The sequence below is a fragment of the Xyrauchen texanus genome, chromosome 4 (assembly GCF_025860055.1).
Source record: "Xyrauchen texanus isolate HMW12.3.18 chromosome 4, RBS_HiC_50CHRs, whole genome shotgun sequence".
In the NCBI taxonomy this organism is placed as follows: Eukaryota; Metazoa; Chordata; class Actinopteri; order Cypriniformes; family Catostomidae; genus Xyrauchen; species Xyrauchen texanus.
In genome coordinates, this window is record NC_068279.1 from 24,794,893 (window position 1) to 24,866,981 (window position 72,089).

The following is a 72,089-nucleotide window of genomic DNA, read 5'->3' on the forward strand; positions in this document are numbered from 1 at the left end:
TGAACCCATATGTACATGCTGAGTGTATCTGTTAAATTCTTTATATTTAAAGTGTTTGATCAAGTTAAAATGTCATAATGTATTATTTCCCCTTTAAATACATGCATGTTTACACATTTATTACACATTTTGTTACATTGTTGCTTTTTGTATGCATAATTTGTAGTATTTACAAGTATTTACACTGAGTTTACATTATTTTTAAAAAACGTTAAAATGATCCTGTCTCTTTAAGAACAGAGGCCGTTCTGTTTTGCTGTTATTCTGACTGTAAAAAACAGAACGGGTATTAAAAGAGACTTAAATCAATGAAAATAGATTGCGTAGATCTCAACTTTGAAAGATATTTGGAGCCTAAAAGAAAATTGGCCCTGGGGCTCTTGCTAGTCATAATCAACCCCTGTGTAAGAAGCTAAATAAATTAATATGAGATCTCCTTACACCAGTCTAATAAGCTGTCACAATCTTTCTTCAATCATGATGTTTATCTAAGTTCTGTTTTTATGAATGTCTTGGCAGTCACCAATTACCACAGTTTGACATATTCGACTGTAGTAATGCCAACTGTTGCAATTCAAATAAATTGAATTTAAAAACATTTATTGTCTATCCCACAGGGATATAACATTTTCTTTGACATAAGCACATAACTGTTAATCAGAAGGTCGCTGGTTCGATTCCCACAGCCACCACCATTGTGTCCTTGCGTGAGGCACTTTACTTCTGGTTGCTCCGCGGGGATTGTCCCTGTAATAAGGGCACTGTAAGTCGCTTTGGATAAAAGCATCTGCCAAATGCATAAATGTGATGAAAAGCCTCACCAAAACAATACAAGCATCACATTAGCAATACATTTTATAACTATAACAACTAAATACTAAAGTAAAAGCTTATTGACAAACATAAAGGGTGAGTAAATTCAATAAATTAGATATTCTGGCCTGGGGATATTTCTCCACATATAAATTGGCACACTTGACTCCACACTCTCATGTAAATGAAGACGCTTGACTCCACCCTCTCGGGCACGTGAGCATTTGAAAAAACTTTATTTACAACCATAACTGGAACACCGTCATTTCAAAAACAAGATATTATCAAAACGAGGTAGGTATTTATGATTACATTATAAAATTCAAACAACGTCTACATTTATTGAATAATGTTACATTAGATATACATAAGCGTATACGAATGCTAAAAAAAAATAAGCTAGTAGCGTCAGACCGTTAATCCTTTATTAGAAAACAAGCTACAGTATGCTAAAAATGAACCAACCCCCTCTCTGCTCTGAAGAAATAAACACATAATGTTAGGGATGCTTGTATACTAACAGTTTCACATACTATTTTATTGATTAACAGAGAGTGCTGGCGAGATGGGTGGCCTTGTTTTGGTCAGTACTGCAGTCTGTCAGAATCAGAATGAGCTATTATTGCAAAGTATGCTTCCACATAAGGAATTTTCTTGGTGACAGAATCTTCCAGAGCACAAACAATACAACAACAAGACAGAAATAAGAATATAAAAATAAAAAGCTTATAGGAATATAAGTGTATATATAGAAATACACAAGACAAAAATATACATAGTATGCACAAATACAAATCTGTTATATACAGTGCAAGGGAATTTAATGCAGAAGAGGTAGGATATGTTAAATAACATTATTGATTAAGCTGTGTATTGTACATAATTATTGCTCAATGGGTCAGTTTTAACTGTTCATGAGATGGATAGCCTGAGGGAACTACTGTTCCAGTACCTGATGTTTCTGGTGTTCAGTGCTCTGTAGCGCCGGCAAGAAGACAACAGTTCAAAAAGTTAGTGGGCTGGTGTGAGTGGGGACCAGAGTGATTTTACCTGCCCTTTTCCTCGCTCTGGAAGTTTACAGTTCTTGTGTTGCTCAGATTGACATTACACATGTTAATTTGCCAACCGTGTGAGATGATGTATTGTTCTCGAAGATTAACGTCTGTTTCAGACATGCAGGGTTTAATTTGTTTTGAAAGTGTGCTGGGTTTGTTCATTCGAATTAACAGTTGCTTTAAATGCTGTGATTTGTTCTGAATGTGTTTAAGTTTAAAAATCAGCAAATACCTGCATATTTGTTTGAACAATCTCACTCTGCATAACGTGTTATGGTATTCCAACTTGAATTGGGTTATTAGCAACGTAATTATCATGAAATAACTGTTATAATACTATTTTAATTATAATCATCAGCTGTGGTTTAATAGTATCAGAAAATAAAGTTCTTAAAGGGGAATATTTGCCCCCTGAAATTGATTTTCTGGGGCACATTTCTATACCAAATTTATAATTGAGTAAATTGAACTCAAATACTTTAATTAAAATAATTTCCCAATCTGAATAATTATTCATGTTATCTGTAAGTTTAAATACACTAATCAATGTTAAATACCACAATAGATAAAACTAGCTAAATAACTAACTAAAACTATCCTAAAAGAGCATTATGCACAAGATATAATACAATAAAACACTGCTGAAAAAACAATTTAAATGATTGACCAATCTCTACATTATTTAGAGCTTTCTACTGTCTACCAATTATAGTGTTTTCTTAGTGTTTTTAGAGCTGATTTCTCCCCCACCATTTTTTATTTTCAATAAACACTTTATATTAGGTACACATTCAACAACACTCGCCTCTGAGATGGTGAATACAAAATTACTAACAGCTACAGATCACTGTGATGTCTGTAGATATACTAAACCAATAACTAGATGGAGGATAGGATATTATGAAAAACAGTATACAATGCAAGACACATAAAAAAACAAATGAATGCTTTTTGCCCCCACTTTTAAAATATCTGGGGCATTTTGTCACTTTCTGCAACATTTTTGCCCAGAGCCCTGGTTCATGTTTGACCCTGGATAGTATTGTAGCTATGGTTACAGGTTCATACTGGGGCACAGAATTACCCAATGCAGAAACCTTTATATACACTTGCTCACATTATGTTTGACTCACAACTATTGCAGGCATCTGAGCTGCATTTATTTTAGATGAGCTACAATTTGTTGAATCAGATCTTTCACTAATTTTCCACTAATATAAATCTCTTTCTATATATCCTAGGGACAAGGCTTTATTCTGCATGGGAGCTAATCAAAAGGGGTTGACCCAGTTTGAGGAACAAGCTCAACAGTTATTCATAGCTTCTGTGTCAAATTACCAATTCTGAGCAACATATGGCATCAGAGGAGATGGAAGGCTTGTGCCCTTTGCCAGAGGTGACAGACATCAAGGTAGAGCTACCAGTCAGCATGGGCTCAGCGGATGCCAATTCACAGAACACCATGGGAATAAAGTTTATTTTACCCAATCGCTTTGACATGAATGTGTGCTCACGCTTTGTGAAGTCATTAAATGAAGAAGACAGTAAAAACATCCAGGACCAGGTGAACTCTGATTTGGAGGTAGCCTCAGTGTTATTTAAAGGTAAAGCAAATGAATGAAGCAAAAATTAATTGTCGTCTTATCTTTCTCTGCGAGTTTACCGTAGGTTGTTAGAAAGGGTGATGTCTTGTTTGTCTTTTCTCTGTCAACAGCGGAGTGCAATATCCAGACATCTCCCTCACCTGGTATTCAGGTCAGGCATGTGTACACACCATCGACTACCAAACATTTCTCTCCGATAAAACAGTCCACCACACTCACCAACAAACACCGTGGCAATGAGGTCTCATCCACACCGTTGCTTGTTCACTGTAAGTTTCCTCATATCTCTTTTTCTCAGTACTACTGTCATCCACATTCTTCAAAAAATCCTCAAATATTTGTCAACCCATTCTTTTTTGTATTATTGATTCCATACAAATTAAATAAACATAACAGAAAATGTGGAATCAAATGATATAATATAATTAGAGTGGTGGTGGTGTAGTGGTCTAAACCACATAACTGTTAAACAGAAGGTTGTCGTTTCAATCCCCACAGCCACCACCATTGTGTCCTTGAGCAAGGCACTTAACTCCAGGTTGCTCTGAGGGGATTATCCCTGTAATAAGGGCTCTGTAAGTCGCTTTGGATAAAAGCGCCTGCCAAATGCATGTAAATGTAAATTGCCCCACCCCACATAAACACAAACCCCAGTGGTGATAAGTTAAATGAACAGTGACACACAAACATAAAAAAATCCAGCCAACTACCATCCCCTAAGAATAGCCAGCCTGCCTATAATAACACTGGCCAGGACCCCATTTTTTATGTATTTATCAGATGTAGATGTAGACTTGATATTTTTTTTAATCCTAGCCCACACTCCCTCATCCAATACCAAGTTTAAATCTTTCTCCTATAATCTCTTGAGAGAAGCCAAAACTCCGTCCCCCAGACTAAGAATTAGCAGGGAGTAATACAGTGATGCCTCATGACCTTTTCCAAAAGCAGAAATCACTCTCAGAGTATCTGCCACTTTAGGGGGTATGCTACTCCCAAAAATAGAAAAGAGTAGGTGGCACAGCTATACCTAATGAACTGAGACTAGGGAATCCCAAAATGTTGAACCGTATTTTCAAAGGATCTCAACACTCTACTCTGATATAGGTCACCGAGTGTATTAACCTCCCTCAAAATCCACTCTGTGGGGGGACTACTGATAAATAATTTTGGGTTCAGCCATATGCTTGGGGCTACATTTAAATAAATGTCTGAATGAAACACTCTGGACACCTAAGTCTATACAGAGTGCAAATACGAGATAACAGGGTGTAATTTAACTTCTCCGGTTAGTTTGATAGAAAGGCTATGAAATTGTGAAAATTATGTCTGAGACCGAATGCATAATAAAACAAGGTCTTGGGTAGGCCTAGCCCACCTTTGTCAATCAGCTTTTGTAACTTACTGAAATGTAATCTGGGACCTTTACCATTCCAAATGAAGGATTTTGTGATGTTATTAAATTGCTTGAAATAACAGCTATAGGGAGAGTTTTTAGGAGATAGTTGAATTTTTTCATCCTCACCCTTATTTTTATTTTTTTTTAGCACTGTCTATACACCAGTTGGCAGCACAAGGAGAGATGGTGTTCTTAGCAAGTCGAATAGAACAAGGTTAGATGTTTATATAAATTTGGTTTGAAAGCACAACAGCAGTTTCTGTTCACAACTAACACAACTCTTAACTCTTAGGTATATCATGGCTAAAATTATGCTACATGGGGCTCAGTTGTGGTATATGATTGAAAGATCGATAACTTCCTGTTTCACTTTCAATTAGAAACAGTGATAAACCTGCAGGATGAAGAGGGATTCACCCCATTAATGTGGGCAGCAGCTCATGGCCAGATTGCCGTGGTGGAGTTTCTTTTACAGAGTGTGAGTACAACTACAATTACGTAAACATTCACAATTCTTCAGTGTTGTCTGTGCAACCATTCATTCACGTTGATTGCTGCAGCATTATTCTAATAAGTTGCTACTTTTATGTGCATTATTCGAATAAGTTACTACTTTAATGCTTGCCAATATTATTGTAGTATCATAATATTTTTATTTGCCCAAACCTGAAAGTCAAGGCAAAGTCAAGTTTATTTATAAAGCATTTTAACAACAACAGCATCGACCAAAGTGTTGTACAATTAAGATCAGATTAAACACAAACTTAAAAACAATCTGCAAAAACAAAAGGCAATAAGTTGCTTTTCCTGTCTCAGTGGGTGTTTTTAGGCCAAAATAACCTGTAAAGTGGACCAGACATCATCCGGCAGCCTAAAGTCTGGCTCTGAGACCTTAACCCAGTGTTTACTGGAATGGTATTCAGTGGCTGAACTTTGTCGCTACTGGAAATCTACAGCACCACAGCAAATTAAATATTTTACCCAACCATGAGCTTTTAGTCTGAAATAAATGTGATGAGATAAAAAGTGTAACATGTAATAATGTCTTTCTACTGCTTTATCTTTGCTGCACTCAAAACATTTAGCATGAACAGTGTAAAAATGATTCACTAAATAAACTGAATCAGAGCAGTTTCTGAACTAATACCTCCAGTCTTGTCTGACTCGAAATTAAGCAAAAACTGTTTTTTGTACTTAAGTTTCATGAAACTTATTTAAAATTAATGACTGGTTATTCTTAAGACAACATGTTGTAAAATAGACACATTTGAATATCTTTTTTTTTTTTTTCATAGTATAAGATGTTTAGACTAGTTTACATTTAATACAAAAATAAAATAAATAAACATTAAAACACAAACTTTAATATTGCAGTGGTTATGACTGCAAAAAATAAAATAAAGCATTCTGTAGGGAACACTGACTTAACCAGGTATACTTATAATGCAACTACATAACACCTAAAAAATTATGTACCCGTCACAAAAGTACAATTTTATTGACAAATCTCTGGATATTCTCACTCCCTTTTCAGGGGGCAGATCCTCATCTTTTGGCCAAGGGGAGAGAGAGTGCATTGTCACTGGCCTGCAGTAAAGGGTACACCGATATTGTAAGAATGCTTATCGACTGCGGAGTTGACGTCAATGAATATGACTGGGTAAGTGATATTTAAATTTGAGATCTGTTACTGGCAATCACGTGTCTGTCATTACAGTGATATTTTATGCTGGTTAAAATATATATATTTTTAAGTTTATATGAGGATTCTGATTTTGAAATGAGTGTGCAGGTTTGTTGTACCGTTATGTGGTAACTTTTACATATACAGTCGAATGGTTGATTTGAATGCTGTATAAGAAAACAGTGCCTGCTTATGTTTCCAGAATGGTGGAGCTCCACTACTCTATGCAGTGCATGGCAATTATGTTCGTTGTGCAGAAATCCTCTTAGGTAAAATACTTTGAAACCATTTAGTTTTATTATTGCATTCCAGTACTTTTCTTCGTATGTCCTCAAGTTTGGTTCACTGTAGTGTAATTATTTTTTTTCTTCTGATCCCTCAACAGAGAGTGGCGCTGACCCTACCATGGAATCTGATTCTGGTTTCAACGCTATGGACATGGCTGTGGCGATGAGCCATAGAAATGGTAGCTATTACAGGTTTACCATCAACATGAAAAAAAAAAAGATAGTGCCCTTAAGCCTTTCTAAAGATATGTCTCGAGTACATAGTACAGATCGTTTTGCAAAGCTGTTTACCAATAAACGATTGTTTTCCAGTCCAACAGGTCTTGGAGGCTCATCTGCTCAAGCTTCTACAAGGGATCAAAGAATGACCATGATATGAAGTAACAGTGAGAGGAAGAGAAGGAATACAAGGAGATTTCGAAAGAACATTCATTGAGTGTTTAATATCAGTGAAAGGTCGACGTGGACATTTTGTTTTGCACATTTATGAAATTCACCAACCTTGAAAAATTAGTTCATAACAAGGATGCAAAAGGCACAGATCAACAAATGCAAAAGTACTGAATTTGAGTGTTGCAAATCAGCTGACATATGTAGAATTTTGTTAGTGATATGTGTGTTTTGGGTTTATGCCACAAAGATTTTTACCTAGTATCATTGGATAGATACATTGCAAAATTAAGTGGTTTCACATTAAACTACACTGGAATTATGAATGGCTCAAAACGTTTTGGGCACTTTAGAATAAGGTGGAAAAATGACTGAACATGGTCATCAAGAGACGTCCAAGTACTAATTCAACAGTTGTCAAAGATGACAATTGTGATAACTTTTTTTCTTTCCTGGACTGCACTCTTTTAAATTAAGTTTGGTGCTACAACACTGCAAATAAACATCATTACATTTATTTAAACTTATGGTAGTGTTTGATTATGTAATTAATATTTAGAGAGCTTAAGGACATTTTAGAAGGACAGAAATATACAACCTACCACACAAGTCATTACTGCCTTCAAAGTTAGCCTGTCTAACAAGACGCGTTATAGCTAGTAATTCTAAAAATGTTCCTTGTACCATTTCTGACCTGCCAGACAATTAAGAATAGTCTTAAAATGTAGGCGAAGACTATTTGTTTCAAGTTAAAAGCATGTGTGAACCGAGCACCAATAATAAATAAAAAAGTATTTAGTAAGCTTTTAGTCAATAACAAATGTTTATTTCCAGATGTTGATTCAAATAGGCTGCAAACAAGTGAGCCTTATTAACAGGGAAGGTGGAGGCAAAGATGCCTCTTGGACCACACAAGCAAACAAACACACTGTGCATGAAGCTGTGTGGTACAAACAATCTCACACTCTCAGCTTGGACACAAATGGGTCACAGCAGTGCACAAGATTCAGGAGATGCAATATATTTATAAAAGAAAAAGGGGAAAAAAAAAAAAGTCCCACATGTCTCAGAGACCGGAGATTTCAACCGCCTTTCCTTCCCATCAAGTTAATTTGCCTCGTTCTTTGAAGCCTCATCGAAATTCTCAACAAGATCTGCAAAGAGAGGAAACGAGCATTCAATGAAACAATATCAGGTCAACATTATATAGACAATGACAATTCAAAGGGTCTATGAAGGCTGAAAACGTGGGAACGCCACAGATTAGGAAAATCTATGGAAAGGCTGACCATCTAATCAGTGCGAGAGTGACAGGAACTAAATCTCATCTTTGTGAAACAACCTGCGAGTGTTTATAGAAACACGATATGGGGTAAGGTCATTTCTATGCTTCTCTCTCTGTTTCTCTGCTGAAATCACTCTGTATGTGATTTCCACAGTGAACATAAATGAGCACTGGGAGACTGAAAAGTCCACAGCTGTAAAAATGGAACCACAGAGGATCAAAAGCAGGTTTCCTTTTATGAGATGAAATCTGATAAACGGGACATCAACTATTCTGCTCTAGGGCGTCAAGAGTGGAAATCGCTAACAGAAGGCTGGAGTTTGATTGTTTTCAGAAGGGACAGAAAAGGTTGAATCTCAGTTATGGCCACAATGGGGCAAGCTTTTCACCCTTTGTCATCATGTGGCTGAGCTCATTTTGTAATGTCGGAGATGTAATTATACTTTTTCAAGAATTGGGTTACTTACTACAGTTTGCCCAGGGAGAAGTGGGAAACTGTAATAGCAACCTTATGTGTTGCGCCCCCCCCCCTTCGAAAAGAAAAGCAAACCAAGCTTTCAGTACTCATAAACAGTAGAGAAGATTTTAAACTAGTCCATGATGGCACTGCAAGAGCCAAAACGACCTGCATAAACCTTCCTTTTTTTTTGGCCACTAGCACACCGAAAACCGAGTCACTGTGCAAATGCAAGCAGGTGTGCTTTGCTTACATTACCGCATAGACAAACCCAAATGGTAATCATTGTGGAGCTCTAGAACCAAGACGGCAAGTAAAATACATAATACACAACAAGCTATTAAAAAGAAACATGCAAGTGAATAAGCATACTGACCTGGAACTTCATCATCATCTTCCTCTCCACCAGCTACGGGTGCCTCTCCATCACCAACTGAAACAATGGGTGAAGATTTACTGTCAACACAGTTTAAAATCATGTACAAATTCTAGCACTGGGCAGTTAATTGAATTTTATTTTAAATTACAATTTTGGCTTCCAAAGATTGTGAAAACAAGATAATCAAGATAAAACGAGTTTCGCAATGAAACACCCCGGACTTATATCTTTAGAGCATCCTTTATTAAAGTTCAAATAATAAAGGAGCAGGTTATGAAAATAAACTCAGAAACTGGCATTTCTCGGGGGGCCTGGGTAGCTCAGCAAGTAAAGACGCTGACTACCACACCATGAGTTGCAAGTTCAAGGTGTGCTGAGTGGCTCCAGTCAGGCTTCCTAAGCAACCAATTGGCCTGGTTGTTAGGGTGGGTAGAGTCATGTTAACCTCCTCGTGGTCGCTAGAATGTGATTTTTGCCCACAGTTGGGCATGTGATGAGTTGTGCGTGGATGTCGCAGAGAATAGCGTGAAGCCTCAACAAGCGCTAGATTTCCATGGTAAAACGCTCAACAAGCCACGCGCTAAGATGCGTGGATTGACGGTCTCAGACGCAGAGACTACGCGGACACGGAGATTCGTCCTCCGCCACCCGGACTGAGGAGAGTCACTATGCCAACACGAGGACCTAGAGAGCATTGGGAATTGGGCAAGCCAAATTCGGGAGAAAAAGAGATAAAGAGAAACTGGCATTTCTCTATGCAGTAAGCACATCTACCAGTTGTGTGAAGTGACCGGGGATGCGATCGAATCTTCTCCCGTCTGATGCACACACTGGCACAGGGACGCTAGTCACTTGCACGCATTTGCTGTAGTGAATCATAACATATGTGTTACATTCATTGTGTGTATCTTATGAAGAAAATCAGCGATATGCAGCTCTGTTAAGAGGCTTTTTTTTTTTTTTTTAGTTAAAAGATGGATCGTAGTGAACAAAGGCAACTGTAGTCTTAGCCCATTCTACACTAGAACAAAAGTTTTTCATTAGTTTTTTTTGGCTTGTTTAACAAAATAATAACAAAACAACATACATTTACTTTAGAAGCTATACTGCAGAAGAAAATAATAGTTATTAGAGAATGTGGAATTCAATATTTAATCAGGGCTCGATATTAATGCTTGTCCGGGAAGAGTGGATTTTTGAAAGGGCAACTGAAAGTGAATTTTACTTGCAGGACCGGAGAAGCAGACGGATTAAAACGTCAATAGCAAAAAAAAATAACTGGATATATTTGTGATAGGCTAGGCCTGTGTCACTTATTAGAAAGTTTGTTTCTTATTCTGTTGTTGAAAGTAATTCAAAGCATGTAATTGTATAATTCGCTCATCTAGTAAAGAACATCTAGTAAAAGCTGCGCCCAGTTTGATTGACAGGCAGCGTAGGCTGTGTGGGTTTGTGATGAACATGCACGTGTTCCAAAAATAATCGTGCTAATGCTCACCTGGACGGTCAAATACATTTCAAAATTCCAACAATATGCTAGTCTTTGTGAGGTATTAATGTAAACACAATGAGTTAAGTCTAAAGTGATTGTAAACAGTGGAGAAAAAAAAAAAAGTTACTGCTCTTAACTTGGTAACTTTAGTAGCTTTAATAAATATGAATGTATTATAATCAAACAGTGAAGGCCAGTAGTAGTTTTATGCAACCCCCAGAGCAACCTGGAGTTAAGTGCCTTGTTCAAGGACACAATGGTGGTGGCTGTGGGGATCGAACAGGCAACCTTCTGATTTCCCATTATGTGCTTTAGCCCACTACACCACCACCAGTACCTCCCAATTTGAATATGATGAAAAAGTAGCTCTCATTCCATAGAAGTGTGAGCATCCCTGCTGTAAATGATGGTGATGGAGTCTTTTCTTTATCTGACTACATACGTAACTAAATAATTATTAAACGAGAATAGCCTCCTCCCCTACCTAGTGCAGTTTACATTTCAAGTTCAAGGAAATCCACTGTTAAAAAGACAAAAAAAAAAAAAAAAAAATTCAATAAATGCACAATGTTTCCAAAGTCAATAAGGTATCGTGTTAAATAATCGTGATCTCAATATTGACCAAAATAATTGTCGTCATGACATTTGCCATAGTCGAGCACTCCTGCTTTTAATTTTAGCCGGTAATTCTAATGCATTTCATGTAAATTGATTACAAATACAATATTTCCACTGCATATAATGAGGGATGACAAAATAAAAATTGCAATTATGATGACTAATTGTGTAAATATGGATACATCAGCTCAGACTTTCAATCCTAAATCCTAACAAAGCAAGAAATGGATCGTTCCTTCTAGATTAAAGTACACAAAAATTCAGCAGCCCAAACGAGAAAATAAACAGCTCAAACAAGAAAGAGTTCACTTTCAAAAATGTAGGCATTTTGGAGAAAAGAGTCTGCCTGTTTCAAGCTGTCTATCAAAGTTACATAATCTTACATTAGGTTCTCAAGGCATAAGTAATAGGGATGCACCGAAATTTCGGCCGCCAAAAATTTTCGGCCGAAAATGGCACTTTCGGTTTTTGGCCGAAAGAGAAAAAAGGCCGAAAATATATACCTCCTCATATATATATATATATATACACACACACACACACACACACAAACACAGCAAGAGATTCTACAGGAAAGTGCCACGATCCACAGCAGTGCCACAACTAGCGCAGCTGCAAGACAACTTGAGACGTATCTAGCTGAACTACCCCTTGCCGGAAGCGACAATCCCCTTGACTACGGTCGCATAAAGACACTTTGCTTTCGCGGATTGCACACAGGTATTTATCTGCCCAAGCACCAGCACAGAGAGTGAAAGTCTGTTCAGTGCAGCATCTCATGTTCTTGATGAGCTTTCTGACAGGAGAGACTGGACCCTCTGCCATTCTGTGTTCTGCCTTTTGTTTTAATTAAAATTACTGTTGCATATTTAAACTTTTTGAAAGATGGTAGCTAAGTTCATTACTTGACTGTTGTTTTGCATATAATAGTTTTATAAAACTTTACATTATTTGGATAATTGTTAATAAAATCTTTAAAATTAGATTTTTACAGAACTGAATGAAGAATAATATTTAATATAGTTTTAATTTTTTTTGTCCAATTTTGGTGTGTTACTTTCAATAAAAGTGTGATTTATTTTATTGGTTTGTAGTTTTTCAATTCAGATTCATAAAATTAATGAAAAAGTATAATATTAATACAATTATACACAAAAAAAAATAGGTTAAAAAAAAAAAAAAGTACATTTCGGTTTCGGTTTTCGGCCAAGTGTATCCTGGATTTTCGGTTTCGGCCCAAAATTTTTATTTCGGTGCATCCCTACTAAGTAACCAACTGCAAGTCTTTTTAAAAACATACTCTCTAGGAACAGTTAGACCAGCAGCAGTGACACAACCCTCCCCCACTACATTACTTACACCTGTTAGCAAGCACACACAACTGTCACTTTGTGGTGCAAGTTATTTCACTATGCTGCTTGCTACATAAAATGAATGACACTGGTATTGGGACTTTAGGCAATAAACACTGGCTTTTACTGAATCACACACCTTGTTTGGGTAGAGCCTCTGCGAGTCTGCGCAGACTAGTCAGGCTGTCAGCGCCAAGCTGGTTGAGGATAGAGGGCAGCATCTCGGTCAGCTGCTTGGTCTCTGCGTGGCCTGTGATGGTGAAGGTGTTAGCTGCCAGTGAGGCTTGTACTTTAGGATTGTTGAAGTGAATCACTGTGCCCTGGTTTGTGAACATATTCACCTGCAAGGCAACAGCGTAAAACATTGAAGCAAACTTTAGTTGAAAGGCCAGAAAATGCAGGCTAACAAGATTTCAGTTATTTGACGACTTGCATTCAGCTGAACCAGACAATACCTCCTCGATGCCAGAGATGTTATTTACTCCCAACTTTTTCAGGGAAAATTGGAGCTTCTTGTCATCTGCAGTGGCTGTTCTGTGGACCACCTTCTTCTTTCTGCGGGCGGTACCCTGGCAAAAAAATTAAAAAAGCCATCAGAACACCCGAGAGGAAATTGTGTTGAGTTGCATACAACTGTCAAGTAAATATACTTAAGCCTCCCCATAGTTTAAGCATAGTGTCTCCATTACCTTTCCACCGATGCGGACTTGTGCCTGCATCTTGGCTAATTTCTCCTGGTTCATTATAGTTTCTTTCATCTGTAAGACAAACAGAATGATGTCAAGGATATCGTGTAGGGCTGGATGGAGATATAAGTCAAAACTATTTTAAGGGGTGCGGTCTGAATGACACATACAGAGGATAAACTTCTCAATAGTCCTCGAGAAAATTTCTAAACGCACGTAGCACACCCAAAACTTGGAGGTTAAACTGAGGTCTCGGCTCAATTTCAGTAAACGACGGCTTTATATAAAACGCAGCGGTCAATAAAGAAGTTCTCAGAGCCCAGTTAGCAATCATATCAGAACTGGTTTGTTATGCCTGCTGAGCTAGATGAACAAGAGCGACCAATTAACTTAAATTAAATAATCCCCGCTACATTACGGTTCTAGGTCGACGCTATCACCCACATACTTAAAGTTTCAAACTCAAAACAATGCGACGGGTTTGTCTCAAATTAAACAGATAATTCAGATTTGATAAAACGGAAAAGCTGGCGGGGAAAATACGCAACAAAATCCTTCATCAAGGAACGATATAAACATTAAGAGTGTAAAAATGAAATATAACAATATTAGGTAAATCGGTCGCGCCTGAAGACTCGTGCTGTTTGTTAGTAGTCTCATGCGCTCTCAGGCCTGTCTCTCAAGACAGGGCCGAGTGTCGCCCGATCGATTACAACACCTTTCCACGGGTCTTTCCTATAAAACCGCAGCCGCTTTCGGTAAACAAGGTTCTTATTTACCTTGAGCCTCGGAACCAGGAGTGGTTGTGCAGGAAATAGAGTATATTTTAGAGCTCCTCACTGACCTGCACGCTAGCAGCAAACACACGCGGATAGCAAGATGGAAGCGAGAGAGGAGGACGGAAGTGACGAAAGGACTAAAATGCGACGCAGTGGGCTGGAACCTGAAACCATTTGCTGGTCTCTGCTCTCTGGGCCAAGAACAGAGTTCGGCCAGAATTGTCGGATCTGTTTTGTACAACGATGCTGTAATGTTTTAAGTTAGAGGTGAGTATAAATTACATCATAGCCTCTAACAAGAAATAATGACACCCCATTATTATAGCCAATTAATGGTTATGAAAACATGTCGTTGGCCCTATAGAGGCCTAAATGTTTGATCCAAAAAAGATCCAAAACAGGGCTTTGCTCTGTGAGGTAAAACGGGTTGATTTAGATTCAGTTTCTCATATGAATAATATGCATGTTTATATAACATCTGTTAGTAGGCTATTTCATTTTAAACGGTGGAACATCACACTAATCTATGCAGTGGCTATTTATAGCTAAAACTTATTACACACATTAAGTTCCTTCAAATGATAATTCCGGCAAAATACTAATACTAATTTCATCTTTTGATCTGTGCAACTCTTCAAGCCGAATTTGGTGACTGAATGTATGGGGATGATAGCAATTATTATTACTCTTAATTTACGCATAGCCTATGTAGGTGTATCAACAACTAGGCTATAGAAATCACGTCGTAAATTTTATCGATCAGTGGCAAAGGTGTGATCTCTTGGACCATAATTACACCATTATAATGAACCTCATTTCAATGGTATGGCATATCTTACCCAGCAATAGTCTAAATAAATAGATAATCATCATAAAAATAATAATAAAGTTGATCAAACATTTTTAAGAGCTTTTGGCAGGCCTTTTAATATTCCCTATACAAAGCCCTATACACTAGGCCTAAATAAATTATTCAGAATTTAAGAAATAAAAGAAGTCACAAAAAAATAAAACACTCGTGAACCGTGACCGAATTTGCGACGCTTTTTCATGTGGATGTAAATGTAATTTGTGAACGTAACTAAATATGTGAGCGAGTGCGGAGGAATATGTTAAAATAACACATTTGTTTCGCACTTGAGAGGTTAGAACACAGTAGGCTACATACAGCACACGGCGCCGGAATTATGCCACAGCCAATAGGAACATCAGTCATTGATGATCTGAATTGTGCGTATCCTCCCAGTGAATATTGTGCAACAATCAGACATTGATAAAGTAGCCCTATTATTTTTTTAATATAGGCCTCGTTTAAAAAAACCTGTAATTTTATTTTCAATCATATTTAAATAAACCACACGTTCGTTCCATTATAAGTTAATGTCTTGGTTCAGGGTTAAGCAAGAAGCAAGTGAAAGTTTTCTTTCCCGAAAACATTACTGACCTAAACATTATTTGACCGATCTTTAATATTTCATTTGTGTAGCTTCTTCTAATTAGTGTTTATTGTTATATCAGGCTTGATTTAATTGTAGGCCTTTAGAATAGGCTTCCAACTTGATATTCACTGAATAATTCAAGCAACTTATAATTATGGTATAGCCTATTGATTGCCGACATTTCACTTCTAATCAAGAATGAAAATATTTGTTTTTCACTTTATTACCTTACATACCTTATTATCTTACATTTTGCATCCTGTAGCCATGCTATCTTTATAACAATATTTTGATTAAATTTCAGTGAAAAACAAATAAGCTGTTGTACAGGATAACTTGACATAGACATACAAAATACTTGGAAAAATACATCGGATCGGTCATGTTAATTAAATATTTATTTTATAAATAGCTACTGTATTAGAATAACTTTATAAGTGATTGTATATTGTTACAAAAATAGATGCCTTTCAAGATTTAACCACAACTGCATTTAAAGACTTGCTTTGCAAAAAGAGTAGACCAGATTTCAACTATTATTATTAGGACTATTATTTAATTTATTTATTATTATTTTTATTTATGATAATGCTTCGGAACCAAAATTGAGGCATATCATTAGATGAACAGAGTGAACAAATAAAAAGTTTTCGCTTAAGAATGAATGATGAAACTGTCGCGAGATGGCACTATTACAGTCCATAATATCTGCTGGAAGTAAATATATGTTAAATACACAAGCCTGACCACATGAGTTACCATAAAACGGACATCAAACCGGACCAGATGTTTTTGTCATCATACAAAAATATCCCTTATACCCACGGAATCCTCCAGAACCAACATGAAGCTGTAATAAAGAAGGAAAGATCATTTATTATGAAAAGTTTGAAAAATCCTTAATTTCTGCCGGGTCCACGAGTTTCTATGGGTCAACATTGTGTGTCTTTTGGACAAGACCGTTTTCACCACTCCTACCACAAGTTGTTTTAATTTCCAGATTTAAATGTAATTTCTCTGGTAATTTTTTTTCTTCTTCTTCTTTTAATTGACAGAGCGAGAATAACGACTTGACCGAGTGATGTTTGTGTTTTGCCCAGATATTAAAAAAAGTAATATATATTATTTACATTACATTAATATGATATAATTGTCGTTATTATTAATATGATTGTTATTAATAATAATAATAAGAGGAGGAATAATAGATGCAGTGAAATTACAATTGATATGACATTAGGCCTAAATACTGCCATATAGCCTAATTATATTAATAACTAACAGTATTTCTTTTACTAGTTGTTTATTCAAACATGTAAAAAATTAATAAATGAAAATAGTCACAAAAAAAGAAGTCTTAATTGTTAATGCGTTCTGAACAAAAGCAATTAGGTTTCACAGCCGATAGATTTAGTCTTTAATGCTATTCTGTCTTTGAGACTAATACGATTCGGCTTTAAACTCACAGTCTAACAACAAACGTGAAAAACAAACAGCGGCTGTAACCTGTTTTCATCCCAAAATTATTTTACATTGGATTGTCCGCCAAAAAAACAAACAAAAAAATAATTAACTGATTTTATTCTGCTTACATTTAATTATTGTACATTTTGAATTGTCGATATTTGACTTGAGTATTTTTAGGCATGACAAACTGGGTTTAAAATATAAATCCATAAATGTATTATTGTCAACTTTATTCTGGATTATTCGCACGTTGTTATGAAAGTGGTGCCCAAACTAACAACGTACATTTTTTTCTTAGTGTGCAGAATCAGAATCAGAGCAATATAGGCCTATATATCCTACTTAGTAACTCACAAATATCCTACTCGGTTAACATTTTAGAAATTGATTTTTTTTTAATTATAAATAGGGTGACTATTACTCGACAAGATACTAATTGAAAATACTTATTATAAATCTGTCAATTCTGGGCTCTCAGTGGCACATGCGCATGTGCCCTTCTTCTATGCGAGCTCCGATGCTCTTTCGTGCTCCGGGTGACTGATGCGAGTTAACAGCTGACTTTTTTCCATTACCAATGACTCGAGGATGATCTAGAGTACTACCATGGCACGCAAACGATGCGCAGTGAGGGCAGGCATGGGGCCCATGCGAATTTGTGATAGCATTTCAATTCACTATAATCACAATTCCATGTCAAGGAGGCTATGCCGAACATCAGGAATAGTTAAAACATTTATTTCGGGTTGAAACTTATTGAAAAATAAAACAATACTATAGGGAGGGTCTTACCATTTCGTCATGCTTAGGTCGCTGAGCTCCTCACATCTCCGAGTCAGGCTATTAAAAAGACAGCATTTCACCCAGGACATGAAAAATCCCACCAAAGCATTGGAATATGAGATGACCACTAATTATAGGGATAAACTTCACAGTTCTTGGGGTTATTATTCGAAGACCGTTATCTGCCTGATATTTTTTTATCTTTTCAATAGCAATGGTGACGCTTTATTGTCATGTGATCAGAGTGCTGGTATAAAGCGCAAGGAAAGGTCCGCCCTCTTTGGAATCCTGGTTTGGCCTTTAGGAGGGTCTCCCCCGATACTCCCCTATAGAGCACGCGTGTGGATGTTGCGATCTAGGCGACCTCTTGATTCAGAGCCGATTTTAATCCATTAAAAGTCTATGGCACCGGTGACACACTGGCTCGTCCTCTCTGCCACTCGCGTATCTGCTCGACGCGTCTTATGACTTCTCCAGAATCGAGAGCGCAGGTAACACGCAGGCTCAACACATCCATCGCTTCTCCGCCGTAGCCCATCAGGCGAGAGAGAGCCATGACTTTGAGCTCCGAGATGTCGGATGCGTCTGTGCTCTCGGAGGAGACCGACATCGACGTGGTTGGGGAGGGAGATGATGGTGACGGGCACACACGCTCCTACGTGGACGAGGTGGCTCAGATGCACGACGAGATCCTGCTCAACGGTTCCCCGCCTTGTGTGGATGCCTCCACCGCACGGGACCCCTTCAAGCCAGCGACAAAAAACACTCTGGTAAAACCCCCATACTCCTACATCGCACTCATCACCATGTCAATCCTCCAGAGTCCCAAGAAGCGTCTGACGCTCAGCGAGATCTGTGACTTCATCAGTAACAGATTTCCATACTACCGGGAAAAGTTCCCAGCTTGGCAGAACTCTATCCGACACAACTTGTCCTTAAATGACTGTTTCGTCAAGATACCACGGGAGCCTGGGAACCCCGGTAAAGGCAACTACTGGACACTGGACCCAGAGTCAGCCGACATGTTTGATAACGGGAGTTTTCTACGGCGCCGGAAACGCTTTAAACGCCAGCAAGCTCCGGAACTTCTCCGGGAGCACGGAGGCTTCCTCCACGCGCCCGCTGTATACGGCTACGGACCTTACGGTTGCGGATATGGACTACAGCTTCCGTCTTTCCACGCGCATTCTGCGCTCCTCGCCTTTCAGCAGCAGCAGCAGCAACAACATCAGCCGCCGCACCCGTCCCGGCATCCACACACGGGAACACTCATCCCCGCGCCTTCCCTCATGCCAACCACCACGGAGCTCGTCCGCACGCGCTTCTATCCCCCACTAAGTCCCGGTCTTTCCTCCCCCATACAGACAGCGGCCAAGACCCCGGTTCACCGTTCTCCTTTCTCCATAGTCAGCATAATTGGGAGCTCTTTAAGCCCTACGAACTCGCACTGTCCCTCAAGGACATCCCCGGTGGTCCCAGTGCTGCCGCCGACCCTCGCTTCTCAGCACTCTCCAAATCCGCCACATCCCCTCCAAGGAGTTTTGCACGGACCGACGTCTTTACACGAAACCTACGCCAACAGGATTGTCAGTGGCACGAACGGCTGTTAATTTCTTTCTTAACTAAACGTCTAAATGTTTTAAAGTGACACTCCTATGTTTAAGGTAGGATTATTTTTGTATTGTTTTGTGTCTTTTTTAAACGCAGCTGAATGGTGAACAGTAACACTTCCGTGCCTATATTCAAGCTGTGAAATATAAAATATATATATTTATGTTAATTTTTCAGTTCAATCCTATTTCCGCCCCCACGAACTTTTCGTTGTCAATTTGATTGTGGTAATCACTGCATAGGGCGTCTCAGGACAACATTTTTAACAGGCTATCAAAATAATTGTCATATGTCTACAATTATATATTTTGTGTGAAAACACAAATGTTTTCTAGTTTGACAAAATGTTTTTTTTTTTTTTTACTTTGTAAATGAAAATTCATGAGGATTAAAAATCGAGCGTTTTTTACGTTTTTATCTCAACACAATGTACATACATTCTTTGGTATTGTATACTCGGAGTGTGATATTTTTTACACGGTCTGTTTTTCCATTAATAATAAATATTGTTTTACAAAATAAAATGAGTGGAAATTAACTCATTGATAGACAGCTACACAGTGTTCTCCACAGCTTTCAATGAGCTAGGATTATACTATGGTCTATAGGTCTTCACTTTGCCTTGATCATTTTAGGCATCCTGAAAATAAATCCAACCACGCTGAAAAAAAATAAATAAATAGTAACATAAAAATGTGTTTCATGTATTAACTTCTAAACTATCTGGGGTGATTCAAGTCAAACATGTTTTAACATCACTGAATCAACCCAAATACACAAACATGTTTAAGGGTTAGATCGAATAATAGCTCCTTACGGTAAAAATAGCAGTTTACGCTTTTTAAGGAGTCCCTATGGACCTGATAAAAAATACATACCTATAGCCACTTCTCATCTATAAGTGCCTTAGATTTCACAAAAGGTAGTCTATATGTTTTGAGAGGTGTAGTGTGGTAGCTATAGTCTGTTTTTTATTGTAAGAGCAATTACAACAACAACATAATAATAATATAAATTATAATAATATAGGCTATATTCTTTATCATCACAGAAGATGAGGCGGCAGTTTTGCTGTTACAGCATTTTCCGAGCTTTCGATGGCATCATGCATTGCTTGATGAAAAAAAAACCCACAAATGTGTGTGTGAGAAGGCAAGAGAGAGACAGAAAGAGAGGAAGAGTCGCAGCTGAACACTACAAATGTTACGATGGAGCTGTTGTGAAATGACAAGCAGTATCGGAGTATTTTGTCAATGCCATATAAGCTAAACTCGGGTCAGTTGAAGATTTAAACTCCAGGACGCCCATATAGCCTAGCTTTGCCAACTGGATAAATGGATCAAATGTAGGTCTATTGATTCTAATAAATATATTCGATGACTGGTTGAACTGAGGTCTTTGTGGGAATTGTTGTATAGTCACCCTTTAAAAGAAAAAACGGCAAAGTTGCTTTGCTCTGACACATTTATGAATTTGGTTTGCCCGTTTATCAATTATTAATGGAAGTTTAGAGGCTTGGAGTGATGTGCTTGATAGCATAACACGATGACACGCAATTTATTTTCTGATGCTTGGAAGGTACAGAAATGCCGATGGGAATTCATCGTTAGAAGAATGATACAATTTTTGAAGCAATCACAATGTAAACCCGAATAACTTAGTATAACTTAGAAAGAAGGAATTTGAGGTAATCCGTTACATATTTTTTTAAGTGAATACATTTCATATTTAAGTAATTGGAACTGTCAGGTATTGACTGAGTAAGCTAACACATACACTTTGATGGCACTTTGAATTTTGAGTAAACCACCAGATTTTTATTTATTTATTTTTGCAACACAAATCTGTTATTTCCATTATTTTATTCACCTAAGTCTGACTAGTGAGTTGCTTTATAATGAATATAGTAAGCAAGACGCGTCTATGCTATTGGCCCTCAACCTAACCTCCAGCTCCACTCAAAGCTCCAGCATAACTCTTCTAAATGGCAACAAAACATAAACACTAACAAGTTTCCCCCATTGCATTCATGTTGCAAAAACAAAAACAAATAAAATAATATTTTAACATTTACTTTCCCTATTGAGTCACATGCAAAGCATGCTGGGAAACCCCCGGCCCAATTTGAGTTTACCAAACCAAAAAAAGTTAATTAAACTCAAAGCAATAAAACGGTACAGGTGTCAGTTTTGTGAACTCAAAAGAAAGAGAAAGTTCTAAATCAAGATTAATTTATTTGAACTGATTTGAATGATACAATTTTTCCCTACTCAATTAAATACAATTAAATACTTTGAGCATTGAGGTCAGATGTAGTCAGACTGTAGAATATCAAAATAATAGCAGTTATTACACATATGTGGTTTCTTCCTGATATCAAACGAAATGGCTATGCTCTTTCCCACATTTATCTCCGTTATTACTACCCAGAGACAGCACAGTGTCACTGGGGTGAGAAACGTGGTGTTTCCCTGCCCTCGGGTCGATGATAATCGGTGTGATCTGATCCAGCTGGCCCTGTCCATGGGAGAACACTCCTCTCGTTTGGTCGTAGTGAGGGATTCAGTTCATGTAAGCTAGAAATCGGCCAGTTTAACAGAGGGCTAAATTCGTATGCCCAGTGTGGAGAAGCTAAGGAGGCCAGTTTGCTGAACTTCAGCCAAGCCCATTGGCAGCCATTATAGCTAACTGCTGTTTGGATGCCTACTACAGAATAATGGTTTGTAATTATAGATAAACTTCTTCAAAGAGACGACAATTAAGACCACAATTGAACATGTTTTGAGACCAAACCAGATGACCGATATTTTTAGGGAATCAAATAGGGACGCGGTATAAAATGAGCTTTATGGAAAATAAAACCAAATTAATATTTGCCATATTTGTATTTGTGTGTTTCTTTGTGGCCCTGTGCATGGGTGCGCACAAATGCCTAGTGTGGACGCAGAGGAAACGCACAGGAGAGATAGTTCAGTAGGCCAATGGAGCAAGAAACGCTTGCACGCTTACATGAACACAAACAAGCTAGAGTAGTGCCACTGATGCAACCATGCAACTGCTCGCTGGAGATAAACGTTGCAAGGGTAAATATTCCGCACTAAAAAGTTCAGGTTCAAATTCAGAAGTTTGTGTATATAAAAAATGGATATGTATGAAATGGATACGTATTAGTCTTTCTTTTGGCTGCTTTGAAGGCGTCATTGGGCTCGTGCAGCTGAACTGCAAAGACCGTTCGCGTGCTCAACTATGGCGCTTTAATCTAGCCAGGTTCATACATTATAGATGGTTACTATGCGAACGGCCTGGTGTGAACAGAATGGTAGTGGACAAACTAAATGACAAGCTATTTCGAGGCCAATAAAGCTTTCGCTTTGAAATAAAAACACCAACTTGAATATATTCATGCTATAATACTTCCTTTCGAAATGAGTAGGCTAATCAAATCTAAAGTAATTTAGTTGGCAGCTATTGCAGAATTTTGAGAAATGCATGCACCTTTAAGGGCGCGATTTAAAGAGAGAGACACCTCATCTTTGAATTCCACCTGTCCTTAGTCCCCATTGACAGTAAAACCCAAGGATACACACGCACATCATACATACTTAATTAACAAATAAAGACATCTATAAATATAGGTCGGTTTATACGTGACTAGCCACACAATGAGTGAACATTGTTCAAAACATTCAGTATATGCCATTTATGTTTTATTATGTTTTAAACATCCAGCACCCAATATGATCATGTAAAAACAAAGTGGTTTAGTGGCTTGTTAATGGTTAGCCTATGTTTCATTTCAACTGACGTTATGTTGAATACAACACATTTCGTATAGGCTTATTTACTTCCTCGATGTATATTTACACATTTATACATTTTATTTACCATAACATAGCATATTCGTTACGATTTACAAGAATATTGTTAAAAATAAGAATAAGATGCTGTCGCCGTCATAACACTGGTCATTTAAAACAACTTTTCAAAAGTTTATAAAATGGGAGTTATCAGTTATGAGATTATGATAACATTTTGATTCACATGTTTGCTCTGTGCATAAGTAGCCTGTAAGCATCACACCGTTTTACAGTTTTATTGTCTTGCGGTGCCTGCAGCTCTGCTTAAGATAGCCTACCGACTTTTATAGGTATCAGATACATGCTGTTATGTTCATAATTTCATAATTCCTTTTCGGCAAATGTCTTTTGACTGGTCTTGATTAAAACAATATTTTTATTTTTTATTTTTTTGTGTGCAATTTAAGCAAAACAGCATTTGGTCACTTTTAATATTGCTGTATTGAATTGTGAGCTAATTTATTATTGATATATTAATATCTACAACACTTATTATTATGGTATTCGTTGTTTAAAATTAAATGATTATTGTTATTATTATGATGCTGTTATTTGCAAATTGTCACAGCATAAGCCTACTTTGCTGAATGCTTATAACCAGAAATCCTGAAAATCAGAAGGCTGTATTTTATCTTGAGTGCTCTGAACTAATAGAATAAATGCACAATGAAGACCTCAAATTACGGATTGAGAAAAGTCACTGGTAGCTACATACCGGAGGGAAACGGATAAAGGCCTCGCTGAGTCACTACTTCTAAAGTTTTAATATAAAATAATAATAATAAACCACAATTTTTGTTTAATTTCGAATTCTCCTAGTAACCTATTTCAAAGTCAGAGTGCTTTTGATGACAAAACAATGGATTTGTTGGATTTAGTAATATCACATAGCCTAACAACAACTAACGTAAATAAATACATAATATCGTTGAATATGTTGCCTGCTAAAATGATAGGCCTATAATAAAGTTGTAAAATGTAGATATATTTTGCCCTGTAATATTCATCAGCAAAAATTCCACTTGATGTTATGTTATCTTTTCAATAAAGGACAAAATATTAAAACACACACACACACACACAAACACACAACCACACAACCTAGACAGGCATTTAAAATTGAGTGGACTACATAGTGAGCGAATGTCTTTGAGGTCAGCATTAGACCAAAGAACAATACACCAACAGAGGCAGACATCATTTATGTTGTTACATCCACAATTCTGAACCAACTGAAATATGGACAGAAAGTGGGAGTGGCAGCACCAATAAACCACACCAAGAGGCTAAAGTTTAAAAACCTTTTAAAGTTAACTTCTGATCGAATCTTTGTTTTTCAGCATTTATATTAATGTAGCATTGCTGAGGTTTGACCTGAACCCCCCCACCCCCCAGTTAGAAGTTTACCCAGCAAGTTTTAAATGTTATGAGGATCAGGGCTTGAGCCATGCATGTCAAAGTGGCTGAAAGCTAACAGTCAACGTAAAGCACATATCTACTGACACAACAATTCTCACCTGCAGTGTGTATACTTGCACTGCATGATGACAGTCTATGCTGTCTGATGTCCACAGTGCAAACTCCAATATCACAATTGCCATAGAACATTTTTGGTATTCAATTATTTATTCGTGACAGTCAAGGCTTACAGTACAGGGGGGAGAGAGAGGGGGATCGGGACATTACCTAGGCCAGATCTAAACCTACGAAGAGCCAACAGAACTATATTTACTCTTAAAATGTCAGAGTGATTATGCAAATATGACCAACCCCAAAACAAACACTATAAATACATTTAGGCTTATTTCAGGCTTATAAAAATGAGACCAGAAAAGATTAGACTGACCTGATTTGATTATACTGATTATTTGCTGCCGGTGTGTTTTTACATGTATGGGGCAAATAACCAGCTTGAAACAGTTCAACTGAAGTCAAACTATACAAAATAATTTGAAAATTATAGGGCAAAAAAATAAACTGATTACTTTTTTAAATCAAAGAAACTTATAGGAATGTTTAACTAGAAATATACTTTAAAATATGGCAAAATTTAAAGCTTTGTATGCTAAATATTGTCAAGAGCATATGCATTCGAAGATAATTTCAAGTTTGGTTCCACTGACACCAACAGATCAGACACCAACATTCAGCACACACACACACACACACACACACACACACACACACACGTGTGTCCCACTTTGATAACATCCTATATGGTGTGTGTATGTGTGTGTGTGTGTATGTGTGTGTGTGTGTGTGTGTGTGTGTGTGTGTGTGTGTGTGTGATTAAGCAAGATGTATTACAAGGAGAGATGTAATAAGGCAGTGAATGCCCTCCATGGGAGGTGTTGAATCCCTTTCTGATCTTTTCACATTGTAGCCCAGCAACACTTATCCTCTGTAGCTGCATAGAGACGGACACTGCATGTGCGTGTGTGTTTGTGTGCGTATGTGTGTGTGTTTTACGCTCCATTAGCAAGTTTGAGAACTAAAGCCAGGTCTGAATGCAGCTCCAATTAGAGAGAGTTAGAGAGCCCACTAACCTAGTCTCTTTGCCACCCAACTTCAGTTAATTACTTCTCTCTTCCTTTCATGCTTTCTCTTTTCTTCTTCCTCTATTTCTTTCTGTCTTTTGTCAATTCCACTTTATCTCTTTATCCCTTTTTGCTTCTATTTCTGTTTCAGTGTTGTCTTTTTTTCTCTTTTCTGTAAGCTGCCAATTATTGCTATATTTTCACCATGCCATCTTCCTATTTGCTCAGCTGTCTGTGTTCTCATTGAATTGAAGGGATTCCTGTGGAGAGGTTATGAAAATATGTTCAGTAGCTCTGCACGATGATGGCTATTTTGATGCACATTTTTTTATTATCATACTTAAAAATATCATTAAGAAAATATCAAAAGCACACATCAACAGACAGTGCACACTAGACTTTCATTTAAAATATGCATTCCTTACTTCAAGTGTAGAACACCTCCACAGCCATAGCATAAATACAGTCTCAGCTGATACAACAGAGAAATAAAGCACCTGTATAGAGCACAACAGCCATCTTTGTCCCGGAAGTAACTTTGTCCTAAGGTATTTCATAAAATGTTTCATAAAAAGTTCTGAGCCATGACCCAAACCAGCCAGTGATGTTGGGATTCTACTAGTGGTGAATAACAATGTTACAATGTTTTTATTTGAAGCAAAAATTTATTTTTAAAACATCTGACCAAAAAGGTACAAAACAGTGTATTTATTGTCTTTCTTGAGGGAATGAAATAATACTATGAAGCATTTCAAATGAATTAAATATGATATAGGCGATAGGAAAATATAAAACTATTGATTTAAAGATGGTGATTAATAATTCATTTAGTTTATTGCAAAATATTGAGGTATATACAAATATATATATATAAATAGGCAGTTAAAGTGTAGGGAGACTTGATTGTGTCCTTTGCAGTGTGTCATGGGAGTTGTTGGTTTGGCCCACTTTCTTTTCTGAATGGTGGATCTTTCTCTGCTGGCTCATGGGTAGTGTAGTTCTTCACCATGAATTCGACTAATAAACATTATTTTTTTTTTTAAATGATGATGAAATAATGCAGATTTGAGACTTTAACAGAAGCATAAACCATCGACCATCCACATCCTCAGAGTTCATAGTAGGTCTGTCTTCAAAGGTTTATGTTACGGAAAATATAAGTTGGCCAATATACATTTTTTATAGGATTTTTACTTCTGGTTCCGGAACCAGACTGTTCTGATGATATTTTTATTAAATTTGTCAGCACTTGAAAGAGAGTTATGGCCAAAGGGTGAAAGAGAAGGTTTTAAACTCAATAAAATTGCATAAGCACATCTATTATGTCATCAGTTTAGAGTTGGAAGATCCCATTTGACCACATTTCATTTAAACTGGTCAAGAATTATTTAAATATATCATTATTTGCGATATTATTTTAAAGTGTTATGTTGTACAGTTGTTTGGAAACCCACATTTTTAAATTATTTTACACATTTATATTTTTAGAATAACATATTCTTACTTTATATCAGTCAGTTATGAAGTGGTTCATTTCGTGTTGTCTTGATTTGTGCTTCTTATGACTTTAAGGTGCAATAAATAAAACATACTTATTAAATAGTGGGCCAAATGTGTTGTACTTTCTAAATGAGAAGTTGAGAGAGAGTGTGATTTATGTTTCACGCTACTGTTTTTTATTCATGTGAAAAGTAATCTGGCTGAAACAGTAGCTAATAGACAGACATACTTTGTTACTTTCATGTCCCCTATAATGACTGACCCAATCATGTTTCCCCAAATAGCCTGATTGTGGACGCCAGTTACATGCAATAACACCACTGGAGTATAAACATTTTAGCACGCTACGCCGGGCCATTCATCACAGTGACACCCGTAGGTAACCTAAACCGTGCACTGCAACGGACGTTAACCAGAGGCTCAAGACTACGCTCTCTCTCTCTCTCTCTCTCTCTCTCTCTCTCTCTCTGGCTAAAGGTTTTGCCATTTATAGCTAAACACACAAAGTCCATTTCTATAGCAAAAGTTTTGCCATAATTTCATGCTGTCCAATATGTTAAAAATGTTATCCAATTTCTGTCTCGCAGGCTATTCCTCATTTTTTATTTTTCAAGAAGACATTCAACAAACAGAGACGTTGTTGTTAAAATAAGCATTTTGAGGATGGCTGTCAAAACTGTGTGCATGAGAGAGAGAGTGAGGGAGAGAGAGAGAGAGAGGGGGCGCATGTGTGTGGCCAGGAAAACCAGACATTTAGAGATCCTGTCTATGCTTGCTCTCTGAACTTCGCATTTGCATGACGCCCCTGTCACTCATTCAGCTAAACCAAAGGCAACTGAGGGAGCCACCCATGAAGCCTTCCTCTTTTAGCCTGCTTCTAACTCTTCTCATTTTGCACCATCCCTCCTCGAGTTCCCTGGAACGAATAGGATGCCGCAATTTCATCAGTCATTGGCTATTTTCTCCAGTCAATGGTGAAAGTTATGGTGTAACATAAGGCTCAAATCCTTGTCTCACCGCACTTACAGAGTTGCACATGCAAACTTTTTGGCTACTTCCAAATTTGTGTATCGTCAGAGTACATAATGCATTTAATGAAGAGCTCTAAGCTATATTAATATTCTACAGGTGAGTAGAATATTAATATATTCTCTAGGAATGTGGGCTTTGTCCCCTCACCCACATATATAACATAGTAAAAACAATCGCAAGAATAGTCTACTCTGGTTTAGTTAACAAGTACAACTGAAGCACAAGAAATAACTTTCTTGGTATATATAGCACTCACAGTGCTCAAAGAGCTGCCTGACATTTTTAAAATTCTTCATTTTGAACCTGATGCATCCTAAGTTCCAATGACATTATGAGATAATGTCTTGTGGATGCACATTTCAGAGTCTCGCCGGATAAAGTTTGTCATTGAGGTTTTTCATTTACTGTTTTATAAACACTTCTCAGACACCCTACTCCATTGACATACTGCTTTTGGCATACTATATAAAGAAGTATACATATTTGAGCACAGGGTTCCATTATTCAGGCCATCTCCATCTGTGCCACACTTTGTTCCATTCATCTTTTCAAGAGGGAACCCCTGCCTAAGAGTGAGCCACATCTGAACACCCCTGCAAACTCCATCCTAACAGATCCCTCAACATATTTGAGGTCTGGAGCTTTGATAATCTGCAAGATAATGATCGAAAACCACAGGCCGTGTGTGGGATCCCAGAGGTGAGGGAAGGGATAGTTTAGGGGTGTCACGGGATTAGAGGTAAAAGGAGAAACATTTGCAGGCCTGCACCTCCATGCCATAGTGGCTTATGTAGAATGATGGAGCATGAGATTGGGGAGAAATGCGTGAAGCCCTCCTGAAGCATTGTCAAGGCTATATGGTACTGGAACATGTTGGAATTAAACTCAATCAAGTTACTGCTTTCCTTGACAGGGAGCTGATTGCATTATTAAGCACACACGATTGTGACATTATTGTACACATAATGTCCTTTGAATCAGCATTTGCTGTAAATGATTTACAACTGCAGCAGTAATTATGTAGTTGTTGCATTCCTTTATGAATAAATACTGACAAATCCTCTTGCACACTGCATTCCTTATGAATTTTTTTTCTCTCAATGCAATAGAAAACAGAGGCAGCATCCTGCAAGAGTGATGCAGTCATCTCAAGGTAGTAATTTTGTGCATATGTGTTTGTCTGCTTTTGTTTACGGACTAAGAGAATGATTAAAAAGAAGTGAGGAGGTCTCCCTTTTGTTTTCTTTTCTTCTACATCCCCGTATTTGCATCTCTCTTCATCCATATCTGTGAAGAAGGACTGAAATTACAAAATGAAGGATGAATTCTCTCACTTTTGTGCTCAATGTCTCTATCTTTTTCTCACTGTGACTGTGGTCCCTCTGTCCCTCCAGTAAAAAGTGAGCCTGTGCAATAACATTATGCTTCCTGATGTGGGCCAGATGAATGCAGGCTTTTGTCTTTGCTTATCCCCTCTTCCAATGGGCCTATTTTAAACGTCTGTGTAAAGCACCTCTGACTGGAGCGGAATATCCTTCTAAAGTAGAAAAAGATGCTGTTTGATTTGATAATTCCTCCCAAGGCAGCACATGCTTCCTGTGTCCTGTCACAACATAGCTGGAACTGAGCCGGTAGTTCGGGTCTCCAAGATGGCTGAAGGGTGGTCGGGGTGTGTGTTCGTGTCTTTGTATGTGTGTGAGGGGTGTAGATTTTGAATGGATCGCAGTAGGAGGTTGGAGTGGAGTGTGGGGGGGGGTGTAACTGGATACAGTATATATGCGAGATGCTGTGCGGCTGAAGGCCTGTAGATTTCCTTAACTGCTGCTCTTGCTCAGTGCCTTGTAAATCTATTTCTTTTTCCAAACAAACCAGCTGCCAGATCTACAATTCAGCTTATAAAATATATGCTGGCTAAGGAAGGCCCCTCTTTCTCATTCTCTCCCTTTCACTCACACATTAATTTAGTAATCTATCTCTTGTTTGCACCTTTGGTTTCCAACTAAGCTTTCATGTACATGAACATTCTTGCACTGTAAAAGCGAGAATACAAATAATAATATTAAATAAAAAACCTGTTTAAAAAAACACATTGGAAAATGACTGAGACGTATAAGTTAAAGCACATGCACGCACACAGAAACACACGATTGTGATTTTGTCAGCTCTCTGCAGCTTTTGGCTGGAGGACTCTATGGGTGGGTGGTAAGCATTAATTACTGAGGCTGCCCAGTGTAATGCACTGCTCTTTATCCCAAAACTGTTTTTGAAACCTCTGCACTTATATTTCATTCCATCGTCATTCCTCCCCTGTTTACCTGGATGAGAGAGAATTGTCAACCAAAATAGATCATATGTTCATCATACATCATATTTTGTAATTGCACATATTTAATTGGTCATGTTTTCTATTCATGAATCCCTTAGTTTCTGAAGTCTTTCTATTTCTTTTTTAAATAACAACATTCTCCCAAAACATAAAAAAAATTTGTTGGCAAATATGGGAAACATTGCCAAGGATGAAAATGTACTGTAATGAAAATTTACTGAAGATGCACTGTAAATAATGTGTTGCTATTTAATAAAAAAAATAACTTAATGTGGTCATTTGCATCCTGTTTCCACTGATCATCCTTGAGATGCTTCTACAACTTGATTGGAGTCCACCTAGGTCAGTTGATTGGACATGATTTGGAAAGGCACACTCCTGTCTATATAAGGTCCCACAGTTAACAGTGCATGTCAGAGCACAAACCAAGCCATGAAGTCCAAGGAATTGTCTGTAGACCTCCGAGACAGGATTGTATCGAGGCACATATATGTGGAAGGGTACGGAAACATTTCTGAAGCACTGAAGGTCCCAATGAGCACAGTGGCCTCCATCATCTGTAAATGGAAGAAGTTTGGATCCACCAGGACTCTTCCTAGAGCTGGCCGACTGGCGAAACTGAGCGATCGGGGGAGAAGGGCCTTAGTCAGGGAGGTGACCAAGAACCTGATGGTCACTCTGACAGAGCTCCAGCATTTCTCTGTGGAGAGAGGAGAACCTTCCAGAAGAACAACCATCTCTGCAGCACTCCACCAATCAGGCCTGTATGGTAGAGTGGCCAGACAGAAGCCACACCTCAGTAAAAGGCATATGACAGCCCTCCTGGAGTTTGCCAAAAGGTACCTGAAGGACTCTCAGACCATGAGAAACTAAATTCTCTGGTCTGATGAAACAAAGATTGAACTCTTTTGCCTGAATGGCAAGAGTCATGTCTGGAGGAAACCAGGCACCACTCATCACCTTGCCAATACCATCCCTACAGTGAAGCATGGTGGTGGCAGCATCATGCTGTGGGGATGTTTTTCAGCGGCAGGAACTGGGAGACTAGTCAGGATTGAGGGAAAGATGAATGCAGCAATGTACAGAGACATCCTTGATGAAAACCTGCTCCAGAGTGCTCTGGACCTCAGACTGGGGTGAAGGTTCATCTTCCAACAGGGTAACAACCCTAAGCACACAGCCAAGATAACAAAGGAGTGGCTACGGGACAACTCTGTGAATGTCCTTGAGTGGACCAGCCAGAGCCCAGACTTGAACCCGATTGAACATCTCTGGAGAGATCTGAAAATGATCAGGTGGGACGCTCCCCATCCCACCTGATTGAGCTTGAGAGGTCCTGCAAAGAAGAATGGGAGAAACTGCCCAAAAATAAGTGTGCCAAGCTTGTAGCATCATACACAAAAAGTCTTGAGGTTGTAATTGGTGCCAAAGGTGCTTCAACTAAGTTTTGAACAAAGACTGTGAATACTTATGTACATGTGATTTATTTATTTTTTATACATTTGCAAAGATTTCAAACAAACTTCTTTCATGTTGTCATTATGGGGTATTGTTTGTAGAATTTTGAGGCTGTGAATACTTTCTGGATGCACTGTATATGTATGTATATATATATATATATATATATATATATATATATATATATAACATATTCAGATAATTAAAATGCATTACATTCTTTTAGCAGAAGAGTTAATCATTAATAAGACAATACAAAAAGCGGCTTTAAAATACAATGTATTGTTTACTACCATATTATTGGACATACAGTTCACAGCAATCCATTTCACAAGTGAATTTGTCAATCAGTTTGAGATTTATTATGAGAGCTTGTTTAAGGACCCGTCAATTTACACCTGCTTCAGAAATGTTTGTGTAGTGTCTCAGGTGTGTTGCGTCAAAAACATAAAATGTTTAGTTCACTGTGTCAAGTTAAATATTTTAATACTCAATCTTGACACACGTCTTGTGATCTCTTAGTTCGCATTTGCGCTCCTTCAAGTGTTTTGAACGCAAGAACATTACGCATGTTTGTGTTCTGCCTACTCAAGTGTTGTTTTCTTCACTGTATAAAATGCACTTTGCCACACTGAAATTTCACTTACTGCCCTCTGGAGTAAACAGGTGGTACTACAAGCTTGCATTTCTCAGGAATCTTCCGTATTATGGTCTTGGGGCATTGCGATTAATTGCGGTAATTTTTTTAACGCATTATTTTTTGTAAAATGAATCGCACTGAATTAACTCATTAAATTGACAGCCCTAATATTAATTAACTTAATTGTGCTAATGATAACTTTGTAAAATTGTTGGGGTAGGAGAAACCAAATTTCAAACGAATAACGAATCAACAAACTAACTGCTGGAGTATGATAGAAGTTTCAGAATTATTTTCGTATTTTTGGACCTGCCAGCACCTGTTTCAGTTCTACTTAATGTAGGACCACCTAGCCCTTCCTTAGCAACTCCTGGGGGTACCTGGACCCTGTTAATAAACCCTGATCTAAATAGACTAGTTATAGTTAAGTCAAAGAAATGTAAAATTAGCTACTTAATAAACCTGACTAAACTGTGTTATACAGGGCCATTTCTAGCTACAAGGGGGTAAAAGTGGCCGCTTAGGGCCCTGAGCCATCAGGGTGCCCCACAAAGTAAAGGCATTTTATTTATTTTTTATTTTATTTATTAAAACTGCAAGTAAGACTCCGGCAGCTCTTTTGGCTCAATTAGGCAGTTATAGGGGGCCCCCTTGTGGCCTGAGAGGGAAGGGAGAATGTAACTGCAAAGAGAGTTATAGCTATATGTGACAGGCATGCACTTGCTCAAATGGTTTTTCGTCATCATTTAGGATTTTGTAGCACATCCAAGTATTCGCTTAGGGCCCCCATATGCTCAGAAACGGCCCTGTTGTTACACCAATGAAAGTCATTATTAAGGGTCATTTTTTAGAGTTAGTGTGTCTAGTCTGAGAGTATGTGCTGTGTGTAGGATACACATACATTAAATATAAAGTAAAAACACAATGTGTATGTGCACATTTTAACTTCTTGTTTAATTTACACACAGCCCAATAAAATAAGTTTTTATTGGTTTTAGATTTGTTGTGGACGAGGTAAACCTGGTTAAACGTTGCATTAAATGTAATAGCTTCAGTCGTTTGTTGCAGGTCAGTGACAACAACATGTAGTTTGTGAAAGATGAAAGCAAAATATCTGTTTGCCAACTGAAAACTATGCTACAGAATAACACTTCTTAAAAGTGAAATGAATGTCCTTTTCTACATGTCAGAGTTTGCTTCATGGCTACCGTATAAAGTAATGTATCTTTCTCTGAGTATGTTGTTCCTTTTTGACAGTTGTTTGCATGCAGATTACATCCTCTACCCTATGTTTGTTTTTGATAATTCATCTATAATTCTTTATTAAGAGGTTCAGACCTTTGTTATTTGCCAGCACACATGCCTCTATTCATCTTCGTGTTGAAATAATATTTGTCCAACGTTTCTGACAGGCTCCACAAAACAAATACTTGTCCCTCACTAATAGTTCAGTATTCCAGAGCCTAAGATAACATTTTTAGCTTTGTTTTACCAGAGTATTTGTTGTTTTATCCAAGGAATCATCTAGGCTGAGAAAACCCAAGAAAATCTTTCACTAGGCATGACATAGGCCTACAACTGTACACGCAGACGCACATATTCACACATCCAGTACACGCATACATGTACTGTACATGCACATTCACACACACATTGTTGTGCCAAAGAAAACATGGTGAACATGCAGTTTTTTAATTTAAATTGCGCTTCGGGGGAATTCCACTAAGATACATATCTCTTTTATTGATGTAAGAATTATCTGTTTATTTTGGATAACTGAACTAAAACGAAACCACAAATGTGCCCAAGAGTACGTTCTGCAATTTGAACACAAAAGCATCTCTGTCTCTCTCGCTCTCTCTCTCTCTCTCTCTCTCTCTCTCTCTCTCACACACACACACATACAACATCACAGGTCAAAAGTTTGTCAGTGTCATGGGTATTGTGTCTATTTTTAGTAATGACAAAAAGATAATCATATATTATACATACTGTACATATTGAAGGGTAAACATTATACCTATATTTGCATGCTGAAAATATTCAAACTGTAAACCTCTGTGTGTGTCTGTGTAAATTAATTCAAAGTTAAAAAACAAAACACAGTTTGTTCTGGTGTATGAGAGCACACATTAAAATGTGTTTACAAATGTATGTTGTGCAAAGATTGTTTCAGAGATTTTTATTGCAGTCATTGGAGTTGCTGGAAGAGGATAATCTCTAAAATTTTAAGTTAAAAACCCTATGCCATGCAATTATGAGCAAACAGAGGAGAACAGTCATTGAGAAATTTAAAACAGCCTCTGATTCATACACCCAATATAAAGTCACTTTTCCACAACATGCCATGATATAATTTAATAATTCATTCTTCAGAGTCATATGACATCCTATGAAGTTTAGATAGCAGATATTTTTGGAAAGATCTGTTATCTTTTTTCAGTAACTAAAAGTTTTATTAACTGAAATAAAATTGTCATATAGTTTTCTATTGTTTGTTTAAATCCTTATTTTATGGTATATTGCCAACACTGACGTGCACAGAACAGGGGCTTAAGCCCCTATCCCTTTTGTTCACAAATCTAAAGGTGCCCTTCACAAATGTAAAGGTGCACTTTTAAGCAGAGGTGCCTTTAAGAGCGCACAGATTTTTCGCCCCTGCCCCTGCTAAGGTCTGTCCACATCACTTATTTCCAATATGACTTAGCAGATTATAAGTGTCTAACAAAACCAAACAAGCAAACACACAAGTGCACACACACAGAGACACACATTCCTGACCAAAATCAATGTGAGACATTCATGCTTTGTTTTTCCAAGGCATTCTCTACTGTGATGAATTACAACCCACCACAGCTTTATGGACCTGCAGAAAGAGGGAGCAAGTAAGAGAGGGAGTGTGTTAGAGAGAGAGACTCTGTCTGACTGATTTCCACAGTGGCACATTACATGCACATTCTCCACAGTCATGAGCGGATCATTCGCTTGCCATGACCCTCAAAGTCTTCCATCTTCTCCTCTGAAAGAAAAAGTACTGTGCTGGGTTGTGACCCGTTAATGCTCTCCCTTGCACACAGAGTCATAAAACTTTTGAGTGGACATACTGAGAGCCTGTTCACTTAGAGGGACAAACTCTGTGCAACCGCAGTTTGTCCGAAAAGCTTCAAAGTCAACAGTTTCATGTATAATAAAGCTCACACAGTGAAATCAAAGGTTTTGCTGTCAGTTGCTAAAATTGACAGCAAGGCTCATGTTCTTTCCAATGTATTCACAATGTGTCAGTTGTTTTCCACAGATGCCGCTGTGCATCCTGTGACATTTAACCTGTTGAGTTTGAAGAGTGTATGACTTCCTTAAATGTGCCCCAACTTCCACAAACATCTGGATGAGTTACACCTCAGATATCCCCCAAGGCCATACACACATGCCATCAGAGGTGCATGCAGCTCCCACCTCACTCGCAATTTTTCTGGAGTGAGACCCGGAAGCAAGTAGAGACAGTTTGTTCATTTTCTAAAATGCTGCAGGAGAAATAGGTAAACTGCTCCACACAGATGTCGGTTTGAAGGTTTGCCTGGAGTGAATGCTTGCAAAGCTTGCACACATTTTCCTCAAGATTGGAAACAAAATATTGGGTACAATGATTCAATAACTCAACCCTCAGTCAACAGCAGACACTAGCCTCAAAAACAGACAAAGTAAATTGGACTTCTAATGTGTCAGAACATTTTTTCAGAAAAAAAATGTTTTATTTACATACCTCACTGACATCTTGCATACATGAATCAATTAAGTTACTGAACTGGAGTGTTTTAAATAATGACAGATTACTGTGTGTGTGTGTGTGTGTGTGTGTGTGTGTGTGTGTGTGTGTGTGTGTGTGTGTGTGTGTGTGTGTGTGTGTGTGTGTGTGTGTGTGTGTGTGTGTGTGTGTGTGTGTGTGTGTTACTCGGTAGGAGGACAAGCAGCTCAATATCTGCTTTACCTCCCACTTTCTGAAATGTTGCATGTATTTGTGTGCATTTGTTATCACTGAAGGCTGCAACACTACACGTTGGTGAACACACAGATAGGAGTATTTTTTAGGAGTAGTTTTTATTTGCAAAATATGTTATCCTTTGAATATCACTTGCACATATATATATACAGAGAGATATTTATCAAAACATTAATAGGCTAATTAAAAATTTATTGCATGCTTTTTAATCCTTATGTGAACTACTTATAATTACACAAACTGAAACTATTATTAGTGTTGAAAAACAGAGGAGTGAGTTTGCTGTTGTAAAATGTCTGCCAGCAAGCAATGAGATCACATACAGAATCAGTATTTCTTGAGCCTGAATAAGCACTGTGATTCAAAGCAGGACACACACAAGAATAGAGACGGCTAGCTTTAAGCCCACATTAACACATACACACACACACACACACACACACACACACTTGGGAGCTTGCGTGACTAGCTGACAGTCAGGGCCATGTTGGAAACACTGGTGTCCTGTGCAGTCCTGACATTCATGATCATGAGATTTTATTGGGCCACACTAGCAAAATCAGTCAATTCCAAATAGACAATTGGAAAAGGACACTTGTGAACAGAAATAACAATTTGCTTCAGGATAATGTCCAAATTTCCAGGTTTTCCACAAAAGAAAAGGATACACTCACACAAACAATGCTCATGTGAGTGTTTATTGGAGCGAGAGGAATACCACCTCTTCCCCCATATAGGTTTTCCTTGACAGGAAAACTCCAGTGGCTGTTTTAAGAGCATCATTCTCACTCTCTCTTTCTCTTGTTACTGATGGAATATGAGGGCAAATGTCAAAGCATTATTGTCCCTGTACATCATTTCATCAGCGCAACACCTTTTGCAAACTATTGGTAAAGATATATAAAATGACAGAAAAGAGAAAACAAGAGAAGAAATTAAGAACAAGGTCAAATAATATTCCAGATGAAATAAAAGCTCAATCAATATTTTAATATTTGCATTTGTAGCATAATGCTGATTCTCACAGAAATATTTTTAGACTCATCCCTTGGTTATTTAAAACGTGTGGTAACAATGGAGCCAGTCCATAAATGTTAAAATACACACTGTTTCAAAAGTACAGCCACAAGACATTACACATGTTAACAAATCTCTAGTTTGATAAAATCCCTGTTCTTCATGATTTTAGTGTGATAAAGGGTTTACTGATGTTGTGTCGTCATGGCAACGAATTTGTAGTAGACATGTTAGTAGTGATTTTATCACACTAAAATTACCTTAACACGCATAATGTTTATATTTTGTGGCTATAAATTCGAAACATTGTGTATTTTAATGTTTATGGGCTGGCTCCATTCTCTCACATTTTAAGTGCTTTTCAATAACTGTGATTTTTACGGTTTTTGCTTCTTTTTTTTTTTAAATACACAAGAGATGAGTTAAAAAAAATCAGATGATTGCAAGGGCAATTTAAGACTAATAACAATTTGACGAGTTGAAATAACAAGGTAATTTGAAACAGGATATGTTAAACAGGTGAGGCAATCGTGTCATAATACTGAATAAGAAGCCTCCAAAAACAGCCTAGACCTTCAAGTGCAAGGATCATTCGAGACTTGTCAATTTGCCAACAGAAGCTTCAGCAAATAATCCAGCACTTTGAGAACAATGTTCTCCAAGACAAATTGGAAGGATGTGGGACATTTCACCCTCTGCAGTGCATAATATAGTTAAAAGATTCAAGGAATCTGGTGCGTAAAGGGCAAGACGAAAACCATTTCTGAATGCGTGTGATCTCTGATCCCTCAAAAGTCACTGTCTTAAAAACAGCATTTATCTGTAATGGATATCATGAACATGGACTTGGGAAACTTTAGTAAACCTTTGTTAGTCAACACCATTCACCACTGCATCCACAGATACAAGTTATGACTTTACTATGCAAAGCAGAAACACTACATCAACACTGTCCAGAAGCGCTGCTGACTTCTCTGGGCTCGGTCTCATCTTAGATGAAAAGTAGAACAGTGGAACTGTGTTTTTTGGTCTGAAGAGAAAAAGAAAGCCGTCGTATTATGCGTGCCAAAGAGGAAAAGGTCAATCCAACCTGTTATTAGCATCAGGTCCAAATGCCAGTGTCTGTATGGGCCAGGTGTGTGTCAGTGCCCATGGCATGGGTAACTCGCACATCTGTGAGAACACATGAATGCAGACAGATATGCAAAAAAATTTGGAGCAACATACACTGCCATCCAGCACCGTTTCTTCCAGGGACGTCCATGCATTTTCCAGCAGGACAACTTCAAACTACATACTGTCTGGATTTCAAGTGCATGGCAGATATTGTGGGTGCTAGATTGGCCTGCCTGCAGTCCTGACCTCTCTCAAATTGAGAATGCATAGCACACTATGAAGCACACCATACAGCAATGAAGACCTCGTACAATTGTGCAGTTTAAGACCTACATAATGGATGTGCGGGGGTAAAAATACAAGGTGGAGACTTAATTTTATCCATCGGTTGTTGACTGGATTGTGAAAAGTACGCGTTACATGCCAGAGTGGAGGCAGATATGAATGCGTGTTGGCAGTACACACAAATACACACCCCTACCTCAGTGCTGTTCGAGCCAGAGCTGTTAATCTGTGAAATTGAGCAGTGATCTCAACACACTGATGATCAAACTGACAACATAAACGCACGAGCATATCACAGTCTTTGTTTACGATGAGCATGTGGCCTTTGAAAAATGAGTAAAAGATAACAATATTTTAACATTTTGAATCACAATACACTAAATATATAAGGAAAAAACTCTTACTCATGCTGTACATCTCAAGATACTTTATAAACCCAAGAGGCATCTGAAGCATTGTATTCAGTGGTGATCACCTCAGCAATTCAGAAATGAAATGTCTCTATCACATCCACAAATTGGCCGTTATTCATTCTCATTCAAGATGTAGATTCAAGCCAGCTGGTAAAGGAATGGGAGTTCATTTCTGCATTATCTGCTTTGACTGCAAATTTGTATATACTCTTGAAAGGGCAGGGTTAAAACTGAGTACCACTTGCATACATCAGCAGAGCAAAGTCAGTCTTTTTACCGGAACAGCAAGTTATGATATTTTGATAAAAGTCTACAGGGTAACCTTTTTTTTTTTTTTTTTTATAAAATAGCCTATATGCATGGATGCATCATTCATAATAAACCAGTAACATCCATTAATAAAATAAATAGGGTCATATATTTTGATATCATGCCAACTTTAAGCTGATTTAGGGACAGAATTGCTGGAAATGTTTGAAAATATTTAATAAAATCAAGCCAAACAAAATCATAATTTGACTGCCACAGGATGTGATGGTGACTGGCCTTCAGTCACAACAGACACAGACTTCAATGAGCCTGATGACGGACTCATTGTTTTCTGTCTCTTTAATGATGTATTCTCAATGGAGGCTGAAAACTCATTATATAAAAAAAGATTGAGTTGGGTGTTCTTTAATCTGATAATTGGCTACATATAAAAGAGAGAAACATAGAGGGAGAGAAGAGAGAGAGAAAGGGGGAGAAAGAGAGAGAATGTGAGCATTGAGAGTTGAGTGTGATCATGAGCAACAGAGAGAAGTGAGAGAAGCAGAAAAGGGAAAAAAAGAGAGTAGCTAGAGATGAAAATGAATAGGACACCATAGAGAGATCAGAGAGTTGGAAAGAGAGTGAGCTGCTGAAGTGATGGACTGAAAGAAAAGCCCTTGTGGGGATTGTGTGCTCCCCTTCTTTGAAAGTTTGCGTGAGGCAGTCCGGGGCCGTTTTTCCGCTTGACCGCTCTCGGCCTGAACTGTAAAACTGAGACGACATTCCCTCATTAGTCCCGCCGCCCTGCCAACCACATGGCCATTTAGTGTACCCAGAATCCCATTGTTTGAATTGTAGGGGTTATGTCAAAGGTCACCCAAAATATTGATGAACTTTCCATGGAGCATGAAGGCTGAGAGCAGCAGGGGTATTGTGGGGGGTGCAAAACACGTTTTTACAAATACACGTATAATCACATTCTGACAAAAAGTTTATTTCACTTTTCATCGCACAGAATACTCTCTCTGCCTTTACACATGCATAAACACCCTCATATACACACTGGTCTGTTAATTGAAAGTTTAAGTCAAGGCTTTTTGAAGTGAGATGGCCTTGTGTATGTTGATTGACTTGGACAGAGATTGCCCTTAAAAAGCAGACTCTCTTGCAAAAGACCTGCTCAAGTGTGCACATTGAAGCTGGCGTCACACAACATTACCAATACACATCTGACCACCAGCTCTTGGAGGACTCTCAGATAAGCACAGAAAGTTGAGTGGATGTTCTAATGCAAAAAGACACAACACAAGAAAATTGAATGCTACATTCATTTATTAAATGACTGGGTAAAAGAACCACCCTGGCAGAGTTAGCAGCTAACCTTAGCCAAATTGTTTCAATAGCACAATGGCATTGCAGCCCAGCACAGTTATCCTACATTTTAAAAGCTGGTCTTTTGAGTCACATTTAAGCCCTAAGAATATCTATTCTTGGACTAAGAATCAATCTCTCAGTGTTTGCTAGCTTCACTGTTTTTGTACATTACAGTACTTTAAACAACTACCCATGTTAGTTTTGACTTGGTTTAACTTGTAATAGATTTGAATGCCTTGGTTTTGAAACATGCTGTCACTTCATAATTGACATTTAAAGGTTTATTGTTAAATTGGTTTGTAAGATTAAAAGTAGTAATTTGCATTTTTTTTTAGGAAATGTACAAAATGCATAAACTATAGAATGCTATCTAAAAATGCCTTACTGAGGGACAAAACATTATTCTTGTCATAAACTTACTGTGATCATCTGGGAATTAATCTGACAGACTGTTCGTTTATGATTAAAAATAAAAATAAAATCCAGAATTAGCATTGGAAGGGTTTCATATAGAGATTTAAAATGGTTTGGATTAAGGTATGATTAATTTTTATTTTTATTTTTTCTGATTTTATACAGAAAAGATATTATGCATTAAGATATTTCTTCAACCATAAGGAGATTTTGAAAGTGAGACTGTTTTCTTAACCTGTTTAGAGACTGTTGAAAAGTTGCACTCATGTTATGCAAGTGCCATCAACATGCTACAAAGTAAAGTGTGACTGTAATCTAATTACATTTGCGGCTCCATGGTAATATAACGCGTTACTTTTACCATCAAGTAATCTGATTAAATTACAGACATGAATAAAATTACGTTACTTGGATTACAAATGTATTGCTTAAACAATAATATTAATTAAATAGAATGCATGAATTAAAATGAATTACGTTCCTATGTTAGTATTTTTATGTGTGTTACTGTGTCAGCTAATGAGCATGCGCTCTAACAAATCATCATGGCATAGAAGACACATATCGAGGCAAGATCGGTATTATGGATGTAGCAGAATGTAGTTGTTTATTCAAATTGAAATCGAAAGAGAAGTGTTTCAAGATTGCATGCGCTCACAATTAATCTCAGCGAGTGCTGTGTCAGGCACGCAAGGCTGGTCCGCCGACAAATTATCCTCAAATCTCAGCGCTTTACCCCATGTGTCTCTCTGCAGATGCCGCGGGAGGAGAGGGGATCGGCTTCGGGCGTATATGGAAAACGCAATAACGTTACAGATTGGTTTGTGAAAAGTCCCGGTTCTCCCCATGGCAGGCCGCCCCTGATCAGTTGTTTGCAAAAGTGTTTTCAGAAATGTTTTTAGTTAATTAATTTTCTTTTTCTGTCTTTCACACCAACACAGGCACAGGTAAACAATGCTTACTACACATATATGCCACACACAGCTAAGACGTTTATAGCGGGGACACACACACACACACACACACACACCTGAAGAAGATACTACAGCATATTTGAGATAAGAAAATTGTTGCATTTTTAGAAATGCATTGGATCTCTTTAGCCAGGTTGCTGTCTTTAACAAGATTACCGCAGCAAGACATTGTTTTCAGTCAATATTAAAGTACTAAAAAAAAAATGTCAGGTTTGATTGGTTTTAGAAAGTAATTTAAAAGTAAAGTAATCAGTAATCCGATTACTTTATCAATTAAGTAATCAGTAAAGTAATCAAATTACATTTTTAGAGAAGTAATAAGTAGTGGATTAATTTTTGAACGTAACTTACCCAACATGCAACATTGTTTCCATGGGGTTCTGTGTTTCTGTAAGGGAAAGGGGGAGTGGGAAATCATATGATGTATTTTAGTTTTGACAAGACAAGAGCCTTCCATCAATCTTTACTGACAAAAAGTGAAAAGGATATTCACAGTATGTACGAACGTTCTGCAGCCGCTGGCCTGGAATAACTGAATTTGTGAAATGTTTTCCTTTCTCGCACTAAAGATGCAACATTATTTACTTGCTGCAATACAATTCTGACTAACCCTGCCTTTTCTCACGTATTCACTCACAGCCTTGCTTAATATCCTAGATGGAAGCTACATAAGTAGACATATAAATGCACATAAACAAACCTAAACTTTACGTCAATGTAAATAAACCATGGCGTTGCGTTAAATTGCCAGGAATGTATCCAGATGTTCTAATATGCGTTTCAAATTGTGCACAAATAGACCTACACAAGTTCAAAGTACAGATTAAAGACCTAAAGATAAGGCCGGGAAACTGCCAGTATACATTTGTGTTTGGTACCCTCTGAAATTATTTTCAATTAACATTTCACGATGATGCCCCGTCGTATCAGTCTTCTTACAATTGTCTTGTTTGAAATGACACATAAACTAGAGCAGCAAAATTAGTCTAACTTCTTGCACGTTTGCTCATATGTCAACCGAACCTGTTATCCGAGGCAGACATTAAATGCCCTCTTTTTTGAGGATAGAGTGACTTTATGGGAAACTATGCAATTCTGGGAAACGCTGCATGCTCAACAACAAAAACAAGTTTTACCCAGGGAACTTTTTGGTGACATGTTGCAGTGTGGGGAGCTATTTCCTCCATGCAAAGCAAAAATACCCCTAATTGGTCTAGAAGTCCGTAGCAGTTTGGGAAAATGTTTGTGATATGCCATACGCATTTCTTCTATTGATGCTGCCGCCCTGGCTAGCCTATTGTTTACAGTTCGGCAGAGAAAAGTTTGCAATTATAGTTTGGGCAGCAATTGCAATGTGACACCAATATTCCCTTGAAGTTTAACTATTGCGCTCCACTGAAAAAGTTGTGTGCGCTATAATGGCTATTTGTTATAGGTGTCACGATAAGTTTATGATGTCATTAAAACAGATTATCCACAGAAGTAAACATTTCATTAACTGGAATTTATCTGTTGACCATTACTAAACTTTATCTGATATCTGGGGGGCTGCCAGCTGTGTTGGCTAAAGCTGCAGAGCGCCCTATTTCGTCGATAAGAATCTTGAGAATTTTTCCTTTTTGTATACGAAAGGCGACATACTATTCTAGCGCACCCGATGCTGACCCAGACGACCGGCCTGGAATTTCCTCTCAGTTTGTCATTCCTCGCGCTAGTGGGTTTGTCAAGGTCGTACACAGCAGATCCAGTACAGGAGCGGAAATTAAGTTTAAAGATGTTACACTTCCGGTGTGCGCCAGAGGTGGAAATTGGTAGACTTGTAAAGCAGGAGTGTTGGTTCACAAAAACGAAGTTCGTTGGGAAGAGGGATCTGCAGTGGCAGATGAAGCGATGGGAGATTAGGGAGGCAAACATGTGGCGCTCAGATGTTGGTGACAGGTAGCCTGGGGAGGGGGGAGAGAGAGAGAGAGAGAGAGAGAGAGAGAGAGAGAGAGAGAGAGAGAGAGAGAGAGAGAGAGAGAGAGAGAGAGAGAGCGTACACGGTAGAACACGGTAAAAGTTCCTGTAATTCACTCAGAAGAATATTCATTGTGCCAAGATGGTCCTACCTACTCCCCCTAAAGAGATGAGTAAAAACACAATTAACCATCTCAGTCTGCATTAGGACCGCTGAATGGCGGTAAATCAATTAAGAGGAGGGGTGCGCAGTTTTTTTTTGTTTTTTTTTTTTGGTTCTGTTTAGCAGATGTTGCGCTCTGACGTATCTTGCTTGATTCAGAGCACTGTGCAAGAAGTCAGTAAATGTAAATGATACAAAGGAACTCGTTTAAAATATGAATAGCTTATTTTGCCAAAATAAATCGTTTGGACCATAAGAACTGGGCGGTTGTGATTGGAAGTGTAAAATTGAATGAGATACATTATATAACCTGTAATGTACACAGGCTAGATGACGCATAACGTGTTTTTTAAGCTTTTAGATTACAATTTATGATTGTGTAAAGTGTAGGTTTTATAGGGCCTGTACTTTCTCATTATTTGTTCTTAATTTTTCTCAATTTTGCCCTTCCACTAGTTCATTTCAAACAGTCCCGCGGTGTGAAAAACAATCTGAACAATAGTATCCTACAAACATTCCATGTATGTAAAGAATCTCTATTCATATTTCAATATGATGTCATGAAATACATGTAAAATAATTACAAAATAATGAACACAATGCTGTTTAAATGGAGCATCATGTGAAAATATCACTAGTAAGATTTACTTCATTTTTATTTTTGCTAATTTTTGCACAAAGTCTTTCCGAAGTAAATCTTAATGGTAGGAAATTAAACAAAATGTACTTAACTTCATGGCATAGGCTAACATTGATTAAAGGGAGTGATTCAATTTAACTTAAACATTGAAGTAGGTAAATTCAGTAACTTTTCTTACAAATACGATATACATGGTAATTAAATAAACGTAGTAAAATGTAAATTAACATAATATTAGAACAAATCACATTTTGAACTTACGCTACAAACACGTGTTAAATCATGTACCACATGACATATGGAATCCTCCCACAGGGAATCTTAATGGATACTTTGTAGTCTATGAGACAACGTAATTTTATAGGTCTATTACTGGTGTTAGAAACAAGATATAGAGCTGCGCAAACACAATGAATGTGACAATCAACAGATTAAATAATAAATGATCATGAACGAGTAATGTTGAGTAGAAACTGGTCTTCAGACTGCACAAAACAAGAAGTTATCAAACATAACACAATTAAAAATAAAATCTTTGTAAATAAATTTAATCAAGCTTATTTCTTAATCAAGCTGCAATGCATGCTGGAAACAGGAAAAAATTCGTTCGTTTTATGTAGTTCAGTTATGGACATCGGTTTCACATAATGAAAATGTATTTCCTTAATATGAAATTAAAATATAGGTTCTACTTACATTTTTTGTGTTGCATAAACCCATTAAGTTAATCTCACTCACTTCAATTAGATCTGTCCAAATTTTTCCACTCAATTTAACAGCTTGCCGCTAGCAAGCAACAATAAACATTAGCATATTCTAGAGATGTTTTTGTTCAGTAGGCTATGACAAGGATGGTGTTGTAGAGGGTCTACTGATCCTCAATTAGTCTGTAGGCTGATTTTCCATCTTGGTCAGCATAGTACAATGCTGTAAATCACCTATCCTTGTCTACTTCTTTTATTTTGTGTAGAAATTCATTAAAATGACACCTCATTTCAAAATGTACTCTCCCAATCCAGTTTCATGCTAAGCATGTTGGGAAATGTAAATCTCCTGTTCCGTTTCAGTAACACTTTGATGCAAACAATCTAAATTGTGAAAACAGTAAAAATCATGTTGAGTGAACACTATCCGTTATAATTCCGAATCAATTTGATTAATTCAGATCAATGTATTCATATCACTTGCTTATGACTGTTGAATTTTACTTGGACTTTACACAATATAATTATGTTCTCATCTCTAACATAAATGTATTAGGTTGATTTTAAGTGCACTGTTTTAGTATATTAAATAGAGCTGCTTTCCATTTTTTTTTCAGTGTTCAAAGATTTATTTTTATCAATTAATTTTACACAAAGTATTATTATGTAATAATGTTTTTCTACTTAGGAATGATACATGGTGAAACATTGTAAAGATTACAAAAAATATAAATAATATTTACTTATAAGATGGAGCATTCATTTTACACATTTGAATGTGGAATTTACTTAATATTTTCAAGTTCAACTAACTTAATCTTTTCTGCTATAATATTTACTTCACCACAAAATAATTGTTTTCTCAGTGAACTTGTCAACTTTATAATGGGTTTATCACGTCAACTACACATGTTGTAATACAGTGTAAACGTTTATGCGTGATTCACTGAAATATCGTTAAACTAATACGTTGTAATAACTGTTAATAATGTCTGTTATACTTTTAAATTTAGGCTACTATTATTTAAGAAATATCCGAAATATTGAATGTGTTACAAGTTATAGCCCATAAAGACCAGACAAAGCGAGAAGCCTTGTGACCAGATTTAGGATTATGAAGTCGTGACCACGAACTCAAGCTTGTGAAAAGAAATTCAGGATAGACCTTTTAACTTCACAGCGCACACACAAACTCAGACGAATCACTGTCATTGCGAGCCACACACGCGGGTCCGTCATACAAACACACACACGCACTCCGTGGACATGTGTATGTGAGCTTTGCGAGACACGGTTTCGATTATTAGACGTAAAAGACTTTGCGTCTGTGTGGGTGAGATAATACGAGCAATATTATAATGGTTTCTTTTGCCATCTGAAAGATGAGAAGAATGCCCGTGTCACAACTTGATCTCCAGTCCAGTAATTCGTACTTTGAGCATCAAAGAGAGACATCATTCAGCGACGCCAAGGGGTCCTGCCCGAGCGTCCGTATGTGACGACTTGGTGTGTGAGAATGTGTTGCATTTACATCTGGTTTCGAGTTCACTCTATTCGGCTGAAATCCTGAGACTCTACAGGCATCTCGCAGGGTGATAGCAAATTCGTGCTAGAGAAATTTTGTTTCATAAGAAGCAAAGAGAGCAGTTTCACCGCTAATCTATATATAGACTGCCGTCAGGTCTTCAGCGCTTCTCCCTCAGATCAAACGTAAACATTGTCTCACAATCTAAAGACGATCTAAATGTATTTGGGTGACTATGTAAAATATCGGAAAATATTAATTTATTCAAGTTTATTTAAGTTTAGATTTATCTGCCAATCAATATGTACATGAACTTTCAATATATTTTAAAGCGACAGGGCTATAGTGCTAAGTATAAACTTGAAGGGTTATTAATTGTGATCAAAAAGTTCATATCTGATGTATTTGGCATGACTGTTCACAGTTTAAATGCAACAACAATTTCAATATCCCTGAAATGATTAATGATTGTGTTAAAAAGATGACAGTTTGTATTATGGGAAATTACAATTTGATTCAAATAAACGCTTTATCATTAAAATCAGCTAACTGCCCTTTCCAAAACAATGAATTCCGTCAATATTGATCCAAATCCATTTTTACAGATTTTACTGGATATTTCAATCTAACACCTAAAAATGTTTATGTATTCAGATTGATTCAATCATATACTTTTTTATTTTTTTATTATTATTATTGTTTTATTTATTTTTTTACAGTTCGAGAGAAATATTATAAATACATATTTCCATGAACTGCTGAAATGAAGATAATAATGTCATTGTAGAACGCATCAGTATACGATATGGTAAATATAGCATATATTTCGCAAATAATGAAAGGCATTTGTTGTCGTATAAATGTTCCATTATGTCTCGATTTAAATTAGGCTTTTATAAATACATATAATTGTCAGATAATAAATAGTTTTTCCAACATATTCCCTCTTAATCTTACATCTTAATCGTCATCCGTCTCCTCAATGATGATCTCACTTCACTGGCAACAGAGGTGGCCCATTTCACCTTAATTAAGAAAGAAATATAAAAAAGTGAAAACTCTCTTTCATATGTCTCAGTGTCAACTGAACGTTAACTTTAAAATGTTTTTTTTAAGCTTGTTTAAGTTGTATTTGCATTAAGTTGTAAATATAGGCCTACATTATAAGGGAATGCACCTGTCGCTGATCAGTTTCAAGAGTTTGAGAAAATAAAATCTGGCTAACTGGTGTATGAGAGTGTGAGCTATTATGCACAGTCTAAATATACTGAAAGATTGGCAAGCATCCCCACCAACGTGAAAGGCACGAGTGATTTAGTGATGCCGATATATTACGCCTCTGAGGCCCACCAGAACGCCATAAAAGTAGCGGATGTCTAGAACATCGGAACCAGGCCCGAGTAATCTTACATCACCTCCAGCGCTACTCATTAACAATAGATTAAAGTTTAAATAACTCCCGTTTTCAATCCAAAAAAACCTGTTTTTCTGTTATAATTTCCTCACTCTATCATCCAAGTGAAATTGCAAGGCTAAATAATGTTTGAACCCTTCCGAAGTCCTCGTTTTTTGTTGGTAAACAGATGTTTGAGTGCAAATGTGATCTGCACATGGCAAAAAAGTCCCTGAAACCAATTATATCCGTCGACATAAATAACCTCAATATAGCCTACTCTAACGTCTAATTATAGTTGTAAACCGTCAGCATAGAAAATGTTAATAGCAGATGCCAACATACCGTATATTAATATTGGGTTATTTCACAGCGCGAATCATTGAAAACTTTTGGGGTGGAAAACCGAACTTTGATCCAAATGATAGGCCGCGAATAAGTTACATTGTCTGGGAGAGGGCCGTCGTTCAACCAAAATCTTTAGGGGCAAACATGAAATGGGCAAAGTTCTTTTTAGAATGTGTGTGGTCCAAAATTCTATTCTGACATGTGGTTACAGAAATTTGAAAAGAGGATCACATATATTTGTGATTCTATTTTATTATTATCATTATTATTATTATAAGGTGGGAAGTTGTTGTAATAATTAGTAATATTGGTGCTAAGATGAGTTCAATAACAATTTTCAAATTTGGCACTCAATAAGGGCATCAACGAGTACCACAGTAACATGTCGTTTTTCAAAGTTTGCTTAGACAGAGTATATACTAAGGCAAGTGGCTTTCGTGCTTCCTAAATAAACTCTGTGTGAATTTTTGCTCTGATTTTTAGGGTAATTTTGATGGCTTTACAGCCTGCCGCCGGACCCCTAAAATAGTCTTTCATATGGGGCATGTTTTCTGAGTAAACAAGGTCTCTGCAGTATTTAATAGGTAGGCCTATTGAGGATTAAGGTGAAGGATACAGCGGGACATTCTAAAACGCTTAACGTGAAAAACGCTTAACGTGGCTTACTGTACTAAGACAGTGATATTAAAAGACCAAACTCAGTACACATCATATTAATAAATATGATTATATGTTTATATAGTATTTATATATTATATAAACATTATATAAGCGTTTTCTTATAACGGTTTTCTTATAACGGTTTTCTATGGGAAGAAAATGCTTAACGTGTAATTAAACACGTTGCGTTCATATTTTGGACTCATCTTATTTTTTTATACATAGTATGGTTTATTAATATGATGTGTACTGAGTTTGGTCTTTCAATATCACTGTATTAGTGCAGTAAGCCACGTTAAGCGTTTTAGAATGTCCCGATACAGGGAAAGAGTTTGACCCGAAGGGCCAGTCGACCTCGCCAGCGGAAAATTCTTCAAACATCCACCAAAAGTATGTCCCCCCTTAACGATATTTCTCACAATGGAGTTATGATAATATTTTTCTTCGAGATTTCCAGGCGCTTTTGCTCCACACAGATCGAAAGAATTTGCATGGCGAAATCCCAGAGTGGTTATTTGAATGATGGCTGTTGATGACTGACAACGTTTTTGCTGTGTTGTTTTACAAATCAATCTCATAATTCATTCAATATAGGCAACTTCTTCATAAAGCCGATATACCCACAAAAGCACAATTTTTTGATTAGCATATTGACATATAGGCTACGCTATTGGTATATTGCCACATTGCTTCATCAACGTCTTTATCAGGCTACCAATGATACATATCGTTAATTAATTATAGCCTATTATGTCTAAACATTGTAACCGGTTGAAAGAAAAATGTTTCAAAGTATTGGCCAACTAAAGGCCAGACGTATTATTATTATTATTATTATTATTATTGTTGTATAATTAAGAGCGTTAACTTCATATGCCTAGGCCATTGGCTACATGAAAATGTTAGGCCTACTTCAAATGCATGCCCCAGTCTCTCTCTCTCTCTCTCTCTCTCTCTCTCTCTCTCTCTCTCTCTCTCTCTCTCTCTCTCTCTCTCTTCTTTTTCTTTCCACACAGAAATGTATTTCCAGCCTCCACGCATGATAATTTATATGGCGGTTCCAACACGCCACATATTTTGAAAAATATATTGCTTCTCATGAGGCTAACTGGAGCAAACGGTGCGAGGAAATGCAGCCACTTGAACTTATAGCCAACGAATAAGCTTTCGGAAAGGTGATGTCAGACTTTCTCCACATGAGTAATTAACCTCTCGTGCTCTCAAAAGGCGGGCTCCGGTCTTTGATTAGCTAACCGTCATCAGATCACCTCTACCGTCTTCGCTTTCTCCTTGTCAAATAAGCACTTATGTCCAAATGCTCGCTCTTTCAGACCAAACCATCGCCAATTAACACCTAGGCCACCGTTAATGAGACTGGGGACCTTCCACTCCAAAACTTTTTAGGCGTCCGGACCTTCAAGAGGCCGCCCTCAAACCAGGCGTTCTTTACCGTATGGGTTCTATTGACGCAACTTCAACCAAAACACTTCAACCAAGACCCTGAGAGGATGCTTGAGATGTCAAAGGAGAGCAGATTCGAGGCTGAATTTTAACGTGGGGTCTGCAGCTCACATTCATTGTCTAGTTTCAAAAACCTGTAATCAATTGGAAGTGGTCTTACCACAAAACAGGATAAATGATAAAAAAAAAGGAAATAGCAGTTTACCTTGCCTTGTGTTGCTTGGTAGATGTAGGCCTATATAATATTTGTTGTGTTAGGTCTACTGAAATTGTATATGCTGATAATTTCTTTTTGCACTCAGGCAGACATCCCCACATGTAGGGTACAATTGGGCTAAAGGTGCACCCTAGGAAAATTAGCTTTTTTATGGTCATAAAGTGTATCAATATTCAAGAAATGCATTTATTTTTATTGATGGAGCAACATCATTTGTGTGAAAAGAAATAGCAACAGAAAGTTGTTTTGGGAAGTAGCGAGGGGCCTTTTACCCCACACCTCGGGTAAAAGGCCCCCAGAGGGTTTATTGTGATATAGTGTAGATTCCGGGGCAATAGTTATAGGGCACAATTTATCAACTTATGCTAATACTTTTGAGACAGCAAGATGCTTTTTAAGTAACAAATTAAAATATTACTTATTCAAAATAACCACTTCAGAAAAGGGTACATAATTTCTTATGAATTTCAATAACAACATCTAAAGTATTCTATAAACAAATGAATCTCCACTGTGATTAGATTAGTCAATATGAGCCCACTTTGAACATTTTTCACAACAAATCTATTCCCCCCACATAAGAAAAATTATGTGTTTTATAGGGGCCTTTAGCCCTGCAACAGGGGGGCTTTTTACCCCAAATACTATCCTTTAATATACTGGACAGTTATTTTTGTATTGAATTTTTTTATTTAATCGCATTGGACAATATTGAAAATAATAAATTAGTAATTTGTCTAAAAAAAGTGATTTTCATGAGCTACATAAATTTACAACATTTAAAAACCATCAAATGATCAAATGACCTCAAAATCAAACTTTAGACATTATACACAAAGATCTCATGAAAGAAGAACATTTTGCATAGTGACAAACAGATGTTTAGGAAAGTGCTGTGGTAGTTTTTGATGCTATTTAGTGTTTTGGGAGAAAATTAAATCAAAGGAGCATTTAGATATTTTACTCTATATCTAGAGGGATAGTTCCATGAAAATGCTCTCATCATTTACTCATTCTCATGCAATCCAAGACATGTTTGACTTTCGTTCTTCTGCTGAACAAACAACGATTTTTAGAAGAACATTTCAGCTCCATAGGTCCTTACGATGTAAGTGAATGGTAAAAAAAAGCACATTAAGGCAGCATAAAAGTAATCCATACAACTCCAGTTGTTAAATCCATATCTTCAGAAGCGATATTATAAGTGAAGGTGAGAAACAGATCAACATTTAAGTCCTTTTTTACTACAAATTTCTACTTTCACTTTTACATTCTTCTTCTTGTGTTTTTGGTGATTTGCATTCTTCGTGCATATTGACACCTATTGGGCAGGGAGCAGAATTTAGAGTAAAAAATAACTTAAATATTTATCTGTTTCTCCCCTACACTTATCATGTAATTTCTGAAGATATAGATTTAACCACTGGAGTCTGATGGATTACTTTTATGCTGCCTTTATATGTATTTTGGAGCTTCCAAATTTTGGTGCCCATTCACTTGCACTGTGAGGACCAATAATTCTTCTAATAATCTAAAAGTCATACACATCTATGGCATGAAAGTTAGTAAATTATATGGGAATTTTCATTTTTGGGTGAACTATCCCTTTAAGGGGATAGAAGACAGATAGTGAGAAAGGTGCATGAGCTATATGTAACAGGTCATGGCAGCATATGTTATACATTACAGTCTTGACTTCCCAGTAGACTAATAGACTACACCTGTGCATATGACTGCTAAATAACTGCACACTTAAAAAAAAAAAAAAAAACCTTAACTGATTCTCAATCATAGCGCGGCGCCTACGCTTATGTCAGACTTCTGTGAATTTTGTACTGTATCTCTAACTCTTGAGTGGATTTACAAATTCTTGTAGCCTAGCAGTATTATTTCAGTAACACTTTACAATAAGGTTCCATTCGTTAACATTAGTCAATGCATTAGGTATCACGAGCAAACACTTAACAATAAATGTTTTCAGCATTAATTAATCTTTGTTAATGTTAAAATATAATTGTTCATTGTTAGTTTATGTTAGTTCATAGTGCATTAACTAACATTAACAAATACAATGTCTGATTTTAAAAATATGTTGAAATTAACATTAACTAAGGTTAATAAATGCTGTAAAAGTATTGTTTATTGCTAGTTCATGTTAACTCATGTTGTCAACTAATGTTAACAAATGGGACCTTATAGTAAAGTGCTACCATTATTCCTAACTAAAAATGTACTGTTAAGTTTACGGTAAAAGTTTTTAGAGAACATAATGTGTATGTTATCACAAAACTAGTGCAGATGTGGTCAACGATATTTTTTTTTATTTTCGATCCTATTCCGATACCTGAACTATCAGTATCGCCCAATACCGATCCAATACCAGTGTTGTTTTATTAATGTGTTTAGAACATCTATAATTCAATGTGTGGAACTGATTGGGAGTACTCTTTGTGTAAAGAAACAAAAACCTATATCAATACATTATTTCATTATAAATAGGAAAACAAAAAAAGAATTACATAAGAGCATGTGCAAAACATTATTGTTAACTAGTCTGCAGGATGCAGCAGCAAAAATAAGCCAATTCTCTTTACACATTTTAACGTTTATCTGAACTAGCAAATGTTTTCAGATCTCTCTCTCTCTCTCTCTCTCTCTCTCTCTCTCTCTCTCTCAATTCAATTAAATTCAATGAGCTTTATTGGCATGACAAAGACATTTTGTATTGCCAAAGCAATTACATAGAAAAACAGAACAGGAACTGAACTAGGACATGAGAACAATAATAACTATAAAGAAATAACATTCAGCATTAATGCAACATTATATAGGGTTGGAAACAGGGGTAGGGGATTGGGGTCAGGGGTCATCAATACATCATGTATTGTTATTTATTTTAGTTCTGGTTGTCCCTCAGGTTTCTACAGGATACTACAAATCTTGCAGCTATGTTTGCACATTCTTCTTTTTCACCTAGAATAAAACAAATTTTTGGTGTCGGGGTACATTCATTGAAATCTGGGCATATGTTATTAATTTTGTGGTAATATTTGTTTCTAATTGGTTGTTATTTTGGGCATTCTGTGAGGAAGTGCAGTTCTCTCTCTCTCGCTCTCTCTCTCTTATCTGTTATTTATATATTTAATTTGAGTTTTATGAGTATATCGATACACTTTTCAATAACACAGTGATTTTTGGAACCCAATTAGTTTTTATTCTAATTTATCATTATAATAATGATAAAATAATAATATTAATATTATTAATAATAATAATAATTTTACGATACATTACATTTACATTTATGCATTTGGCAGACACTTTTATCCAAAGCGACTTACAGTGCACTTATTACAGGGACAATCCCCCCGGAGCAACCTGGAGTTAAGTGCCATGCTCAAGGGCACAATGGTGGTGGCTGTGGGGATCAAACCAGTGACCTTCTGATTACAAGTTATGTGCTTTAGACCACTACACCACCACCACAACACATTGATAATATGTTTCAGTTTTAACTTCTTTGGGCTTTTAGTTTGAAAGTTCGTCACTGAGCACTTCAGGAAGTCTGTGTTTGAGTGTTTGTTTTTAGGCTAATTCACAATAGTTTAATACACATTATGAGCCTAAACAGAAAAATATTGGACTTCTGCTTTGTTTACCCTTTCAAAAATTAACCATGGTTTTACTACAGTAGCTATAGTTTAACCATGTTATTTAGTTAAACCATAGTTACAACAAAATTAACCATGGTTAATGTTTGACATGGTTACTGTAAACCATTGTTTCTGCAAAAAATAACCATGGTTATTACAGTCATGGTTACTATAATATTACTTAAGTGAAACCAGGGTTAACTTTAGTTTATTATTATTATGAATATTATTTTTTATTAACAACAATTACAGAACATTATCAAAGTTCTAACAACTTTTAATTTAATAAACTTGTAACAAACATCACACAAACAGATTATAATAAATGTCACCTTTAGATATGTTTTTATTTAGTGTGATTTTGCTCTAGAAGCAGTGGCCTATCTCTGTTTTTCTCTCATTACCTCAGCATGGCACTCTTTGTGTGAGCATTGTGATGGGGCAAGCATTTGTCTGCTTGTGTCTTTCAGCATTTATGCATGTTAAGATGAACGAAAGAAGAAATAGTTCCCATCCTGCACAAGTATTTGCTAATATAGCCTAATTATTTTTATTTCTCTTTGAAGCTTATGATATATGTTCACGGTAACCAAATAATAATATTCGTATTTTAAAAAAACATTAGAATCGATATTTTTGTGAGGATCGATATTTTTGATACAATATTAAAATCAGAAGTATCGATACTTTTGGATCGATCCACCCATCCCTAGTGCCAAAGACTACTTAGCTGTGCATATTGACTGTATATTTATTATTAAACATAGCCTTTTGCAATTCGCAAAGCTTTTGGATGACTGTAAGATCCTGAATAAAATGCAGGAGTTATATGGCTACTTTAATGGTGAATTGAAAGTTATATATGTAATTATTTGAGCTTGACAGTAACGTCAATGGCCAATATGCGGTAACGGATTTGGATCGGTCTCTTCAGACCAATACCCGATCTGGGTAAAAACATCAATATCGGACCGATACCGATCCAGGTATCATATTGGTGCTATCCCTATAGTTGCATTAAATCAATTACATTGCCTATGTTGTCTGTTACTGAAAAACCTGCACTGTGATTAAAATTATTATAGAGAAACTGGAAAGCATCATGGAAACAGTGGTCTCATGTGTTTTTCTGTGCGTGTGTTTAAATCACAGAGAACACATACTGCACAAAGGTTGATAAACAACAGCATCAGGCTATTTCTTTCTCACGCAAAACCTTGTGATTCAGGGTTTGGCAATCTGTGAGTAATCTGTACTGTAATGGAGGGGAGAGTTTGTTGATGTGCCTAAGAGCCTGGGTTTGTGCACACGACTGAAGGCATGCAAAACTTCACAAAGCAAGAGAAAATTAATCAATCAACCATTACTCAAACACTGACAGAGGGATCCCAAAAACGTAGGGACAGACAGGACAAAACATTCTAAAAGAATTCACTGCTCCTGCCTCAAACACACACTCACACACTTGGAAAGAGACGAAACAAACCCACACCCACAATGAGTGTTGCTGTGACAAAAAGAGAAGTGTAGAGAAGCACTTCAAAAGAAAACCTGAAAATTGTACTGCAAAAAGGGATGAATGAGCTCTGTGCATATGTGTGAGTGACAAACCTCATGGTAAGTCAAATGATTATGCTATTGCATAAACTACAGAAAGGCACAAGAATATAGTAAAACATATTTGTATGCAGTAGGCCAAATGAGAAAAGAACAATCAGAAAAAGCAAAACACTTTCAAACAAGGCTGTATTCCTAAATACATCTAAGGTAGCTCTTTTAAGTTGTCAAAAATCTAAACTAACAATGCCTTTCTGTAAAATATATGGGCAATCCAAGATTAGGAAAACCTCGCATTCAGAATTTCTTATTTAATTCTTAAGTTTGCATCTGTGAACAAATAAATCTGTTTTGATTTAGCAATTTCCATGAAGAAAGAGTATCCAGATAAAGTTTATCAGGAAAAAAAAAACACATCCAAGTTCAACATCTAAATTATGCAAAAACTGAAGGATCATCTACCATAAACACCGTGACCATATGCACACCATAAATATTCTTGTATATTTATATTGTATATTATTGCATAGTTATGACTATTTTTGTATATAGTTATGGACTATATATTTATGTTTGACTATATAAATATTGATGTTCAGTTGAATTGGACAAGGGCACCTAAAAATCTTGAGCAATGGTGATCAGAAATCTTTAGAAATGGTTACTGTGACAGGGCGGAGGGCGGGGCCGGGTTGTGATTATACACACCCGGTCCCTTATTAGGCTAATTAAGCCTCAGAGAGGGATAAAGGCCAATGGCAGACGGTGGTGCGACGAGAGAGAGATCGTTTACGGACATGTCCGCATGTGTGTGTTTTGACTTTTGTTTAAGTTTATCATTAAAATATTATTTATATTGCCAAGCCGGTTCTCTCCTCCTCCTTTCCATTAAACCGCTTTACAGTGACATACAATTTGTGTGGAAAAAGATTAATGGAAATAATTGTCAGAGTTTCTCTCAGCCAGATGTGTAGGCAGAACTTCTGCTTGGTATTCGTGGGTTCCAGTTACACTTCCAGTTAAAGTAATTATGTGTTATTATGTGTTTATCTTCTTATTTCTTAACCTATAGTGATAAACTCTTAAACAGGAAAATGCACAACTGAAAAAGTAGAGGGGGGAAAACAAGCAATACAAGAAATTTGCCCCCTAAAATGCATTGGATTGCTACAATACTCACACTTCCATGTAACAGTTACATGTGTCAGACACTATGGCCCATTGAACTTCTTTTTTCAGAATTTCTATAATCACATTATGAATGATTTATTTTTCTTTCTCAGTTTTACTTTAATTTAACTTACATTTTTAAAACTTCTTTTCAGATTTTGTATTTCCTTTTAAGCCCCCAGGACATTATTATGTCCTGGGGGCTATTATGACCTTATCTACAAGATACATACAAGTTGAAAGGATATGTTCACTCTCAGATTTCTCATTCAGTCCATTCATTAGCTCTCAGCACACCATTCTATTCATTTGCACATTCACTTCATTTGTAGCATTTGTATTGGCAAATACATTGATATACATGAAAAAGAAAACATGTAGAAAAGACATCTGTCATCAGTCTGAAAATGTAGAAGAGAACTCTCAGACTGCTTTCAAAACATTCCCTGACAAGACGGGTGTCTTCTGTGATCTCTTTGTCTTTTTGTGATGTGTCTTTCTTTTTAAGAAATACAGAATTTTTATTTGTATTATATTTATTTATTTTTTGGTGCCAACTTGATGTGGGATTGATAAATGTCTTGTTTTTTAAACATGTATTATTGTTCCTAGTTATACCATGAAGGAGAAAACTGCTCTTGGAAATTGGTTTATGTTACGGTCAGAGAACTAACACCGCTTTCTGGTGTGGGGTTCCCCCAACCACACACTTAAGACAGCTGAGATGGGATCATAAATGCTGAACACTTAGCAGACTTCTCCAATTTTCTCGGTGATTTGCTAACTTGAGAAAGCCTAAGCTGGGTGAATGATGGTGGCCAGCTTCACGCTGCAGCAATAATCATGTTTTTGCAGAGGGTTGAACATGTAGCAAATTTGTGGGTAAAAATGTACTTTGAGAGAAAAAGAATTTGAACACTATCACCAACCACACATGCAGCTTTGTGTAAATCACATATATAGTGGGGTGTACTCATCGCTTGCCTTTGAATGCATACTAACTATTGGGTACAGGAAGAGTTTGGTAGTCTATTCACTTTCTATGGACATGTGCTGGCTTACTCAAACCTGTATATCAGTGTCAGTGGTAGTTCACCCTTCTGGATGAAATAAAGACCACCTCTGTATCCCCTGCTGCTTCCTATTTCACCAACTTTTCTTCTCTTTCCTCTTTTACAAACATCACTTATAATTAATTGTACAATAACGTTTAGTAACAGAAAGCTGTTTCAATTAAGATCTCATTCTCTCCCCCTGCTTTGTTCAAATTGGATATGATGTATATAACAACAGAGAGAGAAAGAGTAAAATACACATTTGCAAATCTTTGGAATTTTTTTCTAAATTCATTTGAAAGATTGATATCACAATAGTGACATTGTGGAATGAGTGAGGTGGGTAATGTCACAATTAAAAAAAAAAAGACAAAAAGGAAAGTGTAAAAAAATACATTCTAATAATTCAACTTAAAATACATTTAATAGTTATAATTTTACATGTCAGATAAGACTGACAGATTACACCCAGGAAAATTGCATCATGTAGATCAGGTAGAAAAAAACTTTAAAGCTGTGTATTGTCAAATTGAAATGACATCAAAGCACCTTGGTAATGGCTGGTCAAAATGTTTTACATTTTTCATCAGCAGCAAATGTCAGCCATGACATAGCTTGTGCCTGGGGCTGCTCTCAAGGAACACACACTCTCTCTCTGTACTAGCACACTTTCTCACACACAGGATTGATGACCAGCGGTATGTCTTATTGAACTCTGTGTCCCAAGAAACACTGGGTACGTAATGATCTTGGTAATGAGCTACCTTGTCTCTGATTTCAAACACACACACACACACACACACACACACACACACACACACACACACACACACACACACACACACACACACACACACACACACACAGTTGTGTTTCCATGTTTTATGGGGACTTTCCATAGACATAATGGTTTTTATACTGTACAAACTATATATTCTATCCCCTAAACCTAACCCTATCCCTAAACCTAACCCTCACAGAAAACTTTCTGCATTTTTACATTTTCAAAAACATAATTTAGTATGATTTATAAGCTGTTTTCCTCATGGGGACTGACAAAATGTCCCCACAAGGTCAAAAATTTCGGGTTTTACTATCCTTATGGGGACATTTGGTCCCCACAAAGTGATAAATACACGCTCACACACACACACACACACACACACACACACACACAAACACACACACACACACACACAGACGTAAGCATTCCTTCTTTGAAGAAGAAGCCCATATAGGGTTAATGTTCTCAATGAAAACATTCTAAATATCTTTCCTCTGTTCTTCAGTAGGTTAAACCTTTTGTAATCAAAGCCAATAGTACCAAGTACCACCCTCACCTAAAACAATAAACACACACATACAGACACACATGCATATTCACACATATTCACACACTCAAAGAATCAGGATCAAAGGAGACAGGGCCACGCTGCACCTTAAGCTACAATAATAAAGCTAGCTGCCATTGAAGCAAGACCCAAGTTACTCATATTTTACTATTTGATTAAGCCAATATATCATCCCTTTACCCAGACACACACACAGATGGGTTATGGTAGGAATTTCAGATACAAATTCCACCAGGACTGCAAGCAGTTTTTACTTCTGCTCAACACACATACTCACAAACACACACACACAAGCTCACAGACAGTTCAGACATCATAAAAGTGCTTTAGCCTCTGCTAAGCACATATATAATTTTGCATGTTTGCCTACACAGAATCATAGCTGCATGCCCATGTTGTGGTTTATACATACATAATGAAACATTGTCTATTCAGAAAGGAACTCCTTTCGGTGCTAGTTAAATTCTGTACAAATTACAGGTATCTGAATGACCCAGTGCGGTGAATGTTGGCAAAGATAAAAGGAAAACATCTCCGTTTACACACGTAACCTCGGTTCCCTGAGATTAAGGGAACGAGATATTGCGAGAATCGCTATGTGGGAAATTCCTTCCGACATCTTTGTTGAAGCCCTTGTATAATAATGCTAATCCTGAGATTGTCAATAGTGTTTGAGCCCCGCCCCTTTAGGAACACAGTTGGCCTATATAAGCGAGTGCGCGAACACCATTTCTAAAGAATTTTCTGACTGAGGGACAAAAGCGCATCGGAACTCTGAAGTAGTTGTGCGGCTATATTTCGCAATGTCTCATTCCCTTAATCTCAGGGAACCGAGGTTACATGTGTAACTGGAGACGTTCCCTTTAAATTCAGTTCACACAGCATTGCGAGAATCACTATTGGGAACCAAGTCCCATCACGTCATACGTGACGTCATACCCCCTGAGGTGTAAACACCTGAAAAAGAATAGGAAGTCAAATGCCTACGGGATGATGACTTATTAAAGATATATCTTCAAGCATATGAATCAATGAATAACCCCACATGATGAAAACCACATGGAAGTTAATCTCAGCCTGGGAATCTATATGAACCATATAAATACAGACAATCTAATTGCAACCACTTCACAACCAAAGGTTGGGAAAGGAAATGTATTCTTTATTGGAAGTGCTTGTGAATTCTAAGGGGGCTAATTTCAACAACAGCCTATATACAGGGGGTTGTACAAAAATATATGTTTATCAAGTAGCCCGCCCGTAATAAAAGAGCCTGGGCTCACCTGCTGAGTGTTGGAACAACAAGTGTTCTAGACAGAGAGGACTTTGGACCTGCTGCAAAGCATATGGCCTGCAAGATCACACAATTTGTCCATGCCCATGAAGAAGCCATGCCTCTAGTTGAATGCACTTTCACACCAATAGGGCATCTCATGCCCTGTGATTCATAAGTGAGGGCACTCGCATCAACGATCCAGTGAGAGAACCTTTGCTTGGAGACGGACAAGCCTTTTTGTGCATGCTTTATAACAAACAAAGAGCTGATCTGAGAGACTAAACTGGCAGGTGCACTCCACATACATGTGCAATGCCTCATTTGAATTAAATGGTGAGGGGCTGAAGGCTTGAATGCGGAGCACCTGAGCCCAAAGGGCATGGATAGAACCTTAGCCTTTCTGGGTTGATAGTGGCTTTTGAAAGACCCAGCCCAAATACCAGGCATGAGCTGTCAACCGATAACGCCTACGTACATATCACCCACCCATTTAACTGAGTCAGAGCCAATAGGAGTGCGGTCTCAGAGAAAGCACACACAATTCATCAAATTCCAATTGTTTGAATGGGGGGTTGAGCACCTTCAGTACCAGGTGTAAATACTAAGCTGGGACTGTAGCAGGGCGAGGGGGGTTAGGCTCTCGCTCACTTGAGGAACTGAAAAATAGAATATGTTTGCCCATGGAAGAGCCAGCCTCAGGGGTGTGGTATGCCGACATAGTTGAAACATAAGCGTGGATGTGGTCTGCATCCAGCCACACTTGGGGGAATGCAAGGATCTAAGCTATGGAGCAATTCACTGAGTATTCACCACATGAAGAGCAACAATTTGTAAACACACACAACTTAGTGCAAAGAGGCATATCGCGGACAGCACTGTAGCTTTCTGAATGCACCCCAGCGGGGAATGGCATTTATGTAAGCTACCACTCTCATGTTGTCCAATCATATCAGAACGTGGTGATTTGCTACCCTGGAATGCAAAGCCTTCAAGGCTAAGAGACAGCTAGTATTTCCAGACATCTGAAGTGCTAGGTGCCGAAGGCTGGGCACCCACCGCACAGTGCGCATCAGCCTGCGCTGTACTCATCCTTTTTTGCTGAATGCATAATTTTTGGCCTGAAAAACTGACCCAGCATGATACTGTTAAAAGTTTGGAGCTACCAAAGGTGCTAGAGCAGCCAGAGAGTGGCAAGTTATGCCAATGCACATGCGCCAGGTGCCCCTGGCGCCAGGTGTGCCGCTAGCGTTGGAGAGGTCTCATGTAAAAGGCCTAACAGTTCGATGGCAGATGCTTTTCACCCAGTTTGACAGTGCCTTTGTACAGCCTGGGCCTCAGAGTAGTAAATTCCCATGCTCACACTACAGGGCCTCTGATCTGGCTAATAATAGCTCATCATAGAGGTAGATAAAAATGTGTAAGCTGCTCAGCTTCAACGGAGAGAGCACTGCATCGATACACTTTGAGAGTGTAGACAGCCAAGCAAAGGACTCTGAATTAATAAGCTGTTGCCTCAAATGCAAATCACAAAACAGCCTTAGATGAGGTGCAACTCTACACCAAAGTACATTTGCATCCTTTAGATCTATTGCCACAAATCAGCCCGAGGGTAGATGCACAGTATGATCTGTTTTTGAAATACTGTTTTGAATATGAACTTTGCGAGTGCGCAGTTCAAGCGTCTAAAATGGGCCAAAGTTCTTACTCCGGAACAGAAGACAATGGATGTAGAACCTTTGTGTGTGCTGCAGTTCAGAACAATCTCTATTGTGTTGTCTGTGAAGAGATTGTGATTTCCTGCACGCAACATAGGCGTATCCCAAACCATGACCAAAGATGACCAAATGCCGCAAGAGAGATAATGTTTGCTCTGTAAAAAAAGCGTGAAGGGCTTCTTCAAGTGTGTGTGCCTCATGCAGTGCAATGAATGCTTTTCTCTTTATGAGAACATCCGTTAAACCCAACAAGCAGAAGCAACATTCTGTGTAATATCCCAGACCCAACGAACACTAGCGGGAAGGGGGAGAGAAATTAGAATGTTTGTGTGCCTCATGAAGGCATTACGAGCTCTTTTCTCGTTTTTGTAAGATTCATTCTTTATTTAACACATCACACAGAAACAACATTTCGTGTAACATCCCGGCAAATTCTGGCAGGGAATGAACAGTGTGTGAATGTGTGTGTGTATCTCTTGCAACAAGCACTTTCTCTTTTGTGTGAGAACATTGGTTGTGTGAACACAACACACAGAAACATATTTATGTGTCATCTCAGCGACTTTCAGCAGGGAATGAGCAGTGTATGATTGTGTGCGTTTCAATATTTACAACTAGCATGTTTCAGATTTTTATGAAAACATGGTTTATGTGAACACAATACACAGAAACGTCTAGGTTACTAGTGTAACCCCCATTCCCTGATGGAGGGAACGAGAAGTTGTGTTGATTGTAGTGACACAAGGGGCTTCTTTCTTCGGAGCCGAGCGGTTGTGTGTGGTCAACGAGCTGAAACTTCACTCTGTTCCACTCACCTCTAAGAGAGCTTTCCTGTTGGATCTTCGGGGCATTGCCATCGCTTGGCGTCAAATGTATTTTTAAAGACACGTCTTTTTCAAGATGCCCTTCCGCCTTTGTGTTGTTCCTGGATGTGGTTCTCCGCTTCTGACGGCAATAGGCGCTGCCTTGTGTGTCTGTGAGGCAGCATTTGTTGATGGTTCATGTTCTCATTGCGAGAACATGACCATGGCATCATTGCAGTCGCGGCTTTCCTTTCTCAAAGGAAATGCCACTCCAGCCGCCCCCCACGTTGCTCCTTCTTCCGACGGGATTGAGGACAAACCGGCTGGCGATGGAGGCGATTTGGGGAGTTCAGTGGGTGTGGTTTCGCTGGGTAAATCTCCACGAACCACCCGCCCCCCAGCAAGCTCGATTGCTTCCAAGAAACCAGCAGATAGCTCTGCCTCAACCAGGGGCCCCCATCCCATGAACCTCTTCCAGGACCTGGAAGGCTCCTAAGTGTTCCTAAGACAGGCCACCCAGGGGACGAGATGTTCGCTCAGGAACTGGTAGCCAGACCACTCCTTCCCCCTGTGGAGGGCCGGGAGGAAAATACTTGGTGTCCGTTTTTTCATTTGCCCACCTTGTCAATAAAAGAGTGATTCCCTCATTCCCTGGGTCACCTAGCTGGTGCCCGCAAATGCCATTCTCACAGCGCCATGGCAACAGGACCTTACAGGCGAAGTGGGACTCTGGACGTAGAAACTTCACCTCCGCGTCCACATCTGTACAGTGTTCACAACCCCGGCTGGTCCAGAGGATGCATCACTAGTACCTCCTCCTCAGTTACTAACCTGCCCCCTACTGGGTACATGGAGCAAGGTAAGTGCCATGAGTTTTCTCTCACCACACATGCCTCAGGTCGCAACTTTGCATCCAGACGCAACACTACCAGCCCCACCGGGAATGTCAAAAATTATCGTCCACTTAGTGCCCCTTGCGCAGAGCTTAGACGTGTGGCTTACACTTTCCAACCCATCGCGCTGGTTGGCCAGGACCATCCAACTCAGCTATTCTTTTCAGCCCCTGGACAGGATGCAGAAGATCTGAGTGGTCTACCACCAGCTGTCGGAGATACCATCAACCAAGACAGAGCTCCCTCCACCAGGCAGCTTCACGCCCTAAAGTTACGCATGTTCACAAATTTGTGTTCTTCCCGATCTGAAGACCCACAGAGGTGCGCAGTCGGGTCAGTGCTCTCATTCCTACAGGAGAAGCTGGAGGGGCGACTGTCCCCCTTCACCTTAAAGGTATATGTTGCCGCCATAGCGCCCCACGTAATGCGGTGTATGGTAAGTCCCTAGGAAAGCATGACCTGATTGTCAGGTTTCTAAGTGACACCCAGAGGTTGAACCCTCCCAGGCCATGTCTGTTCCTCACATGGGATCTCACCGTGTTTCTTTCAGGCCTCCAGAGAACCCCTTCAAGCCTCTAGAATCAATCGAGCCCTCTTTCAGAAGATGACCCTCCTGATTGCACTCGCTTCCATCAAGAGGGTCGGAGACATGCAAGTGTCCTCTGTCAGCGACACTTGCCTGGAGTTCGGTCCGACAGATGCTCATGTCATCATAAGACCTCGACCGGCCTATGTGCCTAAGGTTCCTACGAGCCCTTTCAGGGACCAGGTAGTGAACCTGCAAGAGCTGCACAGGAGAAGCAGACCCAGTTTTATTGTTGCTGTTTCCGGTACGTGCTTTACGTACCTATTTGGACCGCACACAGAGCTATAGACTCTCTGAGCAGCTCTTTGTTTGCTTTGGCGGACAGCGGAAAGGAAACGCTGTCTCCAAACAGAGGCTACAGGGTAGTCGATGCCATCACATTGGCCTATCAGACCCAGGCCGTGCCCGCCCCCTTGCGGGTTCGAGCACACTCTACAAGAAGTGTGGCACCCTCGTGGGCACTGGCCAACGGCACCTCTCTAGTAGACATCTGTAGAGCAGCGGGCTGGGCGACACTCAATACCTTTATGAGATTTTACAATCTCCGGGTTGAGCTGGTTTCATCCCGTGTTTTGTCAGGTCTGAGCAGGTAGAACTCGGTAACATGAGACAACTGACCGGGAGTACCGCTTGTGCTGGCGCCTTTCTATTCCACTGAGGTGAACATGTGCACTTTCTCCCCCAGGTGTATCCTCTAACCTCGCACTCCCTGGATGTCTTTCCTCCCTAGTCCTCTGGTCAACGAATTCAGCAGAGGAATTCCCGACCAGACCCACTATGAGTACTAATTACTCTGTACTGGAATAGATGCTCCACAGGGTTGGCCTTCATGGGTTAATCCCCCTTTGTGTATTTTCTGCGGTATGGTCCCCCTACAGGTGGACCCGTATCTACCTTGGGCAGTCCCCTCTACCCCCCGGTTGCTGTGTTTGTAGCAACTCCTCCCTCTCTAGGTAGGATCTACCACTGGGCCTCTTCCTCGTGGGGTCTGAAGGCCCATGTGATGTATTCACCACATTTAACCCCCCAGTCTGGGCAGGATGTGGTCTCCACAGGGGTCTTTTCCCCCTGAAATAATAGGAGTTGGAAAAGAACGCCTTCCCTGATGCGTGTTATAGCATTAAATGGCCCCAGCTACATCTAACACTAGAACAAAGAGAGAGAAAAGGCAGCAGCTGGCACGGCCTGCTCCCATGCTTGGCACATCACTTGTTCCCACCCCCCAAGAGAATCCTTGGTCGGATGCCGGGAACCTAATAGTAACATTACGGTGTCTTAGTGGGGTGTCGGGGAGGGTTACATGCAGTCTGATGCTACTGCTTCTTGGCATGCTATAGCTTGTGGCACCAGCATCAGCAGATCATGTATCACAGTTCTGTGAAGGTGGCACTATTGAATAGGGACCCCTTGTGTCACTATAATCGACACAACATTGACTGACAGAAGGGGAACGTCAGGGTTACTAGTGTAACCCCGTTCCCTGATGGAGGGAACAAGACGTTGTGTCCCTCTTGCCACAACACTGTACCAAGCCACTGTAATGGCTGAAACTTATTCTCGGCTCCTCAGTGCAGAACCTGACTAAACAGATGCACGATCCCTGCCTTTTATAACCGTTTTTTCCGGGAGCAGGACATGCAAATTCTGTTCAGCAATTTGGCATTGGCCTTTTTCATATTCAGAGGTATCCGAGGCTCCCGAAAGAAGCCACTTGTGTCACTACATTCGACACAACATTGAGTGAGTGAAAGAAGGGGAATAGCTTGCGTGAAGCCTCCTGGGGAACACAAGCGAGGAGGGTACGTGAACAGCATGTTAATGTACATGTGTGTTGAGCATATTCAGCGTGAGCAAAAGCAAGCACTTTCTCTATTGGGTGAGAAGATTGTTTATGTGAAAATCATTACACAGAAATAACACACATGCAATCTCCCAGCTAGGAAGTGAAGTGAACAGCATGTAAATTCATGTGTATCAAGCATGTGCAGCACGAGTAGATGCAACCAGTGCTTTGTCTATTTTGTGAGAAAATACCCACACAGAAACAACACACATACAATCTCCCTGCGAACACTGGCGAGGATTGGAAGTGAACAGCATGTAAATGCATGCATGTCGAGCATCACCAGTGTGAACAGACACTACCAGTGCTTTCTCCATTGTGTGAGAAAATCATCAGACAGAAGTAGAGAGGGGGTAAAATCTTTATCCCTGCCACGGAGACCTGCCACCGCCACAGGCAGCTCCCACGTGACCTGCCACCACCACAGGCAGCTCCCACTCAACGTGTCACCACCACAGGCAGCTCCCAATTAACCTGTCACCGCCAAAGGCAGCTCTCACTCGACCTGTCACTGCCTGTAACCGATCAGCCACAACATGAAAACCACCTGCCTAATATTGTGTAGGTCCCCCTCGTGCCTTCAAAACAGCACCAACCCACAACTCAGAATAGCATGCTAATCCTCTCACCACAATTGTACTGAGCGGTTTTCTGAGTTACCGTAAACATTTTCAGTTCGAACCAGTCTGGCCATTCTCTGTTGATCTATCTCATCAACAAGGCATTTCCGTCCACAGAATACTCAAACCAGTCCATCTAGCACCAACAATCATGCCATGGACCAAATCACTGAAATAATTGTTTTTTCCAATTCTGATGGTTGATGTGAACATTAACTGAAGCTCCTGACTCTTATCTGAATGATTTTATGCACTGCACTACTGTTACAAGATTGGCTAATTAGATAATCGCATGGATGTTTGTTGGTGTCAGACTTGCTGGTTTGAGTAATTCTGTAACTGCTGATCTCCTGGGATTTTCATATGCAACAGTCTCTCGAATTTACTCTGAATAGTGCAGAAAACTAAAAACATCTAGTGTAGGGCAGTTCTGTGGATGGAAATGCCTTGTTGATGATAGAGGTCAACAGAGAAAGGCCAGACTGGTTCAAACTGACAAAGTCTACTGTAACTCAGATAACTGCTTCTCTACAATTGTGGAGAGAAGATTATCATCTCAGAATGATATTCTGAGATGCGATTTGGCGCTGTTTTGGCGGCACTAGGGGGGCCTACACAATATTATGCAGGTGGTATGTATGTATACATACAGTTGCAATCAAAATTATTCAACCCCCATTGCAAATCAGGTTTATTATTAAAATTTACAGACTTTCAGCTGTTTGCAATAAATAAATCAAACAAAAGCAATTGAAATATCTCAACACAATGAATGCTTCAAGTGGTTTCCCCAAATTCAACTGAATTTTTGAACTTATAATGACTCAAAATTATTCAACCCCTTCATAGCAAGCATCTTTATTACTTATTAGAGCACCCTTTTGCTGTTATGACCTGCTGCAAACAAGACGTATAGCCAGACACCAACTTCTCGCAGCGTTCCTGAGGAATCTTAGCCCATTCCTCATGAGCAATGGCCTCCAGTTCAGTAATATTCATGGGTTTGCATGCTGCAACTGCCTTCTTCAAATCACACCAGAGATTTGATATGGGGTTCAAGTCAGTTGACTATGATGGCCACTGTAGAATCTTCCAGGACTTCTTCTGCAACCAAGCCTTGATGGAATTTGAGGTATGCTTGTGATCATTGTCCTGTTGGAAGTTCAAATGACGCTCAAGCTTCAGCTTCCTCACAGATGGAATTATGTTTTCTCCTAGGATTTCCAGATACATCAATGAATCCATCTTGCCTTCCACACGCTGCAGGTTTCCAGTGCCAAAAATGCAAAGCAGCCCCAGAGCATCACCGAGCACATGCTTGATTGTGGGCAAAGTGTTCTTTTCAGCATATGCTTCATTCCTCTTCCTCCAGACATAAACACTGATCCATCGTGCTGAAAAGTTCCAGTTTTGTTTCATTGCTCCACAGAACAGAATCCCATAACTTCTGTGGCTTATTTATATGATTTTGAGTATATTGGAGCCGACTTTTGGGTCAGTAGTGGTGTACGTCTTGGAGTCGCAGAAACCTTCTGTGTTTAGTACACACCTTACTGTGCTCACTGAAACCTCAGTGCTTGTTAACACCAAGTCTTGCTGCAGGTCTTTTGCAGTCACTCAAGGGTTTTCCACAACCTGCTTTCTCAGAAATCTGGTTGTAGCCGTTGGTAGCTTCCTTTTTTTTTGCCCCATCTTGGTAGTGTAACCACTGTTCCCTTAACTTTGAACTTGCAAACTATGCTTCCTTTTGGTGTCTCTTGGAACAAGTTAGCCTAACTTTTTGTCTCCTGTTCCTTGTTTGTGAAGGGCGATGATCTCTTCTCTTAACTTTTTGGACCATTCTTTTGCCATATTTCTAACATGCAGTCAAAAGTCACAATCAACAAACCCCGAGCCATTTCAGATATTTAATGTGTTCCAGCTCAAGCACACCTGATGCTACTAATGAAGCCCTTGATTAGTTGCATCAGGTGTGCTTGGGACAACACCTGTTTTGCATATTTGTGCTGTTGTGAAGGGATTCTGTTCAGGGGGTTGAATAATTTTGAGACTGGAAAAGTCATTAAAAGTTGCATTTTCAGTTGAATTTGGGGAAACCACTTGAAGCATTTGTTGTGTTGAGCATTTTCAATTGATTTGTTTGATTTGTTCAATGCAAACAGCTGAAAGTCTGTACATTTTGACAATAAACCTGATTTGCAATGGGGGTTGAATAATTTTGATTGCTATTTTATTTGCAACAAATCCAACTGCACAGCTGCTGTTGTATCATCTCCATATAGTAATAGAAAGTGTCTCCGCCTCATGTTCTCCTTGTTTTCCATTCACTATCAAAATCCTTGTCTAAACTTTCGCGGGACTGCAGACACATACATCACTGCTAGCATTTAATCTTCACCCTGAATGCTGCAAATGAGACACAAAATCTGCATTTATACATAGAAACCCTAACTTTCACATAAATCCCCATTAGTTGTGTAAAATGTGAATAGAATTTTAAGTGCTTAATACAGTAGACTACGATCTGAAAATAGCAATATATGCTGAACACTTATGCTGAAAATAAATGTTCATAATTTTTTTTTTACTGATATAAAAAGGTCACAAATATACATACAGTATATTATATGCAACATATATTTAGAAATATGACAAAAATTGGCATTTTCATATATGTAAAACATTTTCGAAACACTTGTGGAATATAAATTTGAGATGCAAAGAACGGTGACGCATCGAGAGGGAGATGCAAAGAACGGTGACACATCGAGAGGGAGATGCATAGAACGGTGACGCATCGAGAGGGAGATGCAAAGAACGGTGACACATCGAGAGGGAGAGGCAAATAATGGTGACACATCAAGAGAGAAATGCAAAGTGTCACGATTCCCTTGTTGTCTGCCCTGGGTTTCACTTGTCATTGTTAAATGTACTACACTTCCCAGAATCCACCTGCCATCACCACTGCCATTTTGTTCATTGTTCTCACCTGTGTCTAATTCAGTCATCACTCCCTGGTTATTTAAGCCCTGCTTTTTGTTCACTCCTTGTGTTCGTTGAATGTTGTCAAGCCTGATCTGTGTTTCCCTGCCCGAGTTCTTAGTTTATGTTTGTTTCCCCATCAAGGGTTTTTCCTTTGTGTTTGTTTTGATTTTGCTAAATAAAGAAACCTGCATTTAGATCCTCTCTCCTCGCTGCCTCATTCGTAACAGAACGAACAACCCTCCTGCGGCTCCGCCCCCAGAGCCTCCTGCGGCTCCGCCTCTCGAGCCTCCTTCGGCTCCACCCCCTGAGCCTCCCTTGGCTCCGCCGCTCGAGCCTCCCAGGGCTCTGCCTCTCAAGCCTCCCGAGCCTTCCAGGGCTTCGCTTCTGGAGCATCCTACGGTGCCACCTCCGTCGGCTCCGCTTCCAGAGCCTTCCTGGTCTCCGCCTCTAGAGCCTCCTATGGCGCCTACTTCCACGCCTCCGCCTGCAACGGCTCCACCTCCCACGGTTCGGCCTCCTGAACCTGTCCTTGCCCTGTGGCCGCCTTCCAGGCCTCCTGAACCTGTCCTTGCCCTGTGGCCAGCTCCCGGGCCTCCTGACCCTGTTCTTGCCCGGTGGCCAGCTCCCAGACCACCTGACCCTGTTCCCGTCCTGTGGCCTCCTCCCAGGTTCCCCAAACCTGTCCTTGCCCTGTGGCCAGCTCCCAGGCCTCCTGAACCTATCCTTGCCCGGTGGCCAGCTCCCA

The 72,089-nt window shown here is 38.5% G+C and overlaps 3 protein-coding genes across 4 annotated transcripts; 2 read left to right on the plus strand and 1 right to left on the minus strand.

Annotated features, from left to right (window-relative positions):
* Positions 1–1,027: 1,027 nt before the first annotated feature.
* Positions 1,028–8,270, plus strand: LOC127640722 (ankyrin repeat family A protein 2-like). The gene is made up of 9 exons (XM_052123441.1): positions 1,028–1,107; positions 3,110–3,472; positions 3,583–3,741; positions 5,020–5,085; positions 5,252–5,349; positions 6,406–6,531; positions 6,758–6,824; positions 6,941–7,021; positions 7,155–8,270. The coding sequence occupies exons 2-9, from the start codon at positions 3,223–3,225 to the stop codon at positions 7,208–7,210; spliced, it is 903 nt and encodes a 300-aa protein (XP_051979401.1). The 5' UTR covers positions 1,028–1,107; positions 3,110–3,222; the 3' UTR covers positions 7,211–8,270.
* On the minus strand, positions 8,027–14,425 carry LOC127640836 (transcription factor BTF3). Of its 2 annotated transcripts, none has more exons than XM_052123498.1 (6): positions 14,346–14,425; positions 13,505–13,573; positions 13,271–13,384; positions 12,955–13,156; positions 9,351–9,407; positions 8,027–8,386 (listed from the first exon to the last, which is right to left on the minus strand). In XM_052123498.1, the coding sequence occupies exons 2-6, from the start codon at positions 13,571–13,573 to the stop codon at positions 8,340–8,342; spliced, it is 489 nt and encodes a 162-aa protein (XP_051979458.1). In that variant the 5' UTR covers positions 14,346–14,425; the 3' UTR covers positions 8,027–8,339. The 2 variants fall into 2 exon arrangements, with proteins under 2 accessions (XP_051979458.1, XP_051979467.1); XM_052123507.1 differs by having other exon boundaries at positions 14,281–14,406.
* A 3,848-nt stretch (positions 14,426–18,273) lies between these two features.
* On the plus strand, positions 18,274–20,057 carry LOC127640640 (forkhead box protein D1-like). Its single transcript, XM_052123326.1, has one exon. The coding sequence runs from the start codon at positions 18,524–18,526 to the stop codon at positions 19,577–19,579; it is 1,056 nt and encodes a 351-aa protein (XP_051979286.1). The 5' UTR covers positions 18,274–18,523; the 3' UTR covers positions 19,580–20,057.
* Positions 20,058–72,089: the final 52,032 nt, after the last annotated feature.

Bases quoted from the DNA above. Each gene is read 5' to 3' on its own strand.
- LOC127640640 (XM_052123326.1), top strand. From the start codon at position 18,524: ATGACTTTGAGCTCCGAGATGTCGGATGCGTCTGTGCTCTCGGAGGAG.
- LOC127640722 (XM_052123441.1), top strand. From the start codon at position 3,223: ATGGCATCAGAGGAGATGGAAGGCTTGTGCCCTTTGCCAGAGGTGACA. The intron at 5,086-5,251 runs GTTAGATGTTTA...ACTTTCAATTAG, and splicing joins AGCAAGTCGAATAGAACAAG to AAACAGTGATAAACCTGCAG. The intron at 5,350-6,405 runs GTGAGTACAACT...CTCCCTTTTCAG, and splicing joins TGGAGTTTCTTTTACAGAGT to GGGGCAGATCCTCATCTTTT.
- LOC127640836 (XM_052123498.1), bottom strand. From the start codon at position 13,573: ATGAAAGAAACTATAATGAACCAGGAGAAATTAGCCAAGATGCAGGCA. The intron at 13,385-13,504 runs GTAATGGAGACA...TTTTTTTGCCAG, and splicing joins AAGTCCGCATCGGTGGAAAG to GGTACCGCCCGCAGAAAGAA. The intron at 8,387-9,350 runs GTCAGTATGCTT...CTCTCTTTGCAG, and splicing joins AGATGATGATGAAGTTCCAG to ATCTTGTTGAGAATTTCGAT.